The sequence below is a fragment of the Gracilinanus agilis genome, chromosome 3 (assembly GCF_016433145.1).
Source record: "Gracilinanus agilis isolate LMUSP501 chromosome 3, AgileGrace, whole genome shotgun sequence".
NCBI classification, from domain to species: Eukaryota; Metazoa; Chordata; class Mammalia; order Didelphimorphia; family Didelphidae; genus Gracilinanus; species Gracilinanus agilis.
The window spans coordinates 252,013,782-252,078,351 of record NC_058132.1 but is presented as its reverse complement, the minus strand read 5'-3'; the positions used below and the strand labels follow the sequence as shown (position 1 = coordinate 252,078,351).

The 64,570-nt window shown below is 39.7% G+C and overlaps 1 protein-coding gene across 1 annotated transcript; it reads left to right on the top strand.

Moving 5' to 3' along the window:
• Nucleotides 1–4,071: 4,071 nt before the first annotated feature.
• Nucleotides 4,072–52,108, top strand: GAD1 (glutamate decarboxylase 1). The gene is made up of 16 exons (XM_044666513.1): nt 4,072–4,156; nt 7,532–7,594; nt 14,262–14,420; nt 16,570–16,812; nt 21,394–21,484; nt 30,486–30,598; nt 32,543–32,658; nt 32,741–32,820; nt 33,048–33,102; nt 37,034–37,150; nt 38,880–38,944; nt 40,648–40,726; nt 42,133–42,282; nt 43,509–43,616; nt 49,122–49,211; nt 51,935–52,108. Exons 1-16 carry the CDS (start codon nt 4,075–4,077, stop codon nt 52,106–52,108), a joined length of 1,785 nt encoding a protein of 594 aa, XP_044522448.1. The 5' UTR covers nt 4,072–4,074.
• Nucleotides 52,109–64,570: the final 12,462 nt, after the last annotated feature.

Below are 64,570 nucleotides of genomic sequence, written 5' to 3'. Positions count from 1 at the left end.
GATTTTTTCACAGTAGCAACTACAAATGAAATGAGCATTTTTCCCCTTCTACCGGCTGGGCTCATTGTTCGATTGTGTCGCTAATGATTTAATATGAGCAAAAGATCTCTGATTGGTGAGAACGTCCGCGTTGGGGGCAGATCAGATGAAGCCGGGTATGAAGGAGAAGTGCGAGAAAAATCAGAGCTTTGCTCTCCGTATTTAAAACGCACATTCCTATTAACTGATTGAAATTCAGGCTTCCTTTTGTGCGTTGCTTTTGATAATGTGTCTAGAGACTGGAGAACACATTGTTCTTCGGGAGTTCTGGCTAAGAAAGCAATGCCAACTATTAATTAATTCGGCTGCCCTTCTCCGCTTAAGGTTCGTTTGTGAATAAGGGTTTCTGGTAAGGTTAAGAAGGGGTAGAAGGCATTTTCTCTTATGAACTGAGTGGCTTTTTAAAAACAAACTCAGGATACTCTCATTGGCTTAACAAAAATCTTTCCTCCGTTCCCTGACCCCCCGCCCCCCCCAATCTTCTGCTTCCCTTCAGGAATTTTCGGTGGTATATTGGGAATTTCTGAGTTTTCTACTGTCCCTATAAATTTCAAGGAGTCATTTTAGGAAGAGGGAGAAGTAGGGTTCTTCCCAAGAGAGTTGTTGGAGCCCTCCCCCCCACCCATTTTGGACACACAAATAAAGAGACCGGCACAAGTAAACCTTTTGTCCACTGGGTCACAACATGAAAATGTTATCGAGTAAAAAGATTTTTTTTTTTTATTCCAGATGATCACGCCTAATTGACCACACAATATTTTCTTCTCATGTCAAAAACCAAAGGAAACAAACAGGCTATAAGGCAAAAGAAGAAAGAAGGAGGAAGGGAATGGGGAAAGAATACGGTTTTGGTTTTTGTTTTGCTTTTTATCTGTTTGTTTTTTTAAGGTCGTGCCACTGTGGCCCTTAGCCACTGTGCCCAGGTGTTTTCTCTCCCACCTCGGCAAGTGGACAGTTCATTCTTTAGGTGCCTGGCGCCCTCTGGTGGAATATGCTTCTTGAAAGGTTCCCTTGAAAGAGCAGCTCGTTTTCACCCAAGCATTGCTATCCATGAATTAATTATTGGGGTCATTCAACTATTGTCAAAACAAAGACCCTCCAAGAGGTCATGAAGACCGAGGAAGAAATGCGGTTCAGCTGGGAAGGAGCCTGGTGTTCATTCTCAGTTAACTATCAAGACCTGAGATGTAGACCACTTCCTCCCTGAGACGCTTTCTGGAGATGCATTCGTGCTTGCAATTAACCTTCATACTTTTACAATATGATCAAATGTTTAATAACGCTGAACTTTCTTTCCCTGTTCAGCTAGACTACAGTATTTGAAATGGTGAACGCATCTAGAAGGGGAAGAAAGATGCTCGAGGTAGAGAGAGTATCCCCACCCACCCCTACATCCCATTTAAATTCTCCATACATTCGTGGAGGTAGAAGTATTCGATCTGGGCTAAGATGCTCTTTTAGGATTAGAACCAAAAACACCAGGTTCCCTCTAGAAAAAGAGGAGGGAAATCATAAATACCTTTGTTATTCAGGTGTTACTCCTACAGCTCTCCAGACCCTTTCCCTCTATAAGAATTCAGGAAGAGCAGATGAAGATGAATTCTAGCGCATTTTTCCCTCCTCACTATTCAGTGTTAGCAAGTGTCATGTCCGGAGAAGGGATGCCAGGGGACCCGGGAAAGGAGGAAAGTAAAAGCCATTTTCCAATCTTCTGGGAAATATATTAGAAAAGGGGTGGGGGGAATAGCTCATCAGAATGTGATGGAGGAGTGAAAGCGTTTCTGCCCCCCAACTCTTACTCCCACCCACAAGCATTCCTGTCTCTTTCAGAAAATGGATCGCGTTGAGTACGTACTAGATTACTCATTCCGGGTGCAACTTCGTGATCTGGATCGATAATGGAGCTATAAAGCCCATGCACCTGCAAATAAGTCACAGCATTCAGCTCGAGGAAGCCTTGTGATTCTCCCACCAACCTCTTTTCCGCCTCCTCACTCCATCCACACTCCTCCCCCCCCCCCAATAAAAAGAGTGCATGAAGAGAAAATGAGCCTTTAGCGCCCCCCCTCCCTTCTTTCTCTCTCTTTCTCCTCCCCCCACCTCTCTCCTCTGCTCTCCTCCTCACCCTCCCTAGCCGGACTTAGGGAGACAGCTGAGAAGAAAGCAGCGACTGCATCTACTAAAGGTGACGGACAGCAAGGCTGTGATTCATGCCTGCGTAGGAGCGGAGCTGAGAGGAACAGAGCAGATACGCGTCTTGCACAGAGCATCTAGAAGCGCTCCAGAGCAACCAAGGCTGTGGAAGAGCTAAGCACCAAGTCAGCACCAGGTGCATTTTCAGCACCTAAGTGCATGGAATAAGGGCGTCGTGCCACCCGGAGTTAATAACGTCTGTCCTTTGCCCAGCTTCTGAAGTGCGCGATTTCCCGGTCATCCTCGAGCTTTCCTGGGACTCGGAACAGGCCAACCAGCTCGCGCAGACTACCTTCGTCCGCAATTGTAAGTGACTAGACAGACCCTGGCGGGCCAGCTCCCTTTGTGAGCCGCGAAAGCAACCACTCTTTTTCTAACCCCATATAGTCGAGCCGCGCCAAGCTAACTCGGCGACCTGGGAGAGAGAAAGGTTGCTCCTCTAGAGGTACAAATGCGAGTGGGCTGAGGGTGCCATCAATTTCTCCTTTCCGCTGTATTAGACTAGCATCTATATAATAAAAAGAAGTGCTTAGCAAATCTCTCCAAGAGTCACTGGAGCCGCTCAGAGCGACTATAACCTGTTACTTCCATAATAACCACTAATCTGGTTTGGTTCTGGGATTGGTATCGCTGAGAGAGAGAGAGAGAGAGAGAGAGAGAGAGAGAGAGAGAGAGAGAGAGAGAGAGAGAGAGAGAGAGAGAGCACGCTAGGTAGAGATGGAGCTGCAAGTATTTTATTCTTGAGGCTTAGATCTGCACCTTTTCCTCCTTCCTAACGGTTCCGAACGCCCTCAAGTCTCTTTCAAGGGCTTTCCAAAGGTGGGAGGAGCAGGTTTCAAATCCCCCGCCTCCCTAACCGAAAGCGCAACTTTGTTTCCCCAAAGGGCAAGGAAATAGGGATGTGAACAACCTGGAGATTAAATGAGGGACGCAGAATAAAATTCCTTTGCCCAGATCGGAGTACCAAGCTTCTCAGTCAGGGACCTAAAAAACGGAGGAGTCAAGGAAAAAGCCTTTGACCGGCCCATTTAGGAAGGGAGGGGATGGAAGAATTGTCCTTTCTCCGGGACGACTGTCTCTCTACCTCCGCCAAGTCTAGAAATGTTTCAATTCGGGGTATCTTGGTGAATCCGGCTGGCCTTACAACCAGCCCCGTCCCGAAAGCGATGTGAATCTTCCTTCTTGCCCTTTCCAGGGATTAGCCAGACACAACAACAGAAACCAGACACCCAACCAGACGTGCCCGTCTCTCGTCTCCCCCACTCACCTACTCCCTCCCGCCGCGCAAAGTCCTTTGGGGCTTGTCCTCGCTTGGGTATTAGCTTTTAGCATTTGCTCCCTTTTGCCCTCCAAAGAGCTTGGAATGCTAGGGCATTTCGTTCTGACCTCTTCGGGACCGGGAGACTACGTGCTGGTCCCCTTACACCCCCCCCACCTCGTTCTGCCTTTCTTGTCTGGATGTAGAATCTCCTCTGTCTTTTCCTGTACTCATAGAATCGAGACTCAGTAGGAGTGGAGATGGAAAGGCCTGAGACTTGGGCCATATTTTTGTTGCGTCTCCTCTACACGCTGGATTGACAATGGCTGTCAAGCACTTCACCTATAAAACCAGGGCCCCTTCCTTTTTGTCCCTTTTCTACTACCCCAGCGCAAGGGGGAGCCTTTGGCTCCCCACTGCCTAGTGCCTATCTCCAAATCCTCTTTCCGCTTCCTCCTTACCTGGGTATACCAAACGTGTAACACCTGCTCTCTTCTTGCAGTCGGCTCCTTAACTAACCGTCCACTTTCCACGTGAAAGACCCCGCGACAGCAGACAGGCTTGGGACTCTCGCCACAGAGCAAATGGCATCTTCGGCGCCTTCCTCCTCCTCCTCCTCTTCCAACCCGGGACCGGACTCCAACCCTACCAACCTGCGTCCTACAAGTAAGTCCCGTCGAAGCTTTCGGGATTCTTGAACAGGATTGGAGATGGGAATGGGAGCTGGCCTAAAGATAAGAAAAATCGAGCTGCCAACTCAATAACCCAAGGTCCCAGGTGGGACTGTGCGGCTATCCATCTAGATTTAGGGGTTTGGAGTCTAGAAGATCGGAGCAAGTGCTGTGATGTTTTATTGTGTGTGACTTATTTTGACAAGAAGTAGATAGTGTCCGAGTCTTTAAAAAAAAAAAAAAGTGAGGAGATCTGGGAGTCCCTAAGGGAAACCAAGAGCCTTTCTGTCTGGAATTCGTTGAGCCAGGAGCTGGCCTCCCCTCCCCACCCCCCAGCCGCCCTTCTCTCTCCCCGCCCCCCACTCCTCCTCAGCTCTTTTCTCGAAAGTCTACAATCAGCGGAAATTTGGACTTTAATTGCAGCTTTTCGAAAACCCGGTGTTCCTAATTGCTCCGAATTTGCGTCGAGCTATTGAAGTGTGAGGGGAAAGCAAGTGACGGGGAAAGTGGGGGGTTGGGGGCGAATCAGTGGTGGCTCTCTCTGCCTTGACAATTCAGACAATCAATTAGTTTTAGTTTTAGGGGGGTTTTGTTGGTGGTTGTTTTTTGTTTTAAATAGGCACGGAGGGTGTAATCACTCTGAACGAATTGAGTGAGAAACCTGTAAGGGCGAGAGCCGGTATAGAATGGTCTTTCTGGGGCAGATTCGGAGAACTCAGCCCTGTACTTCTCCTGGAGACTGGCAGAAACATGTCTTGGGGGAGGGGTGACTATTCAGAAAAAAAGGAGGATGGATAAACAAAAACAAAACCTAAAGAAAGGGCAGCAATGCATCAAAGGCAGATTGTTTCCAAACACTTCCTGCCCCTATCCCAGCTCAAGGTTCACCTTAGCTCCAGTACTCTCTATGGCTTTTCCCCCTTTCAGCCCCATTTTGGTTTAAAATAGGATTCATTTTCCTGCGGGCTGGAGGATAGCCATAGATATTTTAATGCCCTCAGTCCAGTTGCCCCTTTCCACCCTACTCCCTTCTCCCCACCACCCTAGGTGTATAATTAGCCTCATCACAAAGAGAACGCATCAGAGGAGGAGCAGAGCCCACCCTGATGGTGATTCTGTCGGGCAGGCGGACTCGTCTCTGCGCTCTAGCGCTCCAGCGCCACCGCTCAGGGCTGATGGGTCGGGGGAGGGGAGTGGGCTGGGAGAAATGCACGGAGCTTGCTTTTGTCTTTTTGCCTCCAGATTTATTTATTTTCACCCTCATTACTATCTTGTTTGCGGTTAGGCCCAGTTTTCCGGTTTATACTTTCCTAGGAAGTCATGACAATCACCTCCTCCCCATTTCACGTCCACCCTCCTTTCTCCCCCGCTCCTACCACCACCTTCCATGCTCCTTTATTTCCTCTTCCAGCTTCTTTCTTCACACCTTTGGTGCTTGTTGAGTTTAGGGTTTACACTCTTACAGTTTTGTTGTGTGGGGAGGAGGGGGTAGTTTATTTGTTGTCCAGTCATATCAGCCAATATGTCCACAAGGAGCTTTCCCAATGCATGCAAAGCCAAGGCAAAAAGGAACAAAAATGGAAGGCCAAGTCCCTAAAGGTCCCCTGGGAGGTGGCAGAAATAGGCAAAGGAGTTTGGGGTTTTTTTCCTTGTTTGTTTTGCTAAGGGACTGAGGCTGATCGCCAATCTAGCCCATGCCCTATATACCCCCAGTTTCACCCTGGCACAATCCACATAGCAATTTCCCCTTCCAGGGGATGCACAAAGTGACTACAGGAACATAACCTATCACTTTCACATGCCCAATCCAATATTACACATGTACCAAAATACCCTTTCCCTGTCTAATTACCTACCTTTTTGCCTTTTTGTTTGTTTGTCCCTGGCAGGACATAGAAGGAAAATGTATTCCTGTTTTGTCCCTCAGCCCACCCCACCCCCATTTTTCTCCTACTGCCTCCCAAATCGAACACAATAACCACAATTAGTCCTTGATTCACCAGATCTGGTTTTTAGTTCTCTGGAAGTTCTTACCATCTCTTTTCATTCTTGTCCTCTTCCCCTCAAGTATCTTACTTCACTTGACTCTAGGGCAAAAAAACAAAACAAAACAGAAATATTTAAAACAGCCTTCTAGTCTCTACTAGTTTTTCATCCTGTCTCTTTTTTAGAGTATGTCAATATGTTTGAGAATATATCAATGTTTCCTTTATCATCACCTTTTCCTTTGTCCTTTTGGGCTTCTGGCTATAGTTACTGCTCCCATTATCCTGACAACATACTTACACATTGGTTGAGGAACTAGGGATATGTAAAAATGAAAGAAATTCTGAGACATCAAAAGAACACAAACTGGAGCATCACAAGGCACTAAACAAATGCCTGTAAGGACTAGTTCCCCTAATTCCCCTTCTAGGTGAAAGCAAGGAATGGAACAGGGGCAGACACAGACTGAGGTAAAGGAAATTTAAAACATTCCACAGCACATTAATATTAGTGAGATTAAAGTGTCCCACTCATAACCCCCCCCCTGAAATGCCTTTCGTTCACCACCCTCTCCACTTTCCATACCCTTTTCCATAGACTATAATCTAAAGCAACCCCCACTGAAATCTGGTCCAGGGAATTGGGGATGAGGATTGGAGACAAGTGGGTTAATGAGGAAGAAGGCTGGAAAGTGGGGAAATGGGGAAAAGGATTGTGAAGCACACTAATGTCTTTCTGACTCTTCAGTCCAGCTGAAGGGCAGTCATGCAAGCCCTATCATCTAGTCAAATACTATTTTTCACCCAATTAATTCCTGAACTCTTCTGCGACCCCATTTCATGCCAGTTTATTTTAAGCTGCCACTCTGCTGGAGACCTGCCAGGAAATTATGAGACGGTTAGGTCCCAGATGCCTTTTTGTTCCTTTGCTGGACTGATGTAAGGGCCTTTTCACATTTGTTGGAGTGAAACAAAGGGCTTCAAGGCTGCTCTGTTTTCTCTACTTGCTCCCCCGCCATTGTTCCTGCCCCATCATCAGTAGCCCACAGTTGGTTTGGAATATAAATTTCTCTCTCTGAGTTTTCCAGCCTTCATCTTAGCTCCATGTTTCACCGAAAAATGAAGTCCAAGCTTGGCTAGAAGAAGGGTTCAGGGGACATATTTGGATACTGTCAATGAGCTGTTTCCTTCTGTAGTAACTCTGAGAATTGAGGGGGAGGAAGAATTGAATGGATGTTTTTGATGTTATATATCTTTCCACAATCCAAAGAAACAGCTTCTATCCTCTCCACTCTAACTATCCCACCTCCAAGTCTATTTACCTCCCAGAAATACCTCCTAAGTTTCCATACCCTAGTGAGTGACTTCCATCTCTTTCTTTCCAGCTTATGACACCTGGTGCGGGGTGGCCCATGGATGCACCAGAAAACTGGGACTCAAGATTTGCGGTAAGAGAAAAAGAACTGCCACTAGAGATGGGATGGTCAGGGAGAGAAAATCATGAGCTCTGGCCCCCAACCTTAATCCTGTGGGTACTGATTCTTCTTAATAGGGGTTCAGGTGGGTGAGGGGAACTCAGCTTTTTTTTTTTTTTTTTTTTTTTTTTGGTCTTCCGTCAGTGAAAACCCCCAAGCCAGGATCCCCTTTATCGCTTAGGGCCACACGCATTCGCTACTTCAGACCTTAGTATTAAGTGTCCTATAGGTTTTAGAACTGGAACTCTTCAGGGCGGTACTTCACTGTGAGCCCCCTGCGCCTTCTGCTGGCACAAGGGTGCCAGTACAGCAAGGTCGCACCCAGAGGCTATGCCCTCATTCTGCCGGTAGACTGGCTCCACCTGCGAAATCCGCCCCAAGGTACCAGCCTAGCTTTCGTGCTCAGGGTGGAAGACAGCTTCCGAGGCTCTAGTCTAAGCTTCTGGAGAGAAGCAGCTGACAGAGCTGTATTTGACCGGGTTGGCAATGGGGCAGGCGGTCGTTTCTAAGGGCAATCAAAACGCTCAGCGTGAGTCTTTTTGACTAAAATTTCGTGTTTTGCCCTTAGTGTGCCTTCCATCAGCGGCCAAGGAGGAATACGTGGTTTTCCACTCCTTTGTGGCTGGAGGGAGGGGAAAGTGAAGTGAAAGGGGAAGAGGTTGAGTTGTACGCCTTAGATAATTGCCGAGAGAAAGGGCGGGGAGCAGGGGAATCTTGCTGGGGGAGTTGGGAGGATTGAGTCTACCAGTAGAACGGGGGAAGAGTGAAGTTCATTTGGTAAAGCTTTGTGGGATGGGGAAAAAAAACAACAACCTCGTTCTGTCTGTCTCTGAGATAGGAGAGGCAGTAAAATTAATCAACGGAGATAGGAGGGTATGAGCAATTGGGAGGCCTTCGAGAGGTGAGGGGGTTGGTAAAGAAGAAAGAGAGGCTATTTGGAGAGTCTTGTGGTGACTGCTTGGAATAAATGAAATCCAAAAGAACAATAAGAAATTTTGTTCGAAGGGAAGATGATTAGCCGCTCCAGTCCAGTAGTGAGAACAGTGATGGTTTTCATTCTTCCCGGCGTTAGCCGTCTAAAATTCCCGAACCTTATCTGACCAGAAAATACGGATCTCCCCTGGGCAAAGGGAGGAAAAAGATTAACGAGAGGCTTATTAAAGAGCAATTCGTCAGGCTGCTGGGTGGGTGAGATAGCAGCCACTGCCTGCCCTGTTCCTCTGCACTAGGGAAATGGACAGCTAGGAAACAAATACCCAATCTGTCCCATGGCTATGTTACAGAGAGAGATCCATTTGCAGATAACAAACTGCCTTGGCCTTTTTCTTTTGGCTGTAGAGTCCATAAATGTTTAGAATCCAACCAATGATAGTTATCTGGAACATTCAGATCTTCCTTCTGTGATTCCAAATCTTTCCTCTGCCCCACACCCTACAGCCAATGATCAAGAAGCACTGTAGAGAGAACTAGACTTTCCTGAAAATCCTCCGACCCCTTTTTCATAGCCTAGAGGGGCAGGTTACAGGTATTCATTCCTCCCTTGGGTGAAGGCTATTGACACTAAAATAGGGAAATACTTGGGAAGGTTTTATCTATGGATATTCCCAATCCACTGGTGATATTAAGAATAGCAGCCCTCCCTCAAACCTGCCTCACCTGCCCCCTCCTTTACCTTCCACCTAGAGTCCTAAAGGTTCTAGATTTGAGAGGAGATGGGCACATCTTCATCTTGGAGGCCTTCCCCCTTCCCCACCCCACCCTAGTTCCTGGTGTTGGAGGGTTTGGAACCCAACCACTCACAGACTGTTAGAGAGTTCCCCCCCCCCCACTCTGTTCAGGTATTGGAGGATGGAGAATAGGGAGAGGTAGCCGAGACCAGGGAGGAGAGGAAACTCCAAGAGCTAGTTGCTTTGTTCTATAAATAGCCTCCTCCCCTCAATCTGGGTTTAATGTGCCGTTACGCCTAGGGTCCCTTCGGCAACTGGAGCGCTCGGCTTCTTCTCCGCCATCATTTTAATGCAGCCGGGCAAGCAGAACTGATCGAGTAACGCACTGCTGCCCGCCAGCCTGCCCCCACTAGTGCTGGAAGGGAGCTGGGGGGTGGGAGACCCAATGGAGTAGGAGAGGAGATAATCTCTTTTGCACTAGCAAAGCGCTTTTTAAACTTTCAAGAGTCAAATATATGTGAATTATTATCGAACCAAATCAGTGCCCAAAGGTTGTTTTATCCCCTCTCTATGGGTCAGATTCGTTATATGGAAAGGGAAAAGGAGGAGGAAAGCAAATTGGATTAGACTCCTCCCCATCCCCTTACTTCTCCCCTTCTCTGGCCTCTTCCCTCCTCTCTCCCCCTCCTCCCCAGCCTCCACTTTAGCTAGGGGCACCGATTGCACAGTGTTCGTTACTGCCCTGCTTTGGGGGGAAGTTTAGGGCCCTCCCGAAAGATGTGCCAGGGCTGATCCGGCATGGTGCAAAGGGATGTAGCTTAAAGCAACTTCTCTTAAAAATAAAATAAACAACCCGGATACGGGATAGTCGGTAGTGACAGAAACCTGAAGGGAGCCGAACTTGCTTAGATGGAGCGTCTAAGAGAAAGGCTAGGAGAAGTCACCGTCGGGTCTCTCCCCAGTTAGCTACTGGGGAGGGATGAGTGTTCCGGGTACCTGGACAAGTGCACTTAGAAGAACATAGGAACCCATTATCGCAATTAAGTCTGCCCTCCCTTCTCTGTGGGCGGTCAAGGTCTGTAGAGGATGAGTCTGGCAGAAGCGTTTGGCGTAGAGGTCCTTCTCCTAGGGATTCATTTGGCTCCCTTTCCATCACTTTACAGAACCACTGACCCCTCCTAAATCTCGGTAATTTAGAGGTCCCAGAAAAGAATCCAAGAGTCACAAAGGAGCCCGGTGTTTGCGTGCGTGTGTGTGTGTGTGGGGGGGGGGGGGCTCGATATTGGCAGGGAGAGCGTATATGTGGAAAGAAAATTACCTTTTGTAAATATCCACTGAATTGAAAGTAGTTGATTGGAGTAGGCAGAGGGGGAAGAGGGCGAAAGACGATTGATATGAAACTAGTCAGGGTAAGGGTCTGATTGCAAGGGAAAGACCAGTATTCGGGTTTTAAATAGTTTTAAGACTGCATTCCGTTTATCAAATTGAAGAGCGGGAAGGTGGAAGATTGACCTTTTATCTTAAGAATCATATGGAGTTCCCATGGAAGTAGCCTAGGTTTGTGGGGAATAGCATGGAGTCAAGAGATCAAGGTTAAAATCCCACCCCCGACCATTTAATAGTAATGTGGCTGTGCATCTCGATGCTCCTCGGACCACTCTTTAGAATTTACCTCCGTAGTAACTAAATAACTAGAAGGGTTGCCATTTGCATTAGTGGAGAGAGTTCCCACACAATTGGATTATCCTGATGAAATTTCAGTTCCGCAGAAATTTGGCATTTCAATCCACCCAAGGTACAGGTGCTTTCAACATTCACTCATTCATTTGACAAACATTTATATGTTCACTTCCAACTGTCCATTTCTTTTCCAGATCATATCTGGAAATCTGGAAATATCATAGATTTAGAGCTGAGCCAAAGCCCTTACTTTACAAATGGACTGAGGCTCAGGGAGTTTATGTGACTTTCCCAGGATCACAAAGGTACTAAGTGGCAAAGTTCAGAGTGAAATCCAGAGAATCTGGATTCAAAGACAATGTACTCCTTCCACAGTACAGCACTGCCTCTCCACTGTTTGCCTTGAGGATTGTTTCAATTCATCCCTTCACCCCTTTGCCAGCCAAATGTTTCCTCATAAAATCCATTTTCACTTCCCTGAAACTGAGAGATTTGGTTTTTTGTTTTCTTTTTACTGGCCCAGCCCCTATCCTCATTCCAGAAACTTTCTCTTCCTGATTTAGGAATCTATCTCAGTCCCTCAGGTCATTATGGCCAGATCTCCATCCCCATGTGCCCTCTCCCTGACAGCCATCCGATAGGTGTCTAGATGTGTTATGATTAAAAATGCATCTCCCCAATTCCAAACATACAGATGTCCTAGACCAAGACGGACAAAGCCTGAATTTGGGAAGTTGTTCCTGTAGAGTGGCAGGGTTGGGTGGTTGGCATATCTTCTGCTCACCCTTAAGAGGTGTCTTCCCCTAGCAGAAAAACTCTTCCTTACCCTATCTCTCCCTCAATTCCCTCAAAGCTTCCAGAGACCTCATCCCTGGGGCTCTACTGTGTCACAACCAGACCCATCCATTGTAGGTGTGGTCCTGGGAAGATTAGATATCCAATCCACTTAACAAGCCTTTGACAAGGAAAAACAATGCAAAAAAAAAAAAAAAAAAAAAGAGCCTACCATATATAGTAAGCCCCTGGAATTGTATATACTCATAGAAATGCTGTACCTTGGAAAGAACTTTGAACCAAGAGTCAGGAGACAAAGGTTAAAGTTCCTGCTCTGTTACCTCCTAGCTTTGTATTACTGGATGTCACTTACCTTTTCTGGGTCTCAGTTTCCTCATATGTAAAATGAGGAGCATGAGATCTTTAAGACTCATTCCAATTATAAATCTTGGACTCTAAGAAAACTAAATCCCTAACAACAGTCACAGAATGCAAACAAGAAGAAAAAAAAACAAATTGATTCTTTTACATAAGGATACCCAAGAGGACTCAGTACCATAATCCCACAAGGGAATGAAAATTATAGGTCTCTTGTACACCTCTCTCTCTCCCTCCCCCACCCCTACCTCTGAAGCCCCTGGGAACAAAGCTATTGAAATGAGGCAGGTTCAGGCTGGTGACAGTGGTATTTCTGGGATCCAAATATAGCAATTGGGTTCCTGGAATTACTGGAGGATACAGGAGCAGTAAAGGGAAGTTAGCACAACTACTAAAAATCAAACTGAACTTCAGATTTGTCCCCAGGTCTCCCACCCTCACCCCACATAGTAGGGCAATATTGGTGATGGCGATGTTTCAGGACCCTGCCCTCTACCTCTCAGTTTTTCAGAGAGAGGTTATCTAGACAATTTCAAGACCTATTTAGGCAACCCTTTGACCCATTCACCTTTATGGAAAATGTCAGGTCCTTTCAGATGCTGGTAAAACTGAGTTAGGTCAATTGCCTCAGAAATCCAGGATAAATGAATCAGTCAGAGGAAACTGAAGTAGAAGGGGAAAGTTTAATACCTGGTAAAGGAATGAACCAATGATGATCCAAACACTCCGATGCTGCATCTATCAATCATCTATATGGTGGCATCTTCTGAAGCTTTATTCTGCTAGAATGGAGAACTAAGACCAATGGATGGAAAGCCATAAGGAGACAAATTTCATTTCAGTGGTTATAGGGCAAGAGGGAATTGTGGGAACTGAGTGAATGATACTGGCTTCATCTTGTGACTCCATTCTGGATCTCTGTTCCCTTTTGATTCAATTATGGGTCTAATCCAATTTATGTCTTGTGAGAAAACTTTATCCAATTTTGGGAATTGTGAGAAAACTTTATTATACTCTTTGAACCTATCCCTGTGTGTCTAGGAAGCTGGACCACCTCTTGACAAAAGGAGTTTTCTCACAATTATACATCTCAGGCAATCCATATATCTTAACTGAAAACTGGCCTCATGCTGTTCAATCAGTTATTATTCCCTTATTTCTTTGTTTTAATGTAGGAACTTGGGGAAGGGGATGAGTCATCTTTTTCTTTTTTTAATTTCAGGTAATTGTACCTATTTGTTCTCCTCCTTCCAATTCAGAAAGCCCCTAATCTTTTCTCCAATTAGAAATCAGATGACCTAATCTCGAATGCTGGCTTATATCCTGTTCATTGCTTTCTTTTAATGCATAAGAATCTGTCTCCCCCTGGATTTGGGATCCAGTGCCAAGCTGAAGAGTCCTGCTCCTGATTTTTTTATGCAATTGGCATGCATCGTTTAATAAATCAATATGCTCCAAAGCTCCAACTTTTGTTTCCTCAGTTATTTCAGATTTCACCCTGCTCCATTTCCTAGAATCTCCTCCTCCCCAGTTGTGAGAGCCAAGGAGAGAGAGGAGAGAGGCATAAGGAGAACAATATTTCAAGTCTGAATCAGAAAAAATTTTAGTCAAATTTCCCCTCAGTAGGGAGCTGGGGGGTAGGGAAAGTCAGCTTCTAGAATCCCCTTCATTGCCCATCCTGACCCTGTCCCTCTCTTTGCCTACACAATTCATAAACCCCATGGCAGTTTGCAGTGACAATGATCCCATCCATTCCCTAAAACCTTATTCCTAGGGCTGGTTACTGGAGTGGAATATGTCCAATTGACTTAATTCAGAGCTTACTGTCACTTTCAGAGATGGGAATAGGCTGCATTTATTGTTGGGGGGGAGGAGGGAGGGTTTTCTTCTCTCTGAGCATGACTGGATCTGGGCCACCAATGTCACTTTGCGTTGTTTCTTCCCTGCCAGAGGCAGAGAAGTGTGTGTGTGTGTGTGTGTGTGTGTGTGTGTGTGTGTGTGTGTGTGTGTGTGTGCATTCAGATACTCAGCTAAACCAACAATAAGAGAAAAAGAAATCCACTTGGACAGCTTAGGTTTGGACCCTGAAGCTGACTGGAAACATGATGGGAAGTTCTTAACTACTTCTTCTATTAACATAGGTTTCTTACAAAGGACCAACAGCCTGGAGGAGAAGAGTCGGATTGTGAGTGCCTTCAAGGAAAGGCAGTCCTCAAAGAATTTAATATCATGTGAGAACAGTGAGCGGGAGGCACGGTTCCGCCGAACTGAGACTGACTTCTCCAACCTATTTGCCAGAGGTAATATTCTCCATCTATACTCCCCAACTTCTTTTTTTTAAAACCCTTACCTTCCATCTTAGAATCAATACTGGATATTGTGTCTGAGGTCAAATTTGAACCCAGGGCCTCCCATCTCTGGGCCTGGCTCTCAATCCACTGAGCCACCCAGCAGCCTCCTCTCCCCTGACTTCTAAAGAGGCTTTTTAAAATTTATTTCATAGATTTGATAATAATAGTGTCTGGGAGGTTGGGGCAGGGAAACAAAAGGAAATTTAATTCATCTCCACAAGCCCTCATTTATCAAAGCTGTATTCCTTATATCTTAGGGAGAGAGGGAACATTTCTCCTAAATCTCACTTATTTTGGAAGCTGATTGAGAATATCAACCCCACCCCCAATTTATTACAGAAGAAATACCTGTAGAAGCTAAAATCTTGGAACTGGAAGGGATCTCATCTACACCAATCTTTCAATCAATGGAGGAATCTCTTCTATACTGGATCTGCCAAGAGTCAAATACCTCTAGTGATAAGGCAGTCCATCTCATTTTTAAACACCAATAGCTATTAGAAAATTCTTCCTAATATAGGATGGTAAAAAGGTTTTGGAGTCTTCTTCGGGCCAGAAAACCAGGCATAAAGGCCTGGATGGTTCAGTTTGGTTTTGCTGCCACAAACATATGGAATAAAGGCCGGAATGTGGATCAAAAGGGTAGAGTTCACTGATGAGAGGCGATGCTCTCAAGTTAGAAGGCCTATTTCAAATCCCACATATGTTTCCAGAGAACCATGCTAGCCTCCTCTTGACTCCATAGCCAAAACAAATAATTTAATCATGACCAGGAATTTGTTTTGCTTAACAATTTATATTTATTTTTTTACTGGGAAGATAAGGAGGAAAATTTAATTTTGTTATATGAGAATAAATTAAAAGACAAAATAAAATAAACCCTGCCTTTGGTGCTTCCTACCTGGATGATCTTATGCAATTCATTTGCCTTTTCTGGGCTCTCTGTAAAATAAGGGAGTAGACCAGATGGCCTGTGAGGTTCCTTGTAGCTCTCGATTTTAGGGCTTTACTTTTTTCCCTTAACTTGGCTCTTTGAAAAAAAAATTATTTTTTATTAACAAAAATCATACTTCTCTCCTTCCCACTTCCCCTTTCTTCTCTCCTTCCCTAAGAAAAAAGAAAACCAAAATCCCTGTAACAACTCATATGCTTAAGCAAAAATAAATTCCTGCACTGGTCATGTTCCGACATAGACACACACATACATACACACATACACACATACATACACACACACACACACACACACATACACACACACACACACACACACAAACACAGTGTCTCAGACTAGACTAAGTCCATCCCCTCTCTCTCAGGAGGTAGGTAGCATGTTTTATCTTGAATCCTCTGGTATCATGGTTGGACATTGTGTTGATCAAAGTTCCAAGTCTCTTTAGCTTTACTTTTCTGAGAGAAGTAAGTGTCATAGTCTCAAATATCTACATGTTTTATGTGAGGTTTCTTTGGCAGAGCACTTAAATGAGTTTTGGGGATGCAACATTTCTGTCTGCATACATAAATTGAGCTGAAATTCTCTATAATTTCTACCCTTTGGTCCTAGTTTGCCTTCTGGAGCTGTATAAAATAAACTTATTCCTTCTTCTACATTATAGCCTTGCAAAGACTTGAAGACAACTATCATATGCCCCACTTACCCACATCTCCTTTTCTTTTCGAGGCTAAATATCCCCAGATCCTAGGGTGTGTGTGTGTGTGTGTACATCTGTACATGCACATGGGAAGAAGGGAATAAGAAGATCATAAATTTAGAGTTTGAGGGGACTTTGGAGGCCTTTAAGTCTAACACCATTATTTTACAATGAGGAGACTAAGACCCAAGGAGGTGTAGATAAGTAGAGGAGGCAGGATTTGGATTCAGATCTTCTTTATTCTTTGTACCACTCTACCTACTCTTCCACCTAGCTGAGGGTTGATGGTTCAGGGCCTGGGACCAACCAAAGTGAATTTGGCATTTGGGGATAGTGGTACAGATGGAGAAGGAAGGATATTGTTGAAAGGGAGAGATATTGTTGGTTCCCATGTATAAGGCATCCAGATATTGTGTGTTAAGTCTTTGCTGTCTTTTACTTCTCAGACCTGCTTCCAGCCAAGAATGGGGAAGAGCAAACTGTGCAGTTCCTTTTGGAGGTGGTGGATATACTCCTCAACTATGTGAGGAAGACATTTGACAGATCAACCAAGGTGTTGGACTTCCACCACCCACACCAGTTGCTGGAGGGAATGGAGGGCTTCAACCTAGAGCTATCTGACCACCCTGAGTCCTTGGAGCAGATTCTCGTGGACTGCAGAGATACTCTGAAGTATGGAGTTCGAACAGGTAGAGTCCCAGGCAGGCAGACACATGGAGATTAAACTCTATCCTCCACACCTTATTCTCTGCTCTACTTCCAAACCCCAACATGCACACAGAGTTCCAAAGAAGGAAAGATCAACCTATCTTAGTGGGCAATCAGCCTCATGTCATGTAGCCTGTGGGAATGACAGGAGCTTTTGGTATCATGGGGATGGAATAACTTTCTCTGGAGGCTTTGCCTAGCAGTCTGAATTCATTATTTTTTTCCCTTGTCTGCTTGGTAGAAATCAACTGATTCTGATCACAGCTCAAATCTATTTTTTAAATTAAGTATTTATTTATATTTTTAATTAATTAAAATTTTTATTCTGAACTTAAACACATAAACAGAACAGGCATTTCTATATACATAGTAGGAAGGAAAAAGATTATGCTTGCTTTTCTTTTTTAAGTATATGATCAAATCAACTCATTGCTTTCACAGTGATCCTATTTGTCTGGTCTCCTTTCTGGTTCTTCTTCTGATATTTTCCTTCCATTAAAGAAAAATCTGTGTTAATAACTCTTCCATTCCTCCCTTCCATTTTCCCTTCTCCCCTCTCCTTTCCTCTCCTCCTTTCTTCTTTCATTTCTTTCTCTCTTTACTTTTCTTTTTGTACTGCAATCCTATCTCCACATAGACCCCTTCCACTCACCCTCCACTGAATATAAAGGAAAAGAAAAACAAAGACATTGTTAAATACCCAAGAAAACAAATTTCCTCTCATTGTGTGTCTAAAAATGTATGTCTCTTTCCACTTTCTGAGTATATCATCTCTGTCAAAAATCAGATAATGAGTTGAATATCTACTTATGCTTGGTGCTATGCAGCAAATTAAACAGGTAGGAGACTGATTTTTTTAAACCTTTTTTCTCTGTTTCCTTCCCAATCTCTGATTCATTAATTACTCCTCTTCTCCCTTTTCATATCCCTGGGTAGAACTCAAACTCCTATTGATTTTTTTCTGTTACTCAATTTGTGAAATCAAACTCTTCAGCTCTCCTTATTCTCTTTGCAAAAAACCTATGAACTCTCAGCCCAAAATCTCTCCTTCAAATTGAAGGTTTTCTAGCAGCAACCATTAAGGTGATTCCAAAGACAATACTGAACTTAGAGGTATTAGATAATAACTGTGGTCCTATGTAAGACTAGACCATCCAATTTATATCAAAAGGCTTGTAGTTCATAGGGCAAAAGGAGGATAAATACAGAGCAGTGATGGTGAACGTTTTAGAGATGGAGTGCCAGGCCTTACCCCTACTCTACCCCCCACCCCCAACCAAGAGCCATGCCTGCCCCCCCAAAGGCTATGTGCTGTGCTCCTCCCCACACCAAGTGTTGGGTGAGCCCCGCCCCCCTTACCCCACACAGGGGAGGAAGAAAGTGTTCCCATTGGGCTGCTGGGTGGAGGGGTAGATGATGTGAAAAAATATCATCAGGCATGGTGGAGTGGGGAGGGGAGCAGCTCCACCTGAGTCCCTCTACCTTTCTAGTGACAAACTCTGGAGGGGTGGGGAGGGAGGCCACATGCCCACAGAGAGTGCTCTACATGCCATCTTTGGCACCAGTGCCATAGGTTCACCATCACTGATCTAGAGCAAGAGGGAACAAAGTGCATGCCTGACTAGGTAGACATCAGGAGAACCAGTCTTCCATTGGGCATGCTTTGTGAGTCTCTCACTAAGGAAAGAGTAAATTTCTTTTAAAAATAAATAAATAATATTATTTTCAGTTAGTAAAAATCCACTTTCTCTCCCTCTAACCTATCACCACTCTAAAAAAGGTGGTGGGGAGGGGTAGGTAGGAGAGAACAGGGAGACCTAACCTTCCTAACAAAATGAATAGTCAAGTTAAGGAAGCCCCTACATTGGCCAAGTCTAAAAAACATATACTTTGTTCAGCATCTTGAGTCTATACTCTCCCTATTAGGAAGTAGGGAGCATGCTTCCTCATCAGTCACCTGGAATCAAAACTGGTCTTTGCATTCTTCAGAGTTCTTAAACCTTTAAAAAAATCACTTGTTTTTACAATGTTATTGAATAAATTGTTCTATATCTGCTCACTTCACTCTGTATCAATTCATGTGAGTTGAAGAGTAAATTTCCTGGAGTTATCTGATTAGCTGGATTCATCTAGAGTGCCAAAAAAGAAAAGACTTTGCTTGCATTCCCCAAGGATCTACATTCCAGCTTCTGGAAGGGGAAGGCAGAATTTGGAAGGCTGTCCAAGTGTCAGTGGCACTTCCTTGATTCCTAATTGCCACCTCTGGCTGGTTGACAGCTTGTTCCATATAGCTTTTCTTGCATACCTCTCTGCTTCTCCATTTGACAGGAGACATTCAAAAGCTGATGAATATACTCTTCTCTCAGTCTCCAGTTCTTTGCCTGAACACAATGCCCTCTTTTAGGGTACTCCTCATTCCAGAAGAATCACTAGGTCATCATTTCTTTCTCCTCTAGCATCCTGGATTCCTTTAATTTCTTCCTTCTGCTGCCAGCTTTCAGCTATTTCACTAAAAAGTAACATTTCTTTTAAAAAAAAATCTTACCTTCCGTCTTAGAATCAAAACTAAGCATTGGTTCCAAGGTAGAAGAATGGTAAGTACTAGGCAATTAGGGTTAAATGACTTGCCCAGGGTCACACAGCTAGGAAGTGTATGAGGCCAGACTTGAACCTGCGACATTTCATCTCTAGATCTGGCTCTCTATTCATTGAGCTACCTAGTTGCCCCTTTCAGTAACATTTCCATAGATAGGTGGCACAGTGAATAGAGCACCAGATCTGGAGTTAGGAAGACCTGAGTTCAAACCTAACATCAGACACTTACCAGCTGTGTGACTCTGGGCAAGTCACTTAACTCTGTTTGCCTTGGTTTTCTCATCTGTAAAATGAGCTGGTAAAGGAAATGACAAACTACTCCAGTATCTTTCCAAATAAAACCCCAAATGGGGGTCACAAAGAGTTAGACTTAAATGACTGAACAACAAAAACAAAGCATTTCCACCACATCTTACTTTCATTAAAAACAAGAAAATGTTGCTTCTTTAGGGAAGAGGTTCAGGTTCCAACTCTCTATCTAGCCTAGATAGTGGAGAAAGTCGGTGCTTGCTGCTGTGGAATTAATATAACAGATCATCAGGGACTGATTATATCCATTTTGTATTTTCATCATCTATTAGCCTCTTTGCCACCACCCTTCTCTTTCTCTCCTTGAATGCCAAGTTGATCAAGGCAGTGGCAGTACTGAAGGGAATTAGTATCAAGCATGCTAATAAAAGTATTACAAGAACAAAAGACTTAAGAATCTTTTATAAATAGTAATTATTCATCACAATACTTGTCACTGGACTTCTATTATTGTCCCCATTGCCTTCATTATTTGTCTCTATTATTATTGTCTGGTTATAATTGCCTCCATTTTCCAGATGAAGGATACTGAAGTTCTGTCTATATAGGATCTACACATATTAAAACTGGTCTTTTGGTACCTTGATTTAATTTTTGGCAAACCTGACCAGTTTGATTGGATGACTTAGCATCACTGGTCCAAGGTCATGTAACATGACAGAAGCAGTAGGACCAAGACTCCCCCTCCACCCCTCCAGCTCACAGTACCATTCTCCCTCTCTAAGAGGTTCACCTTCTGAATCAGTCACAGGAGAAACTAGACTAGGTCAAAACTGACTCATTGAATTCAGTCTTGATCCAAGGGACTTTTAAAATGGTTGTACTCTATATATTGTTTAATCTTAAAAGCCCTTATCTTACATCTTAGAGTCAATACTATGTTAGTATTGAAGAAGAAGAGTGAGAAAGACTAGGCAATGGGTGTTAAGTGACTTGCCCAGGGCCACATAGCTCTGAAGTATCTGAGGTCAGATTTGAACCCTAGACCTCCCATCTCAAGGCCTGGCTGTCTATCCACTGAGCCAAAATCTAGCTGCCCCCAGAAGTCATACTCTATTGAAATTAAAGGAACACTTTAAGCCCCGGAGGGCATTTTTATCTTGTTTTGCAATGAAAAACTAATTGTGGAAAAGATTTACAACTAAAATCACCAGTCACAAGAATTAGAGTGATTGTCTTTATAATGCTATAGTCTCTTTAATTTTAAAACTGCCCCAGGTTTAAAGCTGTTTTGTGGGATATCTCCAAGCTTTGAGCTAGATTTTCAAGGGGACCACCATGCCCTTCCATCCTGTGCTCAGTGATGTTACCATTCAGGATAGAACACTAAAGATGAAACACCATGGGTCTGCCTTCATTTGGCAATCCTTATGTTCTTATTTAAAATTTATTTTTTCAATTTCTTTTCAGTTCCAAATTTTCACCCTCTTCCTTTCCTCCATCTGGCCAGAAAGCAAAGGGCAAAAAGCCCATTACAAATATGCATAGTCATTAAAATAAAGTCCCACATTAACCATATCCCAAAAAGAAGAAAGAAGAAAAGAAAGCATGCTTCAATCTGTACTCTGAGTCCATGGGCTCTCTATCCAGAGGTGGAAATCCTCTGTGTGGCTACCCAAGCCCAAAGTGATACATATCGGTTATTCATGTCTCACTAGGTCATCCTCGATTTTTCAACCAACTTTCTACTGGCCTGGATATTATTGGCTTAGCTGGTGAGTGGCTGACGTCAACTGCCAATACCAATATGTAAGTCCTATGCCTTTTTTTGTCTTTTTCTCATAAGCAATATTGATACATTCCTACTGCTCATTTGTGATCTTAGAGACCTCTCCCTAATATAATTTATTCATATTTATCATAACTTGACAAAAATTGCTCCAGAGATTTTCTACTATAAAATCCTTTAGGCATTTGGTCATAGTCATAGGTATAAAGCTAACAATACATCATAGCTAGCATTTATATAACACTTTCAAGTTTGCAAAACATATGTTGAAATATGTTAACTCTTTAGACCCAGAGCTGAAAGGAACCTTGAAAGTCATCTAAGTCAACCTTTTCGTATAGATGAAGAAACTGAGGCCTAAGGAAGTTAGTAATTTCTCCAAGGTCACATAGTGAATATGTAGCAGAAATGGAATTTCACACCAGATCTTCTAAATCCAAAGTCAGTATCCTTTCATGCTGGGTACAAAATAGACCTCCTTGGGTCTGTGACCCTGGGCAAGTCACTTAAACTCTCTCACCCTCATTTTCCTTTCCTGAAAAATGGGGATGATAATATCTGTAAGTAGTATCTAACCTCAAATGGTTGTTGTGAGACCCAAATGAAATGATAGATATAAAACAGTTTGCAAACTTTAATGCCTATATAAATGCCAGCTATCATTAACATCATTACCATTCAATACACTTTTGGATTGAACTGAATTTATGTAACTCATTAACAAGATGGTTAAAATAAATGATGACTCTAGAGCCAATTATTTAAGTTGAAACTGGTAAAATGGCTGTATCCTCAGGAGAGGGTAATTAAACAACCTTTATTGTTCCCTAGAATGATCTTGATTCGTTTTCCCATTGATACCGAAGCTATTGGTCATTATCATTAAGTCTGGCTGTCTCTCTACCTTAGATTCTTACTAAACACTCCAACCATTTTGAAGGGAAAATGCCAATCTATCAGTTGTTTGATTGAATTAAACCGATTATAGGATGGATAGCTGATTATTTAACTGAATGTTACTATTTTCCCTAAACTATTCACATTTGTAGACACAGTATTATTATTGTTCTCTCTTCTTGTAACTTTGTATAAAGTTCTGATTTCAAAATGTTTAAGGGCAATTATTTTCTCCATACAACAATCATCCCAAGTTTTTTCTCCATACCTTTATCTTCTATACCAGTAGTGTCAAACTCAAATAGAAATGGGGCTACTAAACTATACATAAGGATCCCTGTGGACTATGTATTGACTTAGAAAACTATCTATTATAACATTCTCTATGTTCTATTTTTTAAATGTTAGTTTGTTAAATATTTCCCAGATACATTTGACCAAATTTGGGAGTGTTGAAGCCTATATGTTTGACACCTCTGCTCTATCAAACAGGTTACAAAGTAGCTTTCTTTTCTGGATGGGGACTTGGGGCCAATGGAGGGCAGATTTTCCTTTTTTCTAGAATTTTCCTTTTCTATCAATACTATAATAGTTCCTTTATATTTCCTTTGCCTCTAGAACAACAGATATAACATTGACTAATGTGTACTGGAAACTGTAATTAATAGCCAAGTGAGAATCATTTGGGTTGTCTGATGGGTTTAATTCTCATTGAGATTCTCAGAGTTTATGTTCATAGTAAAGCAGACTTAGAAAAATGAATTTAGGTGGAAAGTTTATATGATTTAAAAAAGAAAGTTCTGTTTGACATCAAGATGAAATGCAGGTTACTCAGGCTTAAGATGTTTTGTTGTATTTCAAGTCCAAACTGCTGCCATCCACAATACCCCAAGGCCATTTTGAAATTGTGTATTGATTTGTTTAGGTTCCAAAAGTGTAAAATGCTGTGAGTCAAAATACTTACCAGCTACAGAAGACAAGTTTCTAATAATTAGACAAGTATTCCTGCATAGTCTGTTATTTTAAACTGGCATTAGATTTTTAAAAGTAAACAGTGCTTCCACCAAGGAACCAATACACAGAAGTTAAGGGTTTTAAAAAAAAGTAAACAGTGGCATATATCCTGAATGATGACATTGATCTGAAAAATGAAAATTGAAGGGAGCTTTAATTTGCCCCATTTGTGGACAATGGCTAATATAACAAGGTTTAATGATATGAGTGATGAGGCATGCTATTCAGATATGTGAAACTCAGTTTAAAGCACATTGTTATTTTAATGTCCATCCCAAACAAAATTCTCTCCTTGTTTACCTTGTCATTTTTGAATCTATTACTTTGTGATTAATCAGGTATATATAAGTGACAAAAATTATACTACGGTAATTAGTAACTTTTAAAAATCATGATATATTCTATTTATTTAAAGCAGCATCAGTCACACTAAAAAAGAAAAAGAATTATTTCATTAGCAAGCTAAATATGAGTTTGGTGTCATTGTCCAGTTGTGTCCAACTCTTCAAGACCCCGGCAAAGGAAGATACTGGAGTGGTTTACCATTTCCTTTTCCGGTGGATTCAGGCAAACAGAGGTCATCATTTACCCAGTTTCACACAGATAGCATCTGAGGTTGGACTTGAACTCAAGTCTTCCTGACTCTAAGCCCAGCACTCTGTCCACTGAACCACCTCATTGCCTCCAAAAATATTAATTTACTAAAACTCAATTACTCAAATTAATACTCTGATATCTCCTTGTGGTCTGAAGGTGACCCTTAGTTTTGAAAGGCTATACCAATAGAGTGTAAGTCCTGACAGGTTCCACCTACTAGGCTGGGAAGTCTTCCAACATGGGTCTGGCAAGTAGACCATTCCTGTCATCTACCTAAAGACCAGCCAAGCTAAGTTTATAGAACCATATACCTAGAAGGATGGCCACCTGGCAATTATTTTTTCCCCTTTTTTGGCCACAGCAACTATACTGAGAATCTACTAAGCTATGGAGGGGTTACCATCTATATTGGTACATGGGATACCCATGCCTTTACTAATCTCAGATCTTTTGACATATTCAAAGAAGGACTCAGGAACTACAGAAATCAATGGGCAGTTGTCCATATAGCACTAATGCCTTTATTAATTACTTTATTGAATTCACTTAGCCATTCTTAAAGGAATGATGACTATTTGGACAGTTTTTTCCTCCCCTTAACACATCTGGCTAAAATGTCTAAGTAATCAACATTAGCATATCTCTTTGAACATTTGTGACCCAAATACTTTCTTCAAATGCTTTTCCATTAGCAGAAAAATTGCAGAAATTTTCTTATTTTTGTCTATGCTCATAAAATCAAAGTCCTTTTCCCCTCTTTTCTAATCTAAGTTGAACCATAAAATGCTAAAATATATTTCAGCCATTGAAGGTCAAAGCAAAGCCCTTTAATGGAACATGGTAATTGCAACTGTACTGCAGAATGGATATTTTAAAAAATATGATATGATTGCAACAGATCAATAGAGAAGGTTATTTAAAATGGTGAAATAGTTTCTGTCAGTTCTCAAGACAAGGCATTGTCTAGAGAAGAGGTAATAACTATTATCTAGAAATTGTTCTAAGCCACTTCTATGGGAAGAAAATGAGATGTGGCAGGATGGGGATTACCTCCCTGCTAACAGTTTTCTCCTACATCTGGCTGCAGTGTTCAAAATATTTCTGGGAAAAGATGGGGGAGAAAAAGGATCAGGCTCTTCCAGGTAAAGTTTGTAGCAATGATGTACTCATTACCTGAGCTATGTTTTCGTCTGGTAGGCAATTACCATAAAGAATAATGAGCATATTCAACAACTCATTTAGACTCCTGAAGTGTACTACCTTATGACATCATTAAAATGGCTACCCATGACATTTCTGCATTGTAGAAATATCTACATGTTTCATGTGCTGTTTCCTCCCTCTGGTGTATGCCTTCTGCTTCAGGATGCAGGCTCCCAAGCCAAAAAGCCCAAGGCAAATCCAGGAGGGATTTCAGATTGAGAGGGTAGGCTCTTTCCCCCAACGGGTATATGATTTTCTAGGGCTGGTTTGTACATTTGTTGTTGTTGTTGCTTAGTCATTTATTCTTTTTTTTCAGTGATGTCTGATTCTTCATGACCTCTTTTGGTGTTTTCTTGGCAAAGGTATTGGAGTAATTTGCATTTCCTTCTCCAGTTCATTTTACAGATGAAGAAATTGAGGCAAACAGGATTAAAGTCAGATCTGAATTCAGGTCTCTGTGACTTTATGCCCGGTGCTCTATCTACTTTGCCACCTAGTTTCCCCTTTTTCCTTTGTATCTACCTATAAATACTTGATGACAATTCTCATCCTTAGTGACAAGATCACTCAAGCTCCTGCACCATTTCATTAGGAATTCAGAGGAGCCAGGCCAATCATTTCACAGAAATTGCACTCGAGAAATTTTCTTTGCAAGTTGCCAGTCATGTTGTATGCCTAACCACATTTTGTCAGAAAAGTGCCTGTTATCAGCAGCTCTCATTATCTCCAAGAAACTGCCCTGCTAGAGAAAAGCAAGGAAGGTGGTCAACTCTGTTTTGGCTGAGGCGGTAGAATAACAAGAGCCTCCTGTGTGCTTCTCCTTTATTCTGTGAGTTTCCTCAAAGATAACATTAGAATCTTCAAGTTTGGAGGGACCTCAGAAGTCATCTTGGCAGAGCTCCAATCATCCTATGCAATGATTCTTTCTGTGACACCTGAAAGACACCCAAGCCCCAGCATCCACATTGCTAATGATACCATTTCACATTCCATGTTAAAAGCTATAATTGTTTGGAAGGTCTTCCTTAAATTTAGCCAAAACAGATCCCTTTATACCTCCCTTTGCATGGTTCCAGTTCTTTCAAATGGAACTACACAGAAGGAGCCCACTCACTCTCCCACATGGCACCCTTTCAAATATTTGAAGCCAATACCTTCCCTTCCCTTAGCTTTCTCTTCTCCAGGCTTAACACCCTCAGTGCCTTCAAACAATTCTAATGACATGGTTTTGAATCCCCCTTCTACCCTGTTCACCCTCTTTTGGAAAGCTTGTTATTTTTGTTCTTAAACTGTGGTAGCCAGAAGTAGATACCAGAATACAAATTTGATCTTACACACTCTTCAATTACCTTCCCCCAAAACTGTATACTATATTCTAAATTTTACTAAGTGGTTCAAACTACCTGGGAAGAAATTCTCTTCGGGTCCATTACTCCTCGAGTGAAATACAGTAGATGACTCACCCTTTCCACTTTGGTCCCAAGATGGGAAGGTCTGAGAAAGGTTTATGTATTCTCTTTGGATAAGGAAGCCACTCCAGATGTTTAGGTCAGTATGGTAGAGTTTACTCATCTTCCCTGATGAAGATATAGAGAAACTCAGCCTATGTTCTTAGCATTGCACTTATGTGAATTTCAGTCAACTTGATGTACTAATTTCATATTTCTAGGGCCCAGTTCCTATATTTCAACCTGGATCCACTGTCCTAGGGCCTGATTTCTTCTTTGCTCCTGACATTTAACCTTCCCACTTTGTCCTCTTACAATATAGCTTGCTGCTGGATCCTTACTTGAATTCTGATCTCTTGATGTCTGTGCTGACTCCCACATGTACATCGGGGGAATTCCTCTATCAGAAGTTAGGTAGGGTGAAGCCCTTCTGACTGTATATGGCACTGTCTTATGGGGATATCTGCATCAGCAACCAAGAGGTACAACATTATCCAAGAAGAGAACTGGAATTGTCTACCAGATACTACTAGATAAGGATAGGTCTGAGGTCAGGAACCAAGGACAGAGAATTAACCTGAAGGGGAAATGTCCTACCAGGACCAGGTAAGAGTTTTCAAGCAGATTGTAGCTAACATCAGAAATTAGGGGGCATGGAATTAGATAGACTATATCATCGGGGTAGGAAAGATAGTAAGTATTTATTTAAGTGTCTACTATATATGTGGCACAATGTGCTAAGCACTTTTCAAATATTATCTCATTTTATTCTCACAACAGTTAATGACATGGCTTTGGATCCCCCCACTACTTTTTTGGAAATGCTCCAGTTTGCTATTTTTTTCTTAAGATGTAGAGCCATAACTGGATGCCACAATACAGATTTGACCTTACCAGCTCTTCAATTACCTGCCCCCAAATCTAGACACTATATTCTAAATTTTACTAGGTGCTTAAAACTACTGGGGCATAAATTCCCTTAGTGGTACCATTACTCCTTGAGTGAAATATAGCAGATTATTCACCCTTATGTGGGTATTATCATTATCCCATTTTACAGATGAAGAAACTGAGGTAGGCAGAATGACTTAACTATGGTCACACAGCTAGCAAGTGTTGAAATCAGATTTGAACTGAGGTCTTCCTGACCCAGGACCCAGGATCCATTGTACTACCTAGCTGGTTACAAGCCTGGCGAATTAGGAAGAAGCCACAGAGTCAGAAGCAGGATTGGTTGGTACCAGATTCTCTTGTTAATGAATTCTCTAAGCTCTCATTTTTTTAATTAAATTTCATTTTTTCAAATGTTAAGAATTTAATTTTTTTCCCTTCCAGTTTTCCATCATGAAAAACAATAAGAAAACTCTTCTAACAAATCAGCACAGTCAAAACAAATTTGGTCATTCCCCACTCTCTAGGAGTGGGTAGCATTTTTCATCATTGCTCCTCCAGGTTCATGGTTGAACATCGCAGTGATCTGAGTTTTTAAGTCTTTCAAAATTGTTCATTTTCACAATGTTGATGTTATAGTATAAGTCTGTCTGCTACTTCCTAAGTTCTGTTTCCAATTCCTGAGAGTGCTGGCTATTCCCCAGGGTCCAAGGACAGGGGCAGGCCAGAAGTCTAATGTGAGCAAACTTGTACTTGATCCACCTGATTGAGCAACTAGGACAGGAAGATCACCTGCTCAGACAAAGTAGAGGCTAATTAGACCTGGTCTAAAGCCAGGCAAAGGGCAAAAAGCTGGACAAATCATGACATCCCGTTCCTGTCCTTTCTCCCTTGTCCATCTGGCTCCTAACTGATCATCTGACTCTGACTTGGCTACTAAAGCAATCTGTGGTCAAGGTTGACCAACCCTTGATAAGTTTCTGATCTCTTGGGTTTCTGACTCAGTTTGTTCCTGACCTTACCACAGGTCAACTCTAACAAGCCTTCTTAAGAAGTTTCATGAGTATCTGGTGTACCCACTGTGGCTATCTCAAAGCAGTCATGCCAGCATCTCCACAGTAGTATTAAAGCAGTTCATCCTCCCAATGGGTTTTTGGAAGCTCCCTTATACCCTCTGCCAGCTCACTTGTTCGGTGATGTCACACATCATGAGTTTGCAACTTGGTACTTTGAATAGCACAGGCTAAACCAGGAACCCTTCTCTCTTCTTCTTCCTTTATGACAGCCAGTCTCCAGCATGCCATCAGACATAAGGGATTGTTGGTTGCCAGGATGATGGGGCTCAGAGCAGGACCAAAACATGATTGTGGCCCTCCAAAGGTGATGGTAATTTAAAAAATGACACCCAAGTGTTCTTCCTTCTAATAGTTCAGTGTCATCCTGAGAGCAGTGAATGGATTCTTTTTAGTTAAAAAATTCTGCCACTAGCAGAAATGTCATGAGAGCTCTCTGGGATAATTTTTTTCCTCCATTTCCATAACTGTCATTAAATTGATTGGGTTTCCCCCCCCCCTCCCCCCCAACATTCTTGGAAATGGGAATTGTTGTTTGCATCTTGTATCTGAAAACGGCCTTTCAGACATTAAAAATAATGGTCAAGCCAACAAAAATTCCACTTGGTCCATATTCCCATTGGTCTCACCCTCACTGACCATTGTTGTAGCCTCAGGAATCAGCCTTCAGCTAATGGTCAGAGCCTACTGCAAAGACACAGATGTTCAAGGAGACTAAACAAAATGAATAGCCGAGAGCAGCAGAGCATATTCAATATCTTTTAGGCCTGCTGCTTAATATCCATTAGACCTACCCAGAATTTTTTAGGTCCTGGGCTCAGGGACATACACTTATTTTCATAACTGGTTCAAGGGGAGCCTTTGCAGTTCACGGCCTACTGCTTGAGATTCAGTTTGGCAGAAGATAAGCACCACATGCCAGGCCATCTGATTCCCTTTACCTCGAGTAGCTAGATATACCAGTTGACTGTCTTCTTGTTATTCCTAATTGGTAATTAGAAAATCATCCTTTATAATTACTCTTGACAGATATTGACTACATGGTGCTGTCAAAACGAAACTATCCTTGGGGATTAAAAAAAAATCCACATAGATAATGGCACTTAGATTTTTAAAACCAAGCCAATATTCCTCATCTTTTCCAGTTAGCTTTTTGATGTTCATGACTTCTTTAAACACCCTAGGATGTGGGCATCAACATTTCATATCATATTAAGTATGAAATTGGCAGTGATTGAAATGTTTTCTTTGCCATCTAGTTTTTATATAGGTAGAACTGTCAATATAGTTATAAATAATATGTGCATTGCCATATGATCCTAGGGCTAAAAGAGATCCAGAGAACGTGCCTAATCCATTCCCATTCCTTTAGGTAGGATCATACAAAACAAAAAGAATCTCTTGTTTTCTTAGTGATCATCAAAAAGAGATGATGAAGGAATATTGGCAGCTGGCAGGTTTATCTATTTTTTTTCTCAAATGATTGCCCCTGCTTAGATTTCATGGAAACACAAAAAGTTTTCACAAAATGGTTTGTGAATAAATGATAAAAATTTCCAAAGCTAATCTATCCCCTAGCCTTCCTGCTAATATATACAATGATGGTATGTAAAGATAAAACAAAAAACCATTTTTTTTGCTGCATTCTTTAGGGTTTTCAGGTACTGTCTACCCTGGCAGATTTGAAATGAAGAATCTTATCTGGGGAATTCATTCAGATAATTAATTTAATGGTGTCTGACAGCTTATGCCTGGTGCCTTGCTCTATCTTCAAGAAATATGTTTTATTAGAGATTTGGAAGATCTTTCTGAAGAAATACAACTTCCTCTAACTGAGTTCCTGAAATTAGTGGCTTGTCCTCTTTATTCATCTTCTTTTTTCCCTACCATCTTTTAAGGTTTACATATGAAATTGCCCCAGTGTTTGTCCTCATGGAGCAAATAACCCTTAGGAAGATGCGAGAGATTATTGGATGGTCAAATAAAGATGGCGATGGCATATTTTCTCCAGGTAGGTTTATTTTTCTTTGCCTTATCTAGTAAAACCACAAAGTTTAGAGATGTTCTATTCCTTGAACTGGGTGAGAATAGTAGGCGAAATGCATTCAAAAGGTTTGTGGAAGAATAATGAAAGTTTCCTTAAGTTTTTCAGTTCTCCAGACTTCTTACCAAGGTATTATAAATCTTTGAGAGATGCCCATCTATATGATGTCTAAACGATGGATAAGTTTAATTAATTAAGTCAAACTACTGGTCAGTTCAGAGGAAAAAAAATCAAACCAGTATAATGAATTCTGAACTTTCAGCCAAAACAGTATATCTGGTAGTCCCATATAAACACATACTGAATCTATAAAACCAATACAGATGTACTTAGGGAATAAGTGCTTCCTGTACTATATTCTGGTTTGAGTAGGGTCTATACATAGTGTCCCAAATGTCTAAGTGCAGTTTTCAATTGTAAATTTAAATTGCAGTTGTCAACTGTAAATTTTAAACGTATTTACAAAGTAAAATATGCATCTTGAAGAATTCATAACATCTACTTAGAGAGAGAAATAATGAACCTATAATATCTGGACAGTTGTTTTTCAGAAAGTGGGCTTTTAAATGATTTATCACTTGTTTATTTGGGTATATGTTTTAGGGTTTTGGTTTTATAAGAGTATTCACTTATAAAAATGAATAATATGGAAACGAGTTTTATGTGATAACGTATATATAACCCAGATTGAATTGCTTGCCAACTCCAGGAGGGGAGAAGAAAGAAGGGAGGGAGACAATTTGGATCATATAACTTCAGAAAACTTGTGGAAATTTGTTATTAAAATAAAAAAAAATAAACTAAAAAGTGGACTTTTATATAAATTAACCAAATAATTGCCTCCATTTCCTGTTTCATATCTGCATAGATTCAGGTTCTGTTTTCATCTAAGTTTTCTAAAAATCAATTATTTTCAAACAAAACCATAAATGATTAAGCCATTTGAGTGCTCTTTGAGGAGACAAGGTATTCAACCATCCCATAAGCATTTATGAAGCACCAACTGTGTTCAAAAAATTGTGCTAGGTACTAGAGATACAATGATAAATAATTTTTACCCTCAAGGAGTTGACATTGTAATGGCAGGCAAGTGGAAGACTGAAAATCAAGAGGGCAAGAACTTTCTGGAAGTTCCTTTGCTTGCTTTCTCTCTGATTCCAAGTCTCTAATCATTCTATGTCTCAGTTTCCTCATCTATAAAATGAAGATAATAATAATGCTTATTTACTTACCTCACAGGGTTGTTGGAAGAACAAGTAGTGTGTTGGCATGGAAACAACTTCAACCTAGCACAGTGCCTGATGTATAATAAACACTTAATAAATGCTTATTGATTGAATCATTGATTTTTTAATCAACCTCAGATTGAAAACAGGAAGGTTGTATTTCTTGATTACCACTGTCATCCCTCCCTCTTTCATTTCTACTCAATTTAAGAAAGGTAGACCTCTGTAGAAGAACTAAAAGCCAATTTATAAGAGTGGGTTAGCTAGGTGGCTCAATGGAAAGAAAGCCAGGCTGGTGTCAGGAGGTCTTGGGTTCAAATTGAACTCAGATGCTTCCTGCTGTGGGTCTCTGGGACTCTGGGCAAGTCACTTAACCCAAATTGCCTAGTCTTAACACTCTTTTGCCTTGGAAAGTGATACTTAATTTCAATTCTTAGACAGAAAGTAAGGGTTTGTGGAGTTTTAACAAAGACTTCTATCCCCCAAATAGATGGGAGGATAGAAGTTGGGAACATAGAGACCACAGTAAAGGAGCTGAAGTAAGTAGGGGAGGGTCCAGAATGTTCCATTCCTCCCCACTCTTACCTCTCTTATCCCTTGAAATTCAAGCACTGACTTTGTCCTTAAGGGAGTAACAGAGAGACAACAACAAATCTCCCTCAAAATATTTCTTGTTTGGTTACAGGGGGCGCCATATCCAATATGTACAGCATCATGGCTGCTCGATATAAGTACTTCCCAGAAGTCAAAACCAAAGGCATGGCTGCTGTTCCCAAACTGGTCCTCTTTACCTCAGAACATGTGAGTTATAGCTCCTGCTTATATACTGTTGTCCGTCCCAAAGGCATGTTCCTTTGTCAATAGATGGCTCTTTTTGTTGCAGAGTCACTATTCGATAAAGAAGGCGGGGGCTGCACTTGGCTTTGGAACAGAAAATGTGATTCTAATAAAATGCAATGAAAGGTAGGAGGGAAGGGTGACTGCTAAATTTTTTGATATATTAAATGTGTTCATCTGTTAAATTCGTTTTTACTGTGCTTAAGGGCTAGCTTGGTACAGTGTGCCAAGCTGCTAATGAGCTGGTGAAAATATCTGATTAAATGATTTTTTCCTGCATCTGAAGCTCCTTCAAATACAGCCAAGTTGATGCTTCTTTTTAAAAAATCTATCTCCTTCTGTTATTATTACAGGGGGAAAATCATCCCAGCTGATTTGGAGGCAAAAATTCTTGAAGCCAAGAAAAAGGTGCGTGTGGTAGAAAAATCTGGATAAGGGTCAGGAGTCCTGAGTTTGAGACTAAATCTGAATACTTACTTGCCCACATGTGACTGTGAACAAGTCACTTACTCTCTGTAAGCCTCAATTTCCTCAACTGAAAAAAAAAAGGATAAATCCTACCTTAAACGTATGTTGTAAGGAAAGAGTTTTTTGTGGTGTGGTGTCATGGAAATGGGCACTGGATGTAGAATTAGGAGTCTTGGATTAGAGTCCCAGCCCTAACTCTATAATCTTGGACAAGTCATTGAAAATTTTTGTAAATCTCAGTTCCATAGATAGATAGATAGATAGATAGATAGATAGATAGAAAAGTAGGTAGATAGATACCCATATGACCTAGCTCATAAGGTCATTGTGACAAAGGGATTTTATTTTTTCTGCTTTTTTTTTTAATTTTTATTTTTACTGTCATACAAAACACGCGTCCATTCTGGTCATTGTTGTAAGAGCACACTCATATATAAACAAACCCCCAAATAAAACCATAAATATACTGATGTGAAAGATGACTCCTATAGTTTTTCTCTGGATATCAATGGCATTACCCTTCCAAAGTCTTTCAGAATTGTCCCAGATCATTGCATTACTGAGAGTAGCCAAGTTTTCACAGATAATAATCATACAATATTGCTATTAATGTGTGTAGTGTTCTCCCTTATTTGCTCTGCATCAGTTCCTGCAGATTAACAAAGCAACTTTAAACTGCAGTATGCTATATAAATGTGAATTGTTATATTACAATATATAATGTAGTTAAACTCTAGTTTTATATTTTTCACCTACTTTTGCTCTAGAAGTTAAGAGCCATTATTAAATTTTAAAAAATTATTTCATGTGATGATGGAATATCATTGTTCTGAAAGGAATGATGAACTGGAGGAATTCCATGTGAATTGGAAAGACCTCTAGGAATTGATGCAGAGTAAAAGGAGCAGAACCAGGAGAACATTGTACACAGAGACGGATACATTATGGCATTGACTTTTCTACTAGCAGCAATGTAATGACCCAGGACAATCCAGAGGAACTTATGAGAAAGAACACTATCCACATCCAGAGAAAGAACTGTGGGAATAGAAACGCAGAAGAAAAACATGATCAATCACATAGTTTGATGGGGTTGTGATTTGGATTTTGATGTTAAAGGATCTATTGCAAATATGAATAACATAGAAATAGGTTTTGAACAATGATACACGTATAACTCAGTGGAGTTGCTTGTCAGCTCCGGAGTAGGGGGGAGAAAGAAGGAGGGGGTATCATGAGTCATAGAACCATGGAAAATATTCTAAATTTAACAAAATTAAAATTAAATTCCAAAAAAAATCATTTAATGAAAAATAGCATGCTACCATGGATAGTTGGCTTCAGAATCAGGGAAGACTTGGGTTCAGGTCCCACTTATGACACTTAATAACTATGAGAAGCTGAGAAATGTACAATCTTTTGGTGCCCCCAAAGAACTCTTTAAGATTACAAATTGCAAGGCAAGTGTTGAACTCTACTTGTAGAGGGAGTTTTCCCACTAGAAATACCATACATCAATAAAATTGTAGGTATAGATCCCCAAAATATACATTAATTTTTTCTCCAGTTTTTGTTGGTCTTCAATTAATATATTAGTCTGATTCTCTAAGGCTCTGTCTTCATGGTGTCCAAAATGCTAGCTGAAAAGGGAAAAATTCAGCTAAAAATCAGTTATTTTATTCACATGATACTAAATGACTATCTTTATTCTTCTTTTTCCCTTTCTTTATTCTTTCTTTCTCCCTCCCTCCTTTCCTTCCTTCCTTCCTTCATTTTTCTTGCTCAATTGACTGTTTACTTTAGCATCCTGTAGACACAGCCTTATTTAATTTTTACTTGATGTTTATACTGGTACAATCTCAGTTTAACATTGGAATCTGTTTAGCAAAGCTATTTTAATGTTCTAGTTTATGGCACATAGTAGCAGGTCTTGGCTGAACCAATCTCAACAAATTCTATTAAGTGAAAAATCTTGTCAAACAGATGTATTCATAAAGGTCCTGCCATGTTGTAGTCAATCCATCTAACAATAACGTTGTTTTGGTTTAGTATTCATGCCTTCTGCAGTAACTATATTTATTTGCTGGGCTTTTCAGTAGAGTGGAGAGAGAGAGAAATGATAAGGAAAGAGACTGTCAAGGCTTGGGCAAGGATAACCCAACATTCTTGATTCAATATATAGGTATTAATGGCCAGCTATTAATGTACTTGCTAAGTACTTGCTAAGCACTGGACTAGAAAGACAAAAATGAAGTCTTTGTCCTCAGGAAGATTATATTCTATTCAGTCCTTATAACATGCATAGCAGAATATAGTTAGAGGAACATGGAAGTGGAGGAGACCATTATTAACCCAGGAGAGCTCATGGAAGCTTCATGGAGGCAGTGGCATCATCTGAGTTGAGCCTTAAAGGAAGACAAGAATTCTGAGAGGTGGAGATGAGGAAAGAGAGCATGCTAGGACATGGAGTGTTTTTGAAAGAGAGGCACAGAGGTGGAGGTGAAGCTACAGTACCTCAAAACTCTTGACTCATAGATATCTCTAAATTTATTACAGCTCTATTACAATATTTTTCCTTTCTTTTTTATATCAGTATTTTGATATATCCAATATTAATGAATTTCAAATTCTGAAAATGAATGATTTTTTTGGTAAATTAACTGCTGTATTAGCATAGTTATAAAACCAAGAATATTTTAGAAAGGATGCCTACTAAGAAGGATGGACAATATCCATATTTTTAAAATCCACAAGGTTTTTATATGATGTCATATGACAGTCTTTCCACTATCTACAGGAGGCAGCATGGAGCAATGTCAAGAAGAGCACTTAAAATCAGATAATCTCAGTTTGTTTTCTGTGCCTCAGTTTACTCATCTGGAAAATGAAGGAACTAGGCTGAGATGATCCTTAAGGTCCTTTCTAACTCTATATCGTGTGATTCTACTTATAGAATGTCTTGGTCATTTATCAGCTGGGTTGACCTTTATCTTTCTCAATCTGGAAGCATTTTCATTAATAAATTTTTGTCAATGACTTTGTCTTTGCATCACAGCAACACAGATTAAACTTTCCTTTGGGACCAAAAAAATGGAATTTCATATCTGTTCCAGTAGTCTCCCAATTCTCTGTATTGAGTTCTGTTCTCTGGCACCTTCATTGATCCAGTTACTCAAAGATCATTTGAATTGTTGTAATCCTGTGCATTATGCAATGATCTCTACCTATTTTACTCTGGATATGTTTATACAAACCTCCCCATGAACAAGTATTTACTAAGCTCTTACAATGTATGAGACATTGAGGCTATAAAAGCAAAAATGAAACAGTCCCTACCCTCAAACAGCCTACATTTTGTCAGGGGAAACAACACATGTTCATATAAGAAAATACAAAGCAATTTCAGGGGGCATCAGGAAGGGTCTTGGATGACACTTGAATTGAGTTTTGAATGTAGATAATGATTCTTAAGAGGCAGAGACATGAAGAGAGCACACTTCAGAAATGAACAATGATCCAGAGATGGAAGAAGGAATATTAGATATGATGAAAAGCAAGTTGACTAATTTAGCTAGAACATAGAAAAGGAATATGTGACAAGCCTGGAAAAATAGATTGGATATTGGGCAAGTCCCTTTATTTTTATGGGTCTTGGTTTCCTCATGTCTAAAATGAAGGAGCTGGACTAGATCTCTTCCAAGGCTCTTTCCATCTCTAAAATATTTGAATTTAATATAACTCATTTCAGGTTGTTAAAAAGTAAACACAAACAGTTCAGTTGCTGTCATTTGAAGTAAGCTCTAATACCTACTGTCTCAAACAAGAAATGTTAAAGATTGATTAGTTCTTTGTCTTTTGTCTTCTGCTGTAGGGTCATGTTCCTCTTTATGTCAACGCAACTGCAGGCACAACTGTATATGGAGCTTTTGATCCAATTGCTGAGATTGCAGATATATGTCACAAATATAACCTTTGGTTGCATGTTGATGTAAGTGCTGGGCCACAACAGACAGCCCAAATCTAGTTAGGTGAAGAAATCAGTTCTCCTTTTGGTGAACATAGGCTGGTCCCAATCTCCCAGGTCTCTTCACAGCCTCTTTGTCTTATGCTCTCTTTTGGTTCACAGTTTAAATAATTTGGGCAAATATCCAAAGTTGCCTCATAAACTGTTATTCTTTTGTAGATTTCTCTGGCCCATACTTCTCCCATAGCAGCCTCATTTGGGTAAACCGCTCCTGGATGACAAAAACATGAAAGGATAAAGGAAATGGCCACACATGCTTGGTAACCTGTTGTCAATGCAGCTGCCCATCAACTTTTGCTTAAAAAGATTGATCTAGAAACTTACTGATATGGAAACATTTATATAATACAACCGAGAGAGGATTGCCCCCTCAATTGTTCTCTCTCTCTTTTTTTTAAACCCTTACCTTTCGTCTCGGAGTCAATATTGTGTATTGGCTCCAAGGCAGAAGAGTGGTAAGGGTAGGCAATGGGGGTCAAGTGACTTGCCCAGGGTCACACAGCTAGGAAGTGTCTGAGGCCAGACTTGAACCTAAGACCTCTTGTTTGTAGGGCTGGCTCTCAGTCCACTGAGCTACCCAGCTGCCCCCCCCCCCCCAATTGTTCTAAAGAGACATAAAGGACAACAGAGAACATTTTCAAGTATAGAACTATATTTCCCTCCTCTTTTTTTGTCTCCATTCTCTCTTTCTGTCTCTGTGTCTCTGTTTCTCTCCCCCCAACCCAAACTATGCTGCTAAATGTAAACAAATGTACCTGTGACACATTTTAAAGTTTAATCTGCATTAATAACATTTTCCCATCACTTTATAAGTCTATGTAACAAACGAAACAATAAGTCAAGCCCTGATTTGTAGCATTTGCTTTTCTGCAGTATAAGATGCTTACATGCTAAAAATGTAACAATCCGGCTCCCACATACCTCTGCTCATTCTGTTTCTCTTTCTTTCTCTCCCTCTCTCCTCTCTCCTCTATCCCTTCTTTCTCCTTCCTCAAATTCTTACTCTTAACTCTTGCTTTTTCTCCACTTTCTCTCTTTTTCCTTTCACTGTCATGTATCTGTCTACTGTCTCTCTATCTTCTAAGCCCCTTACACCTGGACCATCTTTTCTGCTGTGAAGCAGATAACAAAACATTGACTACAAATATGATTCATTTCTATTTCTCCCTCCCTGGAACCGCACCATCTCCCATCTTCTCCACTACCCCCCATGCAGTATTTTATAAGATACCCTCAGAGAAGCCTGGGCATTTTGTGACTTACTACAGCCTTCAGGGAACACTCAAGTGAGATATATCATGCAGTGATAGCTTGGAAGCAAACACCTTCAACTCTTCACTGCTTTCCAAGTGGTCCTTGACTCAAGCAGCAACCTCGGAGGGTCTTTGCTTTTTGCCTCTGTAGCACCTGATGTCTCTGTGGTCCTACCTCACCTGCCTCTAACTTTAATGACTGGAACCTGGGTTCCAGAGAAATCTTCTTTAAAAAAGGCAAAAAACCTGAGGATTGAAGTTGATGCCAAATGAATGCCTCAGTGGGTTTATTTTGACAGAGGAACTTCTGGGTTTCAGCTTTCTTATGAGCCCATATGTTTTAAAAAAAAGACATAGAATGGCCAAGTAGCCTAGAAAAGGATTTGGGAACCTTACGTGGAGTCAAATGCCTTATCCCCTTTCTTTCTTTGCCCTCACAGGCTGCCTGGGGAGGAGGTCTCCTCATGTCCCGGAAGCACCGTCACAAGCTCAATGGCATAGAAAGGTATGTGGCACAGGTTCCAGGAATTATGCCATCCAAAATTTCAAACATGTACGGTTTAGACCTCTGATTCATCTCCTTGGATTACCTTGCAGAATGTTATTGTTCTACTCTGGAAAACGCTCAGGTGCAGGGCTTGCAGTTTGCTTCATTTCCCTTCTTTCTCTGTCTCATTGTTGCTTGCTGGCTCCTTTGAGACAGAAAGTGGGGTGACAGAACTCTTGCTTGGTTATTATTCCTTTTCTTGTCTCCAGTTCAAGACCAATGGCAAAAAAAATTGTTTATGAAAAGGGAGAAAAATCAGAGCAGTGGCTTCTTTCTGCCCTCCGGAGTAACTCCTCCGGCTTAAAGTCACTTCTGCTGGCCATCTCCTAACCAAAGAAAGAGTCACAATAAATAAGGATGGCTATTCAGAACACAAGCTGTATATAATGAAGTAAGGCTACAGAAAGGGGCCAATCCAGATGCAACCTGAAACATCTCAGCTGCAGGAATTTTCTTCTTTGTAATGACCTTTAGCCCACCTATTCTGCCCCGAAGATCTTATATCTTATATAGAGCTGCAAACTTTGACCTCTCTGCATGAGGTAAAAATTCCACAACTTGCTATCTGGATATTTTGCACATGAACTGTACAATGTATTTCTTCATTCCAAATTGGGGAGGGGAGATAATTAGTAAAGGTTTTCTCTATTCATACACACCTTCTTCATGTTTTAGAGACACAAATATACTTACTAAATACTTTCTCCACTAAAGGACCTCTGTGACATAAGAAGGTTAAGAATTCTGGGCAAGGGATGTAGTATGGGAAGATCAAACAAACATTTCAATGAAACTATTGATTATTGAGTGCAAGGGCAGAGTCCATCAGATTTGCCAGGTAATTTTTAAAATATACTTGTGCATCACTGAAGCCAAAGTGCCAAGGGTTTAGTCAGTATTCATTTCACTTAGGGATTGTTGCAAAATCCTGGTTAAGGAACTTCTTAGCCACTTAACTAAATGTCTTGGACAAGATGATTAGGATACTAGGAATCCTTGCTTGTTAAGTTATAGTTTCAAAAAGATATTAAGATCATGATAATTTAGCATTTAAATAACTTTACCATATAGCAGAACTTTATCATTTACTATTTTATAGGCATTTAGGAATATCTTCTCAAATCACCCAGGAGGGGTAGTTAGGTAGGACAGTACAAAGAGCACCTAGAATCAAGAAGAACAGAGTTCAAATCCAGCCTCAGACACATACTGTGTGACTCTGGGCAAGTCCTTTAACCTCCTTTATTTTTTGGATTCCTCATCTATAAAATAGTAATAATAAAAAGCATCTACCTCCCATGTTTCTTGTGAGGATCAAAGGAGATCATATTCATAAAGTGCCATATAAATACCACCTATTATAGGGAGGTGGGCATGCTATTGGCAGCTAGGAGGTAATATGAAAAATGAATCAACAACAACAAAAAGAGATGTAGTTAGATCCATCACCAACCCATTTTGTGGATAAATACAAAAAGAAAGAAAGTTTTAGTCCATTTCCTAGTAATAAGTGGCAGACTACTTTTGTTCACTGTATTGACATTGTGTTTAGGTGTCAAGCATATATAGACATGCTTATTCAATCAAACTAGGGTTGTGATTGAAGACCCGCCCCCATCTCTGCATCTCCTCCTAACAGTTCCAATTTCTTCTTCTTCCAGAGCCAACTCAGTTACCTGGAACCCTCACAAGATGATGGGCGTTCTGTTGCAATGCTCTGCCATTCTCATTCGGGAAAAGGTTTGCTTGTTCTCAGCAGACAACTCTGAAGTAGCAAAGGTTTTGGTAGCAGTAGAGAAGGGAAAGAGGGAAATTGGTGCTACAGAGCACCTATTGACAACAAAGCTAGCAACCTCGTTGGAAGGTGGCCACGTTGTTGTCTTTCCCATACATGAATATTTGAGGTTCCTAAATAAAAATCTTTCTAGATTTGATCGGGACCAGGTTTTATAGTTATCAATTATCCATTATTAATCAATCCCTGAGAATTTATTAAGTGCCCACTCTGTGGTGGGCTCTGTGCTATGCTTTGGAAATATGACAAATGTGAAAATAATCCCTGCCTTCAAAGAGCTTACATTCTAATATGGGAGATCACATGTCCCTATTTATATCTCTGATTCTATTTCTTGATCTCTCTCTCTATCTGGAGAGAATCAGATTCATATGCAAGGTGACACTTGGGCTGAGTCTTGAAGGAAGCCAAAGACTATAAAAAGCAGAGAGGAGAAGAGACAGTATTCCATGCATAGGCCAGTACAAAGACATAGAAAAAAAAAGATGAGGTATTCTGTGTCAAATACAAAGTTAGACCCATGTGGCTAGACCACAAACATGGAAGGGAGTCCTCTAAAAAGCTGGAAAGCTCAGGAGAGAGCAGGCTGTGAAGCGATACGGCCAAACAGAGTTTATATTAGCTCTGAACTGCTTGCCAGCAGCTGCTGGCCTTTTTGTCCATTATCCACAGATGTACTGATGGCTGAATATTTGATGTAAAGGCTATTTAAAATCCCTCTGTCCAAGAGGGCAGAAGTGAGAAAGAAGACTTGACAGCCCTACCCAATGGGGTAACCTTTCACACAGAAAGTCTTTAGCTGCAAGATATTGGTGTGGGCTTAAATTTCCCATGAAGGAAATTAGGCTGGTCCCAAAGGACAAAATAAAGTTGTTGGTTTTTTTAAGTCAGGCTCATTGGTGGAGATTTAATTTAAAAAAAGAAAAGTTTTAAAGAGAATACTAGTTTTTATTTCAGTCTGCCAAGGTATTCAGTACCCTGCTATTCAATGTATTGTTGCTAGGGCACTGGCAGGAGTGTTTATCCCTCCCATGAGCAATGTTGCTATGAAATTCAATGGGAGATCCTGGAGTTATGGAAAGGAATAGAACAACTGACTCTGGAGACTGTGTTCTCATTGCAGTGTCTATAATGGAAAAGGAAAAGATGGGCTGTATTTCTGCACTCTATTTCTCCCAAAACAATCTTCCTCTGAATGGGGCAAACTAGCGTAACAATAAACTAGGGGATTAAAAAAACACACCCAAACAAAAATCCTCTGTGTCACTCCAAGTGCCTTCCCCCATGCGTATACAGTTGTGCTTGAACTTCATGAGTACAATATATAAATACTTCCCATTTCTACTCCAAGGGCATACTCCAAGGATGCAATCAGATGTGTGCTGGGTACCTATTCCAACAAGATAAGCAGTATGACATTTCCTATGACACTGGAGACAAGGCCATACAGTGCGGCCGCCACGTGGACATTTTCAAGTTTTGGTTGATGTGGAAAGCTAAGGTAAAAAAGGAGGGAATCCAGGAAGTGTGGGGTAGAAATGCTTTCATTTCCTATTTTCTGAGCACCTCATAGGTAACAAGGTGGGGAAGGTAGCCTTAGGGGCACTCACTTGGCATTAACATTTATCACATATAATTGGCAAAGTAGATTATCCATAGGACTATGATGGCCAGTCAGTTTGAAGGATATAACTTTTTGGCAGATATAGCTTTTTGAGCCCTACACAGTCTTGTTAGTCAACCTCAAATCAGCCCTTCTGAGAGCTCAACTGTTTTCCTTATTAGCACCAACCCATGCAAAAACTCCACACCTCTGCCTAACTCTCAAAGTTTATGCTCAACAAGATAGACTAATCTGTCAATTTTTTGTTGTTCAGCCGTTTCAGTTGTCTGATTCTTTGTGATCCCATTTGGAGTTTTCCTGGCAAAGATACTGGAGTGCTTTGCACTTTCCTTCTCCAGCTCATTTTACAGGGGAGGAACTGAAGTGAACGGGGTTCAATGATTTGGCCAGGGTCACACAGCTAGGAAGTGTCTGAGGCCAGATTTGAACTCAGGAAGAGGAATCTTCTTGACCTCAGGTCCAGCACTGTATCCACTGAGCCACCCAGCTGCCCCAGTTTATCAGTACTTGAACCCAGTGAAATGTCATAGACTCCTGTTAAGCCAGAGAATGCACAAAGACCAGTGGCTCTCCCCACACCTGCCTGCTGGTCAAGGGAGAGGTATGACAATATTAAGAAAAGCTGCTTACATAGGGTGGGAGCAAGGGATATTTGGCCAGGGTTCACTTAACACTTTCAAGTGCAAGGTAGAGGAATATGTGGCATGTTCCAAAGAAAACAAGACTTCAGGCCAAAAGAACTGGACAATAAAACTTTTTGAAAGATAAAATCTGTGCTGTAAATAGCCAGAATGTCTTCTAGAAAGAAAGCCCCTTTGCTTCATTCTGGGCTATGTACATCCTTGTCCTAGGACTCTTTTATTGGAAGTTCTCCTCTACTGCCTAAGAATTTCAGAAAATAATATTTTCTTTCTGATAAATGAAGACAACCACACAATTTTTAAGTCCATCTTCCAATATTTTTATTTCAAAGACTTCAACTGTAATAGAGATACTATCAGTGAGACATTGGACTGACTGTGTAGTTCCTCCCAACCCTTATATTCCATTATCTTAATATATAATGATTTCTCCTATTAATATCTCTCTTCCTTTGAAAACAGGGCACAGTGGGATTTGAAAATCAGGTCAACAAGTGCCTGGATTTGGCAGAGTATCTCTATGCCAAAATTAAAAACAGAGAAGAATTTGAAATGGTTTTTGATGGTGAGGTAAGTTGTCAGAGTCTATCCTAACAATAAATAGTATATGTTGAGGACTTTTGTTTCATTGAGTGTTTCAGTGTGAAGCCATATTTGTCCAGTGTGCCAGGTATTATACTCTGAATAGTCTTAAGTTCTCATCATTGGTTTCTGGCCCATCCATGAAAACTATTGTCCAAGATATCTTGAATGTATTTTCAATGGTATATTTTGTTTGACCCAGAATTCAGATTGGAACTGGTATCATTAGACACATTAACACATTCACAAAGAGTGCTTCTTCTTAGGGGTGGGTTCAGTGATTACCTAGCCTGGCTTGTCTATCTTTGAGAAAGAGTGCTCAGAAACCATCTAGGACAGTTGTGAAACTGACCTAGTTCCTTATTCTTTCAGGGTTCCGAGAAAAGGTAGCTGATATCCTCCCTTGCTAGTTAGGAACTCTCTGCTCTAATTTCTACAATCCGTAATTCATCTCTAACCAAAATTCATACTCCTGCAGTATAAATCTATTTTTCCCTTTCTTTCCTTAGGAGATTATTCTTTGAAATTAGCCCTTTATAACTCTTTTAAAAATTTTATGACTATCTTTTTCCTCTGATATATGCCTTTATTTATAAATATATTACTCTCCTACCCAAAAAATAACAAAAACTAAAAAAAGAATCATAATCTAGCAAAACAAACATAGTGAATGAGTTTGTCAGTACATGCAATGTTCTACACCCTTATTCCCTCTGCAAAGAAAGGAGAAAAGTACATTTTCTGTTCTTTTTGGGGGGTGCAAATCTTGGTTATTATAATTAATAGCATTCTTACTATGCCTTCAAATAATCCAGGATATAAATGTGAGCTCTGTCTCTCTCCAAAACAAATTCCCAGAGAGATAACTGTTTAACTATCATTTAACCCCTCTTCCAGAGGAAAAGTACATGTCAAGCCACCACAGACGTGATAGGAATGAAGTTCAGCTGCCAAACACCATTCTTAACACTTGTTAAAATGAGCTCAAAGCAGTTTCCCCAACAAGGTACTAACAACAAAATAACTAGCATAAAGTCTGACTATAGTAGAATCTGTGAGAGGAATTAGAGAAAAAAAATCTGTTCAAATCTCATCTAGGTTGTAGAATAGCATAGAACAAGCATGGACTAATCAAAAGGATTGTTGAATACTCATTATAGAGCCATTGGAATGGAAAGACCCCCAAAAGGTCACCTCCTCTCGCCCTTCACCTCCAGACTGTATTGGATTCAATGTTCTTTATCCAAAGAGCTGTCTACCCTCTCCATAAAATATTTTAAAGATAATTACACAAGATCTCTTTGTAATACTTCCACTGTTGATTCTATGAGTTCTCCATCTAGCTCAGTGATGGGCAAACTATGGCCAGTGGGCCAGATGTGGGCCCCCTAAATATTCTATCCTGCCAAGGACGTTATTCCTAATCTGACGAATACAACGAGTAGGATACAATACAATGAAACTTCAAAATAGTTGCCTTTGAAACAGACCAACAGATGAGCATTTCCTTTCCTTAGTCCCCCCCTCTTTAAAAAGTTTGCCCATCACTGATCTAGCCTAGCCTCTTGTAGATTAGGACCTCAGGCTCCTCTTATTTTGCTGTGCTGCTAGAGTTTTTGGCATCTCTGCCAAAGCTTGGGAGAAGACTAAGTGTTGCTATCCTAAAGAAATTATTGGGAAATATATTCTCATGGGAAGGAATGTTGCCCTTAGACAGGACCCTGAGAGGTACATACTCAGCTTGTAGCACTTGTTCTTAGAATGTTCTAATCAGAACTTGGTCATTATGTCCCATTGACTGTACCCTCATCAGTCTCCCAACTTTGCACTTCTCTCTCCCAGCATTATACTACCACCACCTATTCATCTTTAACTCTGGTCTACCTCTAATTTATCCTTTGTCTTTTCAGCCCAGTTGTAAAGCTATAATTTGTATCCTCCAATGGGGAGGAGATGGACTTGGCTATGAGATTTGCTCCTGTGTCCATGATCCAATTCTTCTCCTTTATACATAAATAATAAATATGTCTTGGCTAATCCAGGAAAATGCAGAATGTAATAGTTATTCTTCATTAATCCAATTTGTCATTGGGTTGATTGGGGTCTTGTCAAAAATTCCAATATATAAAATACAAACATATGTAGATTAGCACATGTTTGTGTACATATACCCATATGTAGATATGCATATATGTGTGTATAGTCTCTCACCATACTATACCTTTAATTATGTTTTGTTACTGATCAAGTTGTGCCCCTAACATTATAGTACATTGCACATTCATTCAGAATGCTTATTGGTGATGCCCTATGTGTCCTTTGTTATCAACTTTAAAATGAAGTTTTACAATAGCAAAATCTTTTTGGCCTTATGAAGAGGATATGATAAAAGTTAAATCTGACCTGAACAGATCAGTGTTGTGTGGATTAAAAATGGGAAATGTATATGAATCAGAGTGAAACGGAATCAGTTTCTAGTAAATGAAAATTTTGCAACCAAATGCAATTAAGAAATAAGTGTTTATCAGAAGATAATCAAAAACCTTAACTATAAAATGTCGAAGAACTTCTAAAACTCTGAACATCCAAAGGAGAGAACAAAACATATACTCTTAAGTTCTTGCATTTTAAAATGTTTTATTAATTATTTGCATTTTTATATACCATAGTCATTTCCCAACCACTTACTCTCCAGAACTCTGTTTTTTCATGAGGAAACATTAATTTTAAAAACTATACGAAGAGTCAGCATGGAGGGATGCTGTTAAGAATGAGGACTTGAGGGGGCAGCTGGGTGGCTCAGTGGAGTGAGAGTCAGGCCTAGAGACAGGAGGTCCTAGGTTCAAACCCGGCCTCAGCCACTTCCCAGCTGTGTGACCCTGGGCAAGTCACTTGACCCCCATTGCCCACCCTTACCACTCTTCCACCTATGAGACTATACACCGAAGTACAAGGGTTTAAAAAAATATTCTATCTAAAAAAAAAAAAAAAGAATGAGGACTTGATAAAAGATTAAAATGCCGTTTTTTTGCCTGGAGCGAGACTTAGGGAGTCCAAAGAGAAACAAGATGAAGATAACCTTTCTTTAAAAAAAACTATTATAAACATAGTAAGAGGATGAAAAGGATTCTTTTGAAGAGATTTGCTATTCTAAATAAACTACATGGGATGGGACTGGGGTCTCAGAAGTGAAGTCATTTGTCATCATAGTGAGATTTAATGTGACTCAGACCATGGCCTTTCTCGCAGCTAAATTCTGTAAATATTTATCCACTTCTTTGTTTTATAATTGACTTCACTGTTAACAAAGTATTATATTAATTATAAATATTAAGTAACTTTAATATTTATTTAATTCTAGAGGATTATAGAATTTTATATAGAGAGACAGCTTTAAGTAATTATTATAAAAAATAGTTTTCTACAGTTTATTAAACAAATAATATTTGATAAACCTGGTTGAAGGCTCTACGAAAGTTGATTAATTAGGAAATAGGCTGAAATTTTATTAATTCATGAGAAAATAAAATGTGCTTCCAGGTTACCCTACGTTTTGGGATGATAAGATAAAATATAGAAATCAGTGAAGTAGTCGAGTATGTGCTTATTGATAGTTCTGATTTCTTCATCTGAAAATTGCCCATTCATGTGCCTAGCCCATTTATCAGTTGGGGAATGGCTTGTTTTTTTGTATAGTTGATTTAGCTCCTTATAAATTTGAGTAATTAGACCTTTGTCAGAGGATTCTGCTAAGATTCCCCCCACCAATGTTTTTGCTTCCTGTCTAACTTTTATTGCATTGGGTTGTTTTGTACAAACCTTTTTAATTTAGTGTAATCAAAATTATTTATTTTACATTTTGTAAACCTATAAGCTAGGTTAGTGATCTACGGTACCCATGTTCCATTGTCAGCATTAGAGGAACTCTGGCAAAGTAGTCATACTAATAAATACACTTTTCTTGATTATGAAAATCAATTTGAAATTGTATTAGAAATAACAGTTGGGACAATCTTCCCGAGAAAGAAGTTTCTCTTCCCCTTCTTTCTCTTACTCTTCAGCACAATTTCTCACAGATCAAAGTTAAACACACATTTTCCCTGATTCTATAGACTGAGGCCCCTCACTGAATTATAGTTATAACTATAATTATATATACATGCATAACTGTGTATATGTATATATAAATGTACATAGAGTATATATAACTGTAATTCATAACTTTTCTAATTTTATAGAGACAGTTAACAGAAATCCCTTTTGAAACAAGGTTTTAAACAGTCTCTGTTTTTTTAGCTTCTTTTCCATTTTGATGAATATGAGGTAAAAACTCAAAATTATTGTAATTGTGTTTGTCTCATTATGAGTTATTTGGAGTATTATTTTGAATAGTGGTTAATAGTTTGTATTTCTTCTTCTGAAAACTATTCTTATTTTTTGGCCACTTATTTATTGGAGAATTACTCTTAGTTCCTATATTTTACACATAAGATAATCCCTCAGAACATCACTCAAAGACTATTTATTTTCTCACAGTTTAATAAGTTTTCTGGTTTCTTAGGCCACTGCAGCTTAGAAGGAAGAGGAAAACTTTAGGAGGCAATCATACTGAAAGCAGGAAGATAGCATACTGACAATTAACAGTATAGGAGAAGACAGAAAATCTCTGATAAACAGAAAGATGTGATCTAAAAAAAAAACAGCAGTCATGAGATCATGCAGTGAAGGATAAAAAACTTCAAATACTTCAGTGGTCCCTTAGGACATCACTATCTTAAAGCACAACATAAAAGTTCATGATCTAAAAGAGGACTTGGAATCAGAGGTGTGCTAGAGTCAGCTTGAATTGCCAAGGTAGTCGGTTGTTAAATTTTCAGTGTGAACATTCACAGCTCAGAAATGGACAAACTCTACAAATCAGGGCTCAATGTATTATTTTGTTGACTAGACTTAAGAAAGTGATGGGAAAAATGTAAATAATGCAGGTTGAACTTAAAAGTGAGTTTCGTATACTCCTCTTTCTCTGTTTCTCTCTCTCTTCAATTGTTTAACATTTATTATCCAGATCATGTTTTGAGTCATTAAGAAAAGATTCAATTATGTTAATTATGAATAAGATGAAGTCTACAAATATTTATCGTGCACCTACTATGTATAGGGAACTAGAGAGTAGGGAAGTGTATCATACTTTTAAAAACTATTTTCATGAAATGTGTGCTTCACATCATGCTTGAAAGAATAGTTTTCAGTCATCTGGAAAATTCTCTTATATATAATTTCTCATTCTGGGATGATGAAGAATAATATCAAGTGTTACTCTACTTTGTATACAATAGCAACATGTATCCAAACATGCTATACCACTGGAAATCTGAAAGCTTTATCTTTGATAAAGTTGATCCTCCCACTTCATGTATGACTTTAAGTACTTTGGATTGAGGCAAGCCTTTCCTTTTCATATTCTTTTCTGCATTATTGTTTTTGTCTCCACAGCCTGAACACACAAATGTTTGCTTCTGGTACATTCCACAAAGCCTCAGGGGCATCCCGGACAGTGATGAGAGACGAGAAAAACTTCACAAGGTATGGAGTACATAAGTCTATCATCTACCCTTCTGCATTCTCTTTGGCAGCCCAGAGTTAGCTTGTTCTCATAAGATGGTTCTGCTCATCTAAAGAGAGGATTTTAAAAAATAACTTAAAGTTTTCAACTTTGAGTTATCCTTGACACTAAGGAACTTAATCTTTAAGATCAGCTCAACTCTGTAGCCTTACTAAAGCATCAGTCTCAGTATTCATGGAGGTTCCATTTGGAACATAGCTAAGATTTATAGTCTGATGAATTTTCTTAGACAAGAGCAGAGTAAAGGCCAGGGCTCTTTATAACAAATTGATAACCAACTGGCTCCTGTATATCTAAGAAGAATATCCATTTAAAAGAAAGTAGGGAATAGGATGAATAGTTTGATGGAAACTTGACTCAGTAGTTAAACTTTCAGTTACTTATTAAAAAAGATTTGCATATCTAAATGAGAATATTGCCTAAACTTGAGCCAGTTGCTCTACAATGTAGAGCAAACAATCTGGCCATCTATTCAGTTGCTTTAGCAGTGAAGGAACCAAATTCATCTTTTAGTTGGATTGAATTTACTTCTCAAGGTGATATTGTTCCACTTATGCCTTCTATATTAATAGAGAGTCATTTCACTTTGGTTATCAGATACAGAGTAGTGTAACAAGTTTTAAGAAGTAGAGCAGTTGAAAAAGTAAAACCTGTAGTGAACTAGCTCATTAATATTTCAAAAGAGGTATCTAAATCCCAGAGCCCAAACAAACTACAGCATTTTTACCTTCATCTCAAAATCTCCTGATCCCTGGCAATGTCTCTTCCTACATGTTTTCCTTACCCCTTCCCTGCCTTCTTTCCCTTCCCTTCTTCTACTTTGTCTCTTTCTTCTATACATATTTCTCTCTGTATTTGTCTGCCCCTTCTTTTCCCTTTCTCCCTCTCTCCCTCATTTGCTTCTATGCTTTCTCCTTATACCTATATCTATATATTTTTACGCCCCTTCCTTTCCCTCCATCTCTTTTTCTCTTTCTCATTTGCTTCTAATTTCCATCTTAAAATCAATATTAAGTATTGGTTTCAAGGCAGAAGACTGGTAAGAACTAGGCGATAGGGGTTAAGTGACTTGCTGAGGGTCACATAGCTAGGAAGTGTCTGAGGTCAAATTTGAACCCAAGACCTCACATAAATTCTCACCCCTTTTCTGCATGGTGTCATAACTAGTATTCAGTTCAATGAGGTATTCCATAAAACCAACCATTGGCATTGAAAAGAAAACAAAATCAGATATTAAGAATAACCGAATTTTTTGCTTCTGAATCCATTATTTGGCATATGATAAACATATCAGAATGTAAAGACTTTGGAGGGCAGCAAAGTCTGCGTCTGTTAAATTTAAAATGCCATAGTGTGGCCCTTTAAGTCTAGAAATTTTATACCAAGATTGTTCATGGGTCATAAGTATCTTAAGGTAGGCATGGGTAGGGAAAGTCAGTCTCCAGGTCTGGACTCCTTTAGTATTTGAATAAAGCAGATCATAAATTAGCCCTCAGTGTCACTGCAGGGGTAAAGAATCTCCAGTGAGACCTTTGTCCAGGGAAGAAATAAAATATAGAAAAGAATAATGTGAGATTGAAAAAGAAACAGAGTAAGAGAGCAGAAGGAAGGGCTGAGAGGAAGAAAAAAGAAAAGAACGAAGTCTTCATGTTGGAAAACAGTGGGGTGCCACTGGCAAATCTTTCATGATAATGAACTTCAATTCATGCTCTTATTCTTTCCAATTGGCCAACCAGGAATATAATTCAGAAATGTGCTTAGACAATGAAGATTTTTAATTCCCGGTAGAGAAACAAAAATAACAGGATAGTCAGATCAATTTGGTAAGTTTGCAATTTGGTGTTTATTCTCTTCTTAAAAGTCGTCTAACCTAAAATGGGGCAGCTAGAAGACTTAGTAGGTAGTGTATCAGACCTAAACTCAGAGAGTCTCATCTTTGAGTTCAAATCTGACCTCAGACATGACACTGGGCAAGTTATTTCATCCTGTTTATCTCAGTTCCTCATCTATAAAATGATCTGGAGAAGGACATGGCAAACCACTCTAGGATCTTTACCAAGAAAATCCCAAATGGGATCATGAAGAGTTGGATATGACAACAATAGCAATAACAAGAACAAAAAGAATTTTTTATCTTCCTGTCCTGGAGATTAGGGTTCTCTCTGCTTAGTCCAGCTAATCTATTTACTGCTAGCAGTATTTGGAAAGGAATTTATACAGGTATAGAATATAAAACTATCTTATCTAGATTCTGTATCATCTTTTAGTGCCTAGAATTATGTATGTGCTTAATAAATTTTTGTGGAATGAATATTCACCAAAAGAATTAAATTTAGGTTCATGAAAACTAGATAATGTTTAGATGAAAAGACTCTTTTCTTCTTTCTGACCCCACACATTCCATGCACTCATTCAGTTTGATTTCTGAAGAGAGGCACAGCATCCACTCCTACAGAGTTCATGATATAATATAAAGGCCCAGGAAGAGCCAAACAAAAATGTTCCAGAGAAATGACCCCAAACTCTTGAGATATTTCCAGTGTTTAGTCAGCTCCTAAAGTATCCAAGTGTTTATAGCTCAGGCTCTAGGTTCTGTGGTCTTTCAAGTTAAGAATACAAAAAAATTCATAAACAAAAAAAAAGTGTTTAAAGTTGATCTATTGTTTTATGTTCTAATTACAAGGTGGCACCGAAGATCAAAGCTCTGATGATGGAATCTGGTACAACCATGGTTGGATATCAGCCTCAGGGAGACAAAGCCAACTTCTTCCGAATGGTTATCTCAAATCCAGCAGCCACCAAGTCTGACATTGACTTCCTTATTGAGGAAATAGAAAGATTGGGGCAGGATCTGTAATTACAGTTAGCAAACCCTTCCTTGCTTTCATGAGCTGTTCTCCAGAACTGGCTACTTTATACCCGGTTCTGCAGAACACACTCCATGGAAGTTCCCTTTCTAAATGTTCCATTATCCTATGGCACTCTAGAAGAAATCCCTAAAAATTGCTGAAAACATATAGGCCATTTTACTAAGGGGAAATAATATATTATTGTGACATGTACTGCTAAACCTTATTTAAACCTGTTTATTGTAGTTAGCAGGAAATTAATATGTCTTAAAAGAAGTTAGAGATGAAAAACTCTTTACAGTATATATGTACAGTTATATATAACTATATATATATATATGTATAGTGAGTAGGACCTTAGTAATAAGCAGCATTTTTTCCACTTTCAGAGAGCCAATTCTTCCTTCAATGGAAACCGAGGAGGAGGTAACATGCTGCAAATAAACTTGCCAAATGAAAACAGGAAAGCTTTTTCAAAACTGTAGTTCTGTAGATACAAAGAAAAATGCTATTAGCAGGACTTAATCTTAGCCTCAGTTAATCTCTTCTGTCTGACATAATGAATTAGGAAAAGCTAGAGCTGTTATTAGGGAAGAACAAGAGAGACTTTGTCCCAGAATGCTAAAATTTAGAGGGCATCAACAGTACTTGTATTCCTTCAGCAGGTAGAAACAACTGAGCTTAACACCTACTTAGGAAGAATAATTAGTCAAAATAGGAAGCTGTCAAATGACAGTAGCTCCCTGCCCCACTCCCCACCCACCCCTCCCCTGTCGACCTGAATTCCAGGTGAGCATCTTTCAAGCCACATTATGCTCCATTCCCAGGTGATGACTTCACCAGCAGCAGCTTCTAGGTGTCTTGGGGTGTCTCCTTCCAAGGGATCTTGTATCTTTGAGATCTAAAGTCTTTCCCCAAGGTCTCTTCCTCCCACCCACCCTACCTGCCCCAGTTAAAATTTGTCCTACTGCTTGCTCCAGGTTCAGGCATCTTGTGGTGCTTGCCCCAAGCTCCAGAACTGCTAGTTACAGCTCTGGAAAAGGCACCTTCTGCTGTCCAAATAGTCATACCCTCTCCATTAGTGTCATAGTACAGGACAGTAGTAGCACAGTCCTTGTTAACAGGTATATTCTTGCTGTATTTTTAGAGATGACTTTGTGTAGATTGTGTACATTATTGTTAAATGACTTTGTGGAGAAAAAAATGAGCATACGTAATGGTTTCAATAACTGTTCAATTATAGGTATATGAAATATTTGCTTTATTTATATGCAAAGATTTACCATGTTGGGAGGTGTCTTGTATTTTCTTCCATTTGTAATGTATCTTATTTATATATTACTGAAGTAAGTTTGAAACAATGTTTATGGTATTTTAGTGTATTTGTGAGCCAAAGAGAAAAGAGTAAAAATTAGTGAAACTTGCATTTATATTAGAGTGCCCTTAAAAATAATCACTTAAGGATCATTTTCCTGTCTATAAAAGGAATTCTGATATTGTACATAGAGTTGAGTATATAAAAGTCCCTTAACTTCAATAGAATCTGCACCTTTGTTACCCTCAGTGTTTGCTGTGTGTCCAGTCTTCTGAATGCTTTTCTAGTAACTCCTGGCTGATAACCAGGCCCTTGTACCTTTGTAGTAGTTCAGGACCAAGCTCTGTGATTAGCTTAGCTAAATTCTATGGCAACATTTCTGAAGATCCTTATGGATTCAAGGGGAGCATCAACCATGCTCACTGCTGTTTTGCAGAAAGAACATTTTAGAGTATACGTGAGAAAAATGAATAAATAAAAAATTTTCTCCTTGGAGAACTTGAACAGAGCAGTTTGTCTTTTTAATTGAGAAAGATGTTTCCAATTGCACTCACCTGGGACACCTGCAGCTCATTCAGTTCCCATTAGCTGACTGACTATATGGCTAATTGCCCATATTTCACCCTCATGATTAGGCTGGGTCTCTTTTCAGGGTCAAACCAAAGTCCCAGAACCATCCAGGAGCTACAAAATTTTATTGTGAGCAGTCATTAAAATTTGTTGATTTCAATGTTTTCAAAAAGTGTTGCCTTCTTATCCCATTTTCTTCTTTAGTTTGAAGCTTCATTTTATGGTGCTTCTTTGAAAGCCAGAAGTGCAAAATAAAACAAATGTCTTATCCATTTGGATTGGGTGGTTCTAATTTGCTTATGTAACCTGCCCAGGAAATAATGACATAATTGTGAAGGAGTCCAGAAAAATGATGAATAAGGTGTTGCTCAGGAGGATTTAAAAAAAACAGATTTTTAATTTATTTTACCGCAGAATTCCAAAGCCAGTCGGATATTGGATATTTGCATGCAGTGCAGCAAAGTAAGTAATTCCCTTTTGTAAGAGGCAGCATTGTATAGTGGACTTGGCACTACATTTGAAATCAGAAAGATCTGGGTCCAAATACAGCTTCATGATTGGATATCAACTTACATCTTTTCCTCTGTTTCTTCATTGTAAAATAAATTATCTGAGGAAAGCTCAGAATTTTAAAATAATGGATTCAGGGCAAAAAAAAAAGTGAAATTCAGAAAACAGATTTTCAACTTATTAGAAAACTTGTTAGGATAATGATAATAAGCAATGCAGTTTTAACTTTTCAATAAAATTAAACACCTTCAAAAATAGTTCTCTACAAACATTTTAGGAATCCATACTCTTCATTAAAAAGAAAAGATCTTCATCAGGAAGAAAGTGATGACCCCATATTCCTCTTCCTTCTTCTCCTTCCTCCACACCCCCCTTCTCTTCGTAGAATGAAGGTAATGGGCAATTTGGAGGGAGTGAGGAAGAGAGTGTAGCAAGAAGAAACTCCAACATAAAGTAGACAAGGAAAAAGGGAGATGCACCCAAAGGGGGATGAGGGGAGTAAACTTGTGCCAGTAAACTTGGCTTTACAATATTGCCATGGGTTAATCTTATAATTGAGTCTCTGGTAAATCTTCCTAGAGTCACTCATAGACCCAGAATGTAGCTATGAATCCCAGAATCACTGGGAATTTCAGGAACAGGGAGAGGGGCCATAATGAATGTAAGGTGACCAGGTCTTTGACCAAGGGTGACAACATTGGGAGGGCACACTTTCTTTCATTGTTAGTCTTCTTGGCTCAATAACAATGTTAACACATGCCAACCAGCATGATATGATAGAAATAGTGAAGAACTCATACAACATGAGTTCAAATCCCAGTTCTGTCATTTACCACCTATGTGACCTAGAGCAAGTCAGCAAACCATTCTAGACTTAATTTTTTTCATCAGTCAAATAAGAAGGACAGACTAGATGACTTCTAATATGTTTCCTAGCTCTAGATCTATGGTCTTATGATATATGATGGAAGGTCTTTCTGAACTCCAGGCAAGTTTTCTTTAGCCTAGCCCTACCCATCTCCTTCCCCTGGTGACCTTCCCAGTAGAAGTATCTTAGGGTCTCTATCACTGTACTATAGGGTATTGTGCCTAAAGTCTAAAGTTTCTCCCCAGTCTCTATCTTCCCACTGCCCCCTCCCATTCTAATTTCCTCTAGGCATCACGAGAATTCCTAGTTCAGTTTCATATGCAAAAACTGCCCAAGAAACTAATTGTCCTACAGCTTTACTAACCATCACTGCAACATTCCAGTCCAAAGTATTCTTTCTTATGTTATTTTCTCTTGTTAGAATGTAAGTACCTTGTGGGCAAGAACTGTCTTCCTTTTTATATTTACATAGCAGGTGCTTAATAAATCTTTTTTTCATTCATTTATTGATTGTTTACTTTGAATCCCCTTATTAAAAGGTATAAAGGAATTAAAGAAGAATCCTAACATCTTTTTTCCCAGTTAAGGGAAACTAAGGATCCTCTAAGCACTTTTAAAATGGAAAGAACTTTGGGCTCTTTGGATATAATTTTTCTTATCAGTGTTATGATCTCTATTATTATTGTTGTTGTGGGAAGCAAGTTCCCATAATCTCTTACTTCCAGAATGTATTATAATGAGCTCTGGAGAACAACAAAATGTCCATATATAATTCTGGTAAATAAATTATGCTTAGACAGTGTTAAAGAGAATTTCTTCTCATTTCTTTCTTCTCCCCAGGGTAACTCTAAGAACAGGGAAAAAAATACTTAAAAAAAAAAAGTTCCTTGCTATCTTGGTTGTGAGACCTTAGGGACAAACAGATGTAATAGAGATAAGATACAAGTTAAGGAAATTTTTTAAGGAAATGCAGATATGTGATATTCTTTGGCCAGGGAAGCTCCATGCCAGTTTAATACCAGATAAAACTAGTAAGACAGCAGTTCCGGGTTCAAAAGGGAAGAATAACCTGGTTTTCTTGCCTGATGTTTGTACTGGTTCAGAGGTGAACCATTTCTGATTTCCCCAGAGAGAAAATGCTAGGCTTTGAGACTTAATACAGATATTGTTTTGACAAAGTTCTCAGACTCCACCTCTGACACTGATACTTTCTCTTTTGTTATGAGATGAGAAGAAGCAACACTTCATCTTCTTAACAGATGGAGAAATGTGGCAGTCAAAGGCAATGCCAGTTTGGAATATAAACTGGCATACATCTAATGGAGGAGGACAGTTTGTCTCACATATATCAGTTGTCTCAATCAAATGTCATATTCTTCTCATTTTATTCTTTCTATGGTTTGGTATTGATCTTTATCTTTGCCCTATATAGTTGGTGGTCTGACTATATACAGACAATTGGTATCACAAATGATTCCTGCATCAGTAACTATTAATTTCTTGTTTGTTAAACTAGTGAAGTGGGACACCTCCTGAGAAATTCCAAACACTCAGGTTTAGAAGTTTTAGGGACCTTTAATAACCAGCCGACCGGGGCATCCTCCTCACATGAGAAAGAATCCTGCCACCCATAAGTAAGCACAGAACATAGATAGGAAAATAAGTTGGCGGGAACTTTCTTTGGTGCGCATTTCAAAGGATAGGATTGGTGTGTTCAAAAATATACATTCCTTAAGCAAGCAAGCAAGCAAGCAAGCAGTTTCTCAGAAGCAAATGTGGTGCTGTTAGCAACCAGGGAGGGTCAGGCAAGTGGACAGAAGGGAAGTGAGATAAGAGGTTGGGTAGCTCAGCTCCTGTGAGGGGCCCATGAAGGGCTCTGTTACTTTTTAGTCTTCTCTGCTCTATTACAATAATAATTCCTGATTATGCCCAAAGGGCTTTAAAAGGATGCATACATTTTGATCCAGCAATACCACTACTAAGTCTGTATCTTAAAGAGATGAAAAAAAAAATGGGGATGGACCTGTTTGTGCAAAAATATTTTTAGTTGTGTTTTTTGTGGTGGCAAAAAAATTGGAAACTGAGGGGATGTCCCTCGATCGAGGAATGGCTGAACAAATTGTGATATATGATGGTTATGGAATGCTATTGTGCTTTAAAGAATGATGAACAGAATGATTTCTTTAATAACTAGAAAGACTTACATGAAATGATGTGGGGTGAAATAAGCAGAACCAGGAGAACATCATACACAGTTACTGAAACATTGTGGGACGATCAAATGTAACAGACTTTGTTTACTACACCAACAAAATGATCCAGGACAATTCTGAGGGACTTATGAAAAGGAATGCTATCCACATCTAGACAAAACTATTGGAATAGAAATGCAGAAAAAAACATGATTTATCAATTGTTTATTTGGGCATATGATTTGGGGTTTTGGTCTTATGAGATTACTCTCTTACAAAAAGGAATAATATGGAAACAGGTTTTGAGTGATAATACATGTATAACCCAGTAGAATTGCTTGTCAACTCTGGGAGGGGTAAGGGAGGAGGGGAGAGGGATAATATGAATCCTGTAACCTTGGAAAACATATGTAAATTTATAACTGGAATAAAATAAAGAAAAATAATAAATAAGAAAATAAAAAATATTACTTCCTGGAGCAGGTTGGTGGCTCAGTAGATTGAGAGCCAGGCCTCGAGATGGGAGATCCTGGGTTCAAATATGACCCCAGACACTTCTTACTGTGTGACCCTGGGCAAAGCACTTAACCCAATTGCCTAGCGCTTACTGCTCTTCTGCCTTGGAACCAATACCCAGTATTAATTCAAAGATGGAAGATAAGGGTATATATAAATATAATGTCTTCCTAAAAATTAAAGCTACCTTGAGATTTAATGGAGTTTTCCTCCTTAAAAGTCTTCAAGCAAAGTCTGGATGACCATTTGTCAGATGTATATTTTCTTTTGTGCATCAATTGAACCAGAGGGCCACTGAGGTCCCTTCCAACACTTTAATTCTTAGATTCTGGGAGACAGTTAAGCTATTCCCCCACCAAAGCCTGCCCGCCTCACTTCATTTTGAATCCCCTTCCTAATTCTAAAAGGCTACTCTCATCTGCCTCTGTCCAACCACCATGCTTCTCTCCTGACCTGTTCCTTAGAAGACTATACTTGTTTTCATAAGCCTTTTACATTTCTTGACCTGAATCAGAAGCCTTACTTACTCTCCTGGTTTGGGATGAGTTGTAATTTCATCATGCACTTTTATGTTTATACTTCCTTATACCCTGTCATTCTGGATATTCTCTTCTCTTTGAGTTTTCTTGATACTACTGTCTTTAGGTTCTTTTTCTACCTATCTGACGTTTCTTCAATCTAGCCTGATGTCTCCCCATCCATATTACACTTCTTTTTTATTTTTATTTTAAATAATATTTTATTTTCCCCCATTACATATAAAAACAATTTTTAACATTTTTTAAAGATTTGAATTCCAAATTATCTCCCTCCTTGCCCTCACCCCTCCTTGAGATGATAAGAAATCTGATATAAATTTTATATATGTAATCATGTAAAACATTTTTCCACATTAGTCATTTTGTGGAAGAGGTCTCAAATTTAAAAAAAAGAAGAAAATGAAATATAATATGTTTTAGTCTTCATTCATATTTTTTATCCTGATCTCTGGGCCTTTCTTAGATCACTACATTGTTGAGAATAACTGTGATTCATCAAGAAATTTTGCTATTGCTATGTGTACAACGTGCAACATTCTTGTGGTTCTGCTCACTTAACTTTGCATCTGTTCATGTAAGTCCAGATGTTTTGGAAACTATTCTGCTTGCCATTTCTTATAGCACAATAATGTTCCATAACTAGTGTTATGGATAAAAAGGGGGGTACACTAAAGTTCAGGAGGTGATCTTCCCTTGCTGAGTGACGTAGGGGTAAAAAGGTGATTGAGGTAATAGAAGAGGAATGAAAGGGATGACTAAGTTTGGGAGGAATGGACAGAGCGGTATTTGGATGGTAAGGGTACAGGTGAGGTGTTCAGGAGAGGCAGCTAACACAGACTAGACACCCAAGCCAGAGACAGAGGAAACTGAGGGGTAATAGGCTGAAACCTTCCAAGCAGGAAAGGTACCTTTTCAGACACAAGGAATAGGACCAGTCAGAAGTGGTTTGAATCTGACTTGAGGACTTTCTTGTCAATTTCTCAAGTCCTCAAAGGAGGAATCACAAGGCTCCTCCCTGTCAATGAAATTGAAGGGATTTCAGGAGGAAGTGTTGGGCAACTACTTCTTCCCAAGATGGATGCCTCTACTTTCCCTCAGGAAATAAAGGGAATCATTCCTTCCCCTTCACCCTTGCCTAATTTCTTCAACACAAAGATTCTCCAGAGGGTTTGATTAGGTAACCAAAGGGTTTTATTAATGTTTCAGGGCTGGTCTGGAAGGAGAGAGGGGATTGGGGTTTCTGACAACTGCTAGGGAGAAACTCAAGATGGGGGAGGGTCTCAGGAATGGTTTAGACTGAGAGAATCTGCTCTCTCAGCCTGGGAAGATTTGGCTGCTTTAAGGTAGAGGATATACTAAAGGGATAGTTTGAATTCAAGGATGTCCTACTTGCCTATTGGGGAAACTAAACCCACAAAGTCTTTTCACTAAAAACCCAAAAGCTACCCTGCCTCCCAGAGCCCCAGGAAAACAGGCAGGGAAAACAGGGAAATAATATGGAGAAGGTCAGGGAGAGGTCCAGAGAAATTAGCTAGGTACAAATTGTCCAAAGACAAGGCACAGGCCAAAGCAAACCCAAAACCAAAAAAGAGTTCTGGTTGATCCTTCCACTCTGTTCAAACGTCAGGGACCAACTGAACTTTCTCTCAGAATTCTAAGGCTTAACTGCCAGAAATTTTCAGTTGGCCCCTGCAAGAGCAAAAACCCCTCTTGCAACTTTTGCATTATACTAGCATATACCACAATTTGTTCAGCCATTCCCCAGTTGACAGACAACCCCTCAATTTTCCAGTTCTTTGCTATCTCAGAAAGAGTTGCAATAAATATTTTTGTACAAACGGTTTCCTTTTAAAAATCTCTTTGGGATATAAACCTAGTCATAGTATTGATGGATCAAAAGGTATGCACAGTTTCAAATTGCTCTCCAGAATGGTTGGATCAGATTGTGTCTTCACCAACAGTATATTAATGTCCCAATTTTTCAATGCCTCCTCCAACATTTATCATTTTCCTTTCTGTCATATTAGTCAATCTGATAGGTGCAAAGTGGTGCTTCAGAGTTGTTTTAATTTTCATTTCTCTAATTAAGAGTGTATATCACACTTCTAACTGGATGCTCTTCTAAGGTTCTGTCTTCTCCTTCTCTTCTCTCCTCCCCCCACTAATACCCTTTATAAACTCCCACAGGTTTAATTATCATTCCTCTGCAGATGACTCATAGGTCTATTTATCCAATCCCAGGCTCTCCACTAAGTGTCAGTCTTGCTCAAACTGAATGTCCCAGAGACATCTCAAACTCAACATATCCAAAATAGCTTTCCCCCAAAATGCACCTCTCTTCTAAACATCCCTATCTCTGTCAAAAATGCTATCATTTTTTCAGTCTCTCAATTCTTTAACCTCAGAAGTACTTTGAATACCTCATTCTTCTTCACCTCACGTGTCAAGCCAGTTGGCAAATCTTGTTGTTCTCTCTTCATATTTAATCTCACCTACATTCTTCTCTCTATTCCCACTGTCACTCAGGCCCTTGTTTCCTCTCACCTAGATTATTGCAATAGTTTCTCTATTGGTCTGCTTACTTCAAAATGTCTTATCATTCCAGTTTATATAACAAACTAGTACCAAAATGATTTTCCTAAAGCTCAAATCTGACAATGTCATTTCCTTACTCAACAAAACTTCAGTGGCTCCCTATTTTATCTAAAATTAAATTAAAATGCCCTGTTTAGCTTTTAGATCCCTTCACAATTTGGCCCCAAATTTTATGACTCATTATACCAGTCATTCCCAAAGTGGGCACTACCGCCCCCTGGTGGGTGCTGCAGCTATCCAGGATGGCAGTGATGGCCACACTTTTTTTTTGTATTACATTCTATTCTGAGTTCAATAAATAGTTTCATAATTTCCAGGGGGGTGCTAAGTAATACTTTTTCTGGAAAGGGGGCGGTTGGCCAAAAATGTTTGGGAACCACTGCATTATACATTACTTCTCACACACTCTAAGATACAACTAAGCTAGTCTTCTCTCTCCATTTCTCATCTATGCTTTTGCACTGTCTATTCACTATGTCTGAAATAATAAGCCTTTAACTTCCAACTGTAAGGGAAATTAGATCTATGGGGAGACCAGTAGGTATTCACCAACTATCATTCATTAACCCAACCCTTAAAGTAAGGTAACAACCTAGAGGTGGATAACAACTCTAAATGGAGGAATGACAGTTGGGCAGTTACTGGTTACTGGTCATCCCACAAGCTGGAGAAAAGACATGGGTAAATTATATACTCGCTGGGTTCTTATTGGGGTTAAAGAATGAAAACAGGAAGTAAACAAATATAGTTTATTAAAAAGGTAGATTGGAGATTAGGAAAAAAGGGAAAGGTCTCTCTACACTAGGATACTATGGACAGACTTCAGGGATTGGGAAAATGGGTCAATCTATTCTCAACTACCACAGGCTATCAGGGTTCAGCTGGGTCACTTGGAAGAAAGTAAATGCCTCACCACTGGGTCCTCTTCTGTTCCAACGATGATCAAGAGTTTCTGGGAACACAGGCCCTCAGCAAAATAAATCCACAGAGTGAAGAAGGCAAGGAGCTGGAGCAGTCTGAGGTCCACTCTCCAGAGCTATGCCAATGCTCAACCTGCACTTCCTCTCAGGATAGACAATTTCTTGAAGGAGACAAATCCACTTTTCTCTGAGTTCTCCACTGAGGCAGTTGATCCAGTCTCTAACTGCACTCAGTTCCCAACATGGAGTCCAAACCCAAGAGCTTCCTCCTTCCTCATTCCATTTAGAATTCTCCAGCCTTCCTTGATAAGCCTGGTGCCTAACTTAATCTAAATTTGCCTATTACACACCCCACCTCTGCTGCACCCAGAGAAGGTTATACTTTTGATCTTGCCAAAGCCACAAATGGTCCACTTCCATATTCATGAACTCTGAATTTCCTTTATCTGATCACAATATTTTGTCGTTACCCCCTTTCTCTCTGCCTCAAAGCCCCTAACCCTGTTCTTCAACTTTGCCATGACTTCTAATCCCTTTGTTCTTTAATTCTTTCCCAGGCTATCACCCCTACATTAGCTACACTCTCCTATCATCCCATCTTGATCTTTTGGTGAAACAGTTCAACTCTACACTGTCCTCTCCTCTTGAGTCTCTTGCTCCTTTATCCTATTTAAGATCTTACCCAGCATCTGCTGCCTTCACTCATATTCATATGCTACTAAATGAAACTAGAAAAAATCATACAACTATGCTGACTGGGTCATATTTCTGCTATAAAAATTCAACTGAGCCGTCAGTGTGGTAAAGCAATCCTTTTATATCTCCATAATCAATCCACTATCCCATTCAACATGATAGCTTTTCCAAACCTTTTTATCCTATTTCAAACCACCTCACCACATGAAGAAGTTGCCCCGCTCCTTGTCAAAGTAAAACCCTCTACATATGCCAAAGATCTTATTCTCTCCCATTTTTCTAGCAGGTTGCCCCCATCTAGCGTCCCTTCTTTCTCACTAATCTTTAACCTCTCCTTGTCTACTGGCTGTTTCCCTACTGCCTGCAAACACAGTCATGTTTCCTCCATCAGGCTAGAAAGATTAGTGGGAGCCAGATTACAATGGTTTCGAAAGCCAGAAGGAGAAATTTTATTTTATTCTGCAATGCAAAAAAAAAAAAAAAAAAAAACCAACTCCAAAGCAAAACATTGCTTTGCAGAGCAACATTATGTGGCAATGAGATTTATGGAACACTAGTACAATCTACTAAGAATTTAAAATGAGTAACCCCCAGAGGTCAACAAAGGAATGGTATATGGTGGGTGTAAGTGGGGTACAATTTGTAACAACTATAAATATTAAATGCAGTAAAGAGTTCAAAAAAAATTCCTGAATGGAAAATATGGACAAGTCATATGGCAGGAGCAAGAGATAAGTGACAGAGAGCAAAGTGCCCAATTAGCACCCTTGGAATGTCAGGAGAAGGTTAGGAAGGACCGAAGCATGAATTCCCTGTGGTAAACATATGGAAGGACATGGAAAAGAATGACCAGGAATGGGAAGGCATGGATGAGTTGAGATTAATATCATCAGAGGGAACATTCACAGCTATAAGACTACAGATCCATTTCTGCATTTGAGAACCTTGCAATTAGGAGCCAATGATAATTTTTGAGTGGGGAAGTAAATGTGATCAGATTTAAGTATTAGATAACTTAAGCAACAATTCAAAGGACAAATTAAAGAAGGGGAGGCCTAAAATAAGGGGAAATAAGGGAAAATAGAAGACTTTTGCAATTATGCAAGCAAGAGATAAGGAGTCTAAACTTAAGAGAATAGAACAGAGGAATATGAACAAGGAACATCAGACAAAGTAAAATCAACAGAATTCAGTTCAAATGCAATGACCAATGTTGACTTTAAAGGATTAACTTTAAAATACTTTTTTCTCCTCTGCTAAGAAATGATAAACCATAAAGTCAGGATGTCACATATTCTATCAGCCACAAACACTAAATCAGATTTTTTTGCTTCCCCTTTTTTGTAGAAAAGATAAGATAGCTTTTCCAAACCTTTTCTTCAAAACTATTTTATCTCCTCCTCCCCTAATCCACTCAGTTGATAAACTTGTCTCATATTTCACAAAAAGAAGTAGGCACTTCCTCAAAAGTTTCCTCTTCTCCTCTCCTCATCTCATATCACCTGGATGTGTCAAATACATCTTCTTCTGCAACAAATACATCCATAACATCAAAACAAAATACAACAATAAAACATTTAGAAAGGATGGGAGGGACTTGAGAGCTATTGCAGAAGCAGAAGTAATAGTGCTTGGCAATTGATTAGATGTGAGGGATGAGTGAGGGAGAAGAATATAAAAAGGTGCAATAATGCTAAAACAGTAGAATCTCTTTTTTGATGCCTAGAATTTCCCGTCCACATCAGAAGC

Excerpts from the sequence above, each read along its gene's own strand:
- GAD1 (XM_044666513.1), top strand. The coding sequence starts at position 4,075 with ATGGCATCTTCGGCGCCTTCCTCCTCCTCCTCCTCTTCCAACCCGGGA. Across the intron at positions 14,421-16,569 it reads CTCCAACCTATTTGCCAGAG|ACCTGCTTCCAGCCAAGAAT; the intron begins GTAATATTCTCC and ends TTTACTTCTCAG. Across the intron at positions 49,212-51,934 it reads GACGAGAAAAACTTCACAAG|GTGGCACCGAAGATCAAAGC; the intron begins GTATGGAGTACA and ends TCTAATTACAAG.